Genomic DNA, 72,089 nt, shown 5'->3' with positions numbered 1-72,089 from the left:
TTAAAAATGTTTATTCAAAGATTTCTAAAGTTATATATATCTTCGAGTATGAAAATAAATGCCACAATTAAAAGAATAGCAGCAATAACAAGAATCACATTAATCACTGTTAATTCCATTAAGGTAATTTAGATTAAAAGAAATAAACATATTAATTCCCAATTCCAAGTTGTTAATAATTAAATCATTTGTCAATCTGATTAAATAAAGTCTAATTAAATATAGTCTAATTAATCAAATTAGAATTAAAATCAAAGTCGAATTAAAGATCTAATTCAAATTCAAAGCTAGTCAAATCTGAGAGAAGTAAGTCTAATAGAAATATTATACTGTCTAGGTGCACCCAGTATCGGAGTAAAAGATAAGAGAGCGGAGAGAAAGAAGTAAGAAGTGTGAAGTCTCCGATCTGCAAGGGGAGCGGGGTTAGAACTTCTTATACCCTAAAACCAGACAGTACAGGAAGTCAATAGATTGCTTATATGTCTAATTTTGATTAAGAACACATTGCTCATGATCAAAAGTGTTATGAATTTGCATGTTTGCCCACCAACCCAAACTTTAAGCAGGCACATTTACTAAGACATACTTCTTGTTCTAAGAACATCGGTCTATGTCTGAGTTGATGATAGATATGATAAAATGTACGAAAATAACATATCTACATAGCTCCAGCATACAATCTCATGTCATGTCTCAAAAGGTCAGTCAGGGTAAAACTGTTAGGGCATTAAATACATATTCTCAAAAAGATTAATAATGATGTAAATATAATAATTCATAAGACATATTCATAATAAAGTTAATAATGCATAATTTTAGATATGAATATGCAAATTCTTGTCAATTTCGTAAAGTTGACACATGAAAAGGTAAATCAAATATGCAGATTTAAGCTGTAAAAGCGAATAGAGCACTGATGAAAATGTTGCTTCAGAATAAATTGTTTACATCACCAGATATCTCTAGTGGTACTTTCATGGGGATATTTTGTGTGGAATAGTATCTGCTGATATGAAAAGTTTACAGTATATCGTAGTAATAAATTTAGTTTATGACTGCATGTAATATAATGTGTATTTCCATTACAGGTTTAGGTCGTAAATTTGGTGGTATTTGTAGATCAACAAAGACAACTTGATGGATAACTCCATTTATTTGACAGCCGCCATCGCTGTCCACAACAACAACATACAATACCGGAAGCCACTTCCTCTCAGTAAACTGTATGTAAACTTACATGTAGAACACCATGTAAATAGTTAAATGTATAACCATTAGTGAAACTTAACAGTATTAAAAGGGTCTTAAAAAGTCTTAAATTTCACTTGTTCATATCTGCAGAAACCCTGTTTAGCATCAATATTTAAAACAGTTGATTAATTTTTGTCAGGATTCTTTGATGAATAGAAAGATACAAAGATCAACATTTATCTGAAATTCCCAGCTGTTTTCAACATAATAATATTAATAAATGATTTTTGAGCAGCAAATCAGAGCAGAGTATTAGTATGATTTCTGAAGGATCATGTGACACTGAAGACTGGAGTAAGCCACAGCCATTTCACCCTGCAGCCCAAGACTGGCTACCCACTGAAGCTAAGCAGGGCTGAGCCTGGTCAGTACCTGGATGGGAGACCACCTGGGAAAACTAGGTTGCTGTTGGAAGAGGTGTTATTGAGGCCAGCAGGGGGTGCTCACCCTGTGGTCTATGTGGGTCCTAATGCCCCAGTGTAGTGATGGGGACACTATACTGTAAAAAGCACCGTCATTCGGATGAGACGTTAAACCGAGGTCCTGACTCTTTGTGGTCATTAAAAATCCCATGGCACTTCTCGTAAAGAGTACGGGAGTATCCCCGGTGTCCTGGCCAAATTCCCTCCTCTGGCCTTTGTCAATCATGGCCTCCTAATAATCCCCATTCACTGAATTGGCTCTATCACTCTCTCTCCTCTCCACCTGTAGCTGGTGTGTGGTGAGCGCACTGGCGCCGTTGTCCTGTGGCTGCCGTCGCATCATCCAAGTGGATGCTGCACACTGGTGGTGGTTGAGGAGAGATCCCCCCATATGATTGTAAAGCGCTTTGGGTGTATAGCAATACACAATGAAAGCGCTATATAAATGCGATCATTCATAATGATGCTAAAAATTCAGCTTTGAAATTACAGGAATAAATTACATTGTAAAATAAATTCAAATAGAAAGCATTTTTTAAATAGTAAAACTATTTCACAATATTACACAGTTTGCTGTATGTTGGAGCGAATAAGTGCAGGCTTTGCAGAAGAGAATTCCTTAAAAAACATGTATGTAATGTATCTAATGTTTCTGAATACATTATTTTGTAATCAAGACACAAAAAAAGTGTCCGTTTATAGTAAGGTTTCTGAATATATATATATATATGTATATATATATATATATATATATATATATATATGATTATATATATCATCCTTGCACTTTTACATCATGTTCCATTTTTAAACACTCAAAATTCTTTTCTTAATAGGTTTTTTCATTCTTTCAGTTGATTCCTGTTCACAGTCACTCACACTATTACTGAATTATCTCTCAAGTGATTTTACTGTATATATTTACAAGGTTCCCACTTGAAAGTACTTTAATTTCAGACCTATGGATTCAAGGCCTGGTACGTACTTAAACTAACATAAGTCATTGAAAGTGCTTGAATTAAAGGTCACATTTTATATAAGGTGGCGTTAACTATTATGTACTTGCATCAAAAAATAAGTACAATGTACTTAATGTGGTAATATTACATTGCAAATCACTTTTGCTTCTATTAAGGTGGGATATGGGTAAGGTTAGGGACAGGTTTGGTGGTATGGGTACGTTTAAGGGTGGGTTAGGGTTTAAGGGAGGGGTTAACAGTGGTAATTACAGCAATAAATTACAAATGTATTTACATGTAGGTTTTTTAAAAATTTAAAAGTACATTGTAAAAACATGTACGTACACTATGTACATTTGTACCAAATGATTAATTTAAATGTAAATTAAATTACTCAATTAATTTAAACGAGCAAAGAATGGTATCAACTGAGCTTTTCGAAACTCAGAATCAGTAAACCACTGTCACAAAAGTGATTCACTGCTTTAAAGCACTCCAATGTGATCGCAGATCATTTGATTCAGAACGGGACTTCAAAGCGCATATATATATATATATATATATATATAAACAGTTTAATGCATATTTTATTAATAGTTTAGAAATTGCATTTGAATATTACCAGTATTGAATTTAATGGATTTTATTCAATTCCTTTAAACACAACCGTTTAAAATGGTCTAAATTTATGAAACCTACACATTCAAAACATCCATTATTACTCTGACATTTTTTATGTAAATGTTAAGTGTAAGTGAAATGTTCAGTACAGTAAGCACTTTCATGACGCTACATATGCTGGGGGTGTGAATTCGATAGGTGCTTGATATAAAATAAATGGTGCTTAAAAGTCCTTGAAAGTGGTGTTCATGAAAGAGTGGGAACCCTGTGTATATATATATGAACATTAATACATGTACAATACAAATGATCAAATGATGTTCAAAATATTGGTTATTCAGAAACATTAAAATTAGGGCTAGGCCGATAAACGTTATCATATCGAATCACAATAAAATTTATGTTGATAACGATGATAAACTCTAGACATTTTTTGCTTGATATGGCTTGATGTGGTGTAATTGTGTTACAAATGATGTTTTTACAATAATTTTGTTTACATTTTGTACATTTACTCTTATTTATCATTTAGTTTAGTAAATTGCTTTAATTTTTAAGGCCTAATCTGTTTTTGTTAATAAACTATACTTTAAAATGTAATTTAATTAACCCTTTAATTTTTGTGGCTTCAGTCATTGTTGGGATACTCTTTTAAGGCTGGCAGCATTAACAGCTTATATCGAAATATATATCGTTATCGTTCAATATGGGATTTTTTTTTTTTTTAAATCGAGATTACATTTTTGCCATATCGCCCAGCCCTAATTAAAATCAATGTTCAAGTGCAATAACCCCTGAATTGTAATACTGTTTTTGTTTTGATTGAAAATAGCAAAAAACATCTCGCGTGGCCTCGAGAACCTAGGTTAAGGGAACGACATCCATTTCTCACGCATGTGGCTATAGCAACCTGAGATTATTAGAGATTGCTTTATTGATAAAATTTTGTTTAATTAATAAATTATTATATTAATTATAATTTAAATTACATTTTTTAATTATTATATTGCCTAGGCCACTTTATTGCAATGTAGACTTCATTTGAATGAACTTTATCATACATAAAGCACATAAAATAAAATAGGCACACAAGATAAGAGAACATTTTTATCCATCCCTTAGTTTTGCAAGTCCAGTAACTGATAGTCTTAAGAGCCGTAATGTTATTTTTGTGTATTATATTATTATTATTTTTTTTTTTTAGTATATTATTATATTTGTATATGTTATGTATTTTATTTTTTTGCCCCCTTAGTTTCGATTTCTTTACTTAACATTCTAGTTTTGTAGTATCCTACTGTAAAAGCTTGACATGCCAATAATTGATTATGCTGTGTAACTGGAATTTTAACTGCAGTTTAAAGGATAAACTTAACATGTATTCCATTTCATATTTGTTTCTAATGATTGATGGTTAAAGGGTGAGTGGAATTATGTAATGTCAGATCATCTCAATGTACCCATTAAAAAAAAAAAAAAAAAAAAAAAAACGTATTATTGCATTCATAGATCGGTGCTTTCACTGATTGTTTGCAATTTAATGGAAGTTACACCCATAATTCACACAAAGTGTCATGGAGTTATGAATAGGGTACATAAAATGTTCTTTCTTAATAATGTTGGTGGGTCATTCTTGATTTTCGGTGCATTTGCCATCACAAAATGTATATTGTGAACTCTGTTTTAAAATATGTTTTTCTAAAGTCATGACAGAGTAATGTAATTATTTTGGTCAAGCTTGGGAAAATAAATTAACCACTTAATAAACTAAATTAAAATGTAAAATCAAAAATGTCCATCCTGTTAGAGACCAATACAAATGCCTACAAGGCATTGTTTACTTTACTTTTTTTTTTTTTTTAGGCAGGCTTGTACATTATTGACACTCCAGTAAATTGCCTTAAATGTTGAATTATTATTAATGTTATTATTTTTATTATCTGATTTGTATGAAAATATTGCAAAAACTGCTTAACAGTTTCCCTCCATACAACTGATGTGAGCTTTATTTTTTGAACTTTCATTAAAAGGAAAAGTCATCAAAACAACAGTGTGGGCCATAAATTAAGGGACCTGTTGAAAACCTTGATTATATTTATTATATGAAATAGTTGATGGCAAAAAGGCATGGCAAAATTAATTATTAATATATAATAATTAGCTTTTTCAAAAGCTTTAAAAAAAAAAAAAAAAAAAAATATATATATATATATATATATATATATATATATATATATATATATATATATATATATGATATTTACAAAAATATACATTTTATACTGAATTCAGTTTTTTTTTTTTTTTTCCAGGGTGATCAACGGAGCTATCAGCTGCTACAGTTCATTCATTCTCAATCACAGCGACTTTGTCAGCAATTTGAAACACACCCGAGTCAAATGGATTTGGATTTTCTTTATACTCGTTATGAGAACCTACTTTCTATTCTTGTGAGATGTGTCCGGAATGGTGTTTTAAGTGAAATTGATGACATACTACACAGCATGCAAAGAATATTGTACTTGTTGCAAGCCCAAACTCAGCCAATTCTTGGATTTAGGCCTGCCAGGATAAGGACTGGAGACAGAGGACGCCCATACTGGGACATTTCCCCAGAGCAGTTGAAATACCTTTTGGAATTCAATTTTACAGTGAAGGAAATTTCACGCTTATTTTGTGTCAGTTATAGAACAATAAGAAGAAGAATGTCTGAGTATGGATTGTCAGTACGAATGTACTACACAGACATTACAGATGAGGAACTCAGACAAGTTGTATGTGACTTCATCACAGAATGTCCTGATTCTGGAATAAAGCGAGTCACTGGATACCTCAACAGTGTTGGACTAAGGTGAGTCTCATGCAATGTACACATGATTGCGATTCAAGCACTAGTCGTACATACAGTATACATATACAATTGTGCTCATAAGTTTACATACCCCTTGCAGAATATGCTAAATGGGTAATACTTTTAACAAAATATTTATTTTAAAATAGTTATTTTTTTATTTATTACTGTCCTGAATAAACTATTTAACTCAACATATGTTTATATATGCTCCACAAGACAAAAAGATCTATAAAGGGTTACTAACTTGGTCAAATCTTTCTTTGTTTTGTTTTGTTTTTGTTTTTGTTCTGTTTTTCTTTTTTTGTTACGATTTTACTGAACTGGATGATGAATTTGTCCTATACTGTGACAGCCAAAAATTAAGAAAAAAAAATTTAATAATAAATAAATAGCATGAGAGAAAATTATCTTCATTGTTAGACGTTTATTTGCATAGTGTTATTTATTGAATATGAAATTATGATTAACAATTTCAAGACAAACTTTGATGTTATCCGTTCAAAACGTGTGTGTGTGTGTGTGTGTATCTGTGTGTTGATCTTAAAGTGTAACCTTTTCATTGCTGTAACCTTTAAATCCAAACTGCCAGAGGGTTACTGTGAATGCATGTGCCCGCTGGGCACAGTTTTCATGATGCTTGGCGATTGTGCTGATGGCGAGGGCCCACCATCTCTGCTTGCAGCTATATTATTGTTATTGTTATTATTATTATTATTATTATTATTATTATTATTATTATTGTAATTAATTCATTTATTTGTTGTTTGGATGCATGTATTAACAGCTCATACTATTTATAGCACTTGCTATTCAATTCTGTATATTATTATTTTTAAGTAAATATGTAGTTGTTTGAATTAACTTAATTATTGTCCTAACCAACTCCTAATTCTAAACTTACCCTGGGGTAACCCCCTTGAAATATTTAACCTAATTGATTTAAATATATTCCATTTATATTTTGTTTTTAAATTTCCTTGTAAAAGACTTGTGTTTGTGTGAGACTTCAGTTCTTTAGCCGCAGTGCAACGCTTCACATCAGATGCACACTACTGTTCAAAAGTTTGGGGTCAGTAAGACTTGTAATAGTCTTTAAAGTAGTCTCTTATGCTCATCAAGGCTGCATTTATTTGATTAAAATATAGAAAAAATATATAAAATGCAATATAAAATGTTTTTTATTTTAACATTCTTTAAAATAGAATTTATTCCTGTGATGAAAAGCTGAATTTTCATCAGCTGTTACTCCAGTCTTAAGTGTCACATGATCCTTCAGAAATCATTCTAATATGCGGATTTATTATTAGAATGATCAATGTTGGATAATATCAACAGTTGTGCTGCTAAATATTTTTTGGAACCTGTAATTTTTTTTTTTTTTTTTTTGGATTCTTTCATGAATAACAAGTTTAAAAAGTACAGTGTTTATTCAAAATATAAATATTTTATAACAATGTAAATTATTTATTATTAACTTTTAATAAACTTTTTTAATTATTAACTTAATACCTCCTTGGTGAATAAAAGTATTAATTTCCTTAAAAAAAAAAAAAAAAAAAAAGAAACAATAAAAATGTACTGACCCCAAACTTTTGAACGGTAGTGTATGTCCCACTTAACAAAGTGCAGTAATTGGTAAAACAGTTGCGTTATAAATTGTGTTTATTAGTACTTTAATAAATGTGAAATAATTTGAATACAAATACTAATTTATGACATCCAGCACCACAATGAGCTGTTTTGCACAGCTAATAGGCTAAATTGAGATTGTTGACACCCCACTTGAACAAGTTCATGCCAGCTTTTACATTAAAAATAAGATGGAAAGATATGCAAAGACTAGATCCATGGATACTATTAATTTTTTATGTTTGTTTGATGTTTAAATCAGGTCTCCTCTGTTGGAATAGAATTGCTGGAAGGCACTGTCCCAAAAAACAGGGTCCTATGAATGTGGTCTGAATGAATACCGGAGAACTGCAGCCTCCGGTATTGCAGGAACATGGTATTGGGGCTGGGGTTTTTTTCAGACCAAAACTTTGTTTTTGTGAAAAATTGTATCTGAACTGTAAGTCAGTTTTTACAGTAGCTTAGTCATTTTACAGTTCAATATGTAACCATACACATTGCCCTACCCCACTCATATGGTATTAATTTTATTTGTGCAGGTCTTAAAAAGGTCTTAAATTTGAGCTTAAAAATCCTGTAGCAACTGGTGGAACCTGGAACTGGAGGATTTGTCTGAAGAACAGTAGGCAGATGCAACTGCTCAGGACAAACAAAAGACTCATGAAAAACTATCACAAAACTACAGTCGTAGATCATCCAGGAAACGAGAGACAGTTTTAAGATCGAAGGGTATGTAAACTTTTGAATTAAGTAATTTTTTATAAATTAAGTTATTATTTTGTTTTGTGCAGTGTATATATAAACGTATGTTATGTGAAATAGCTTATTCAGGTCAGTACTAAATAAAAAAAAAATAGCATGCAATTTTTATGATCCCTCTTATTTTGTTAAAATTATAAACGTTTTGCAGATTCTGCAAGGGGTATGCAAACTTATGAGCACAACTGTATTTTCCTGCTGAATAATTAAACTTAAATAAAATTGAGAGGTTGCTTGAACATGGTGCTGATCAAGTAATTCCAAAAATTTCTCCAGTTTATTTTACAAGTGCTTAATTTTAAGTGCTTAAAACATGCAGTACCTCTAATCACATATGAAACGTATTTAATTTTTTGGGTACTGAAGCCTGTTTTGCCAAATAAAATAGGAAATTATTTATGTGATATCCATAATAAGAACACAGAGTGATCTGGAGGTTCCCTAGTAGGGCTCTATGCTTACTTTTATATTTTAGGAGCACCTTTTAATCAATCAAAAAATCTGATCAGAAATTTGCCTTCCCATTGCAAGGTGATATTTGACTTTTTGAAGCAAATTAAAGTATTTTATCGTTTATGTTAAATTAAAAATGTATATATATTTTAATATTTCTAATTAAAACAACAGAAAAGAACAAGTAGAATAAGAATAAGTTACCAATCAAATGAAGTCATTAACCAAATTAATTTGTACTACAGAGGTGGCACAGAATAACACAAAAGTGGCTTGTAGGTGTATTTTCATATGTTTAATAAGACTCAGAGGTGGCATGTGTGCAATTAAATGAATAAATTCATGTTGAGATTAATGTTTTAAATATACAATTTTGAATGTAGAAATATTGCATGATTAAAATAACTGAAAAGACACTTTAAAAAGGAAAGTAAAACTACCAGTAGAAAGCGGCAAGTCACTGATTTAATTACTGAATCATTCATTCATTTGATTTGTTTGAATGGCTGATTCATTCAGGAATAAACAAGTGACTGTCTTTATGAATGGGAAATTGAAACATTGACTCACTAGATTACTTTAAAAACGTATGTTCATTCATAAACGAAACACTACTGTGTTTGAATGGAGATGCACAGCGGCTCAGTTGTGTTTCAAACTATTTTTGACAACGAAAATTAAGCTAAATCAGGAAATAGTGTTAAAGTCAGACAATGTAAGTCACTTAAAGGTCCCATATTGTCAAAACTGAAATTTCCTGGCTTTTTCCATGATAACTGAGGTCTAGGGGCTATGTAAATACCATATAAGTTTCGAAACGGTCAATCCACAGTAAAGTGCACACAACCTTCATAAAGTAGCTGTGCCTTTTCACGAGCTGCTGTGACTTCCGTAAAAATGTGATGTCCGATCTACTCAGTCACCGCCTTCAGTCACCACCAATCACCGTCCCACCCTCCCTTTGCAAAACCCCCAGACAACATCGCGTCCATGCCATTGCTGAGCAACCACATGGAAACAAATCGAGGAAATACTGTTCAGTCTATGGATGTCAGGAAACCACATGATTGCACAGGCTTCAGAACAACATTAATATAAGAGACCAGTGGCATGTCAACTTTAGTCACTTTCACACAGCCATTCCGGAAAATACACGGATAATGTGTCCCATGATTTGTTCCAGAATTGTTTGATTTAGTTCATTCACAGTGATTCCGAAATCTGTGTGTGCTTTTCACACAGGTGACATTTGGATGTGAGGTGTAATGCAACACTTATGCTTCACTAAACTTAAACTAAACTGGCCAACAATCTGCGCTTCAGCGCTGATAGTGAGGAGCTCCCTGATTGCCGCTTCATTCCAGTGTGCGCACATTTTTTTTGTCGTGAAGAGTCACACGATAACGTGCATCATCACTACAACACCGCCTTTATGGTAGTTGGTTCTGGCTTTTGTTCACACCGCACTCCTTCCAGAAATTTTCCGGAGTCAACGCGCAGTGTGAAAGGGGCTTTACTAAAGCAACAGTTACGTAGCTAACCGCATTCGGTGTTTGAAAACCCCCCCCTATTAATTTCCAAAATCACTGTTTATTTTATTTGTATCTTTACTCTATTGTATTTAATTGTGCTGTTGATTGTAGTTAGATAGATTATTTTTATTTCTTTACTTTGTAATTTTTTTCCCCCTAAAATATATCTTATTTACAAACTCCCTCAAAAATCATTAAAAGCTGTCACTCATCTTAGTTCATCGTGATCTTACACAGTTCCACAATCAACGCAGCTTTCTATACTGCACAATCAATCTCTTATTTACACTCTCTCTACACCTTGTTTATGAAAGGATTCATCAAATATGTTTGTGATACATTACTCAACATCACAAAAGCATGTAGAAACCTTTGAATCTCCCCTCTGCGGAAACAAATGTGCTGATCGGGTCAGTCGCACATGGTGCTCCTAAGTATTTTATCATAGTCGAATGCAATAGTTTTCAGTCGCAGATGCAACTGAAATGGTCACACTGTAGAGCCCTGCTTAGGCTTTTGACAAAAGTACCATCCCTTGAATTGACAAATCCATTTAAATAATAAAAATGTGTTAATTTGTCCGTGTTTTACACTAAGAGGACTTGGGATTTTATTTAAAGAATGATCAAGTCATGCGTTGACAGCACTAAATTGTATAATATTCCTAGGGTGCAGAGGTGCCGAGTAATGGAAACACTACGGACTGTAGATCCTGTGGGCACTGTATGTCGTGGACTTGGAATCAACATTATTCAGAGAAGAGTATACTCTGTTCCAGCACCCATGGCTTTATGGCATATTGACGGAAACCATAAGTTGATTCGGTAGGTTTTTCTATCATTTATTTGTCATTTGTCATCTAAAGTCAGTGAGACTATTGAAATAGACAGTTATGCTGTAAATTTTATTTTACACACCACAACTACAATTACTTAATAATATTCTGCTTCACATTTATTACTAGATAATGATGGGATATAAAATGTCATTTTCAGTCTTTGTATGAAATACTGTACATATCCAGAAAAAAAAAAAAAGGACATTTGTTATGTACAAGCAAAACACCTTCGCTGGTACTAACACTACTTATTCTTTATACATATGCCAGTGAATAACTGAATGAAATTAAATTAATGGAAAACATGTTAAATTTATTTTGTATCCCCATCTTAAAGAGTATACTGGTTGAAAGTTGAAGTTAAGTTACTTACCCAAATATGAAAATGCTGTCATCAGTTACCTTTGTCATATGAGTTAAGTTCATCTTCCTAACACAAGTAAAGATTTGTAAAGTAAGCAATAAGGTAGCCTACTCAAGGCTGTGCTGTATCATTATTAAGTCATTGCTGAAGGGCGTTGATTTGCGTTTTGCCAGCAACAACTTCAGCCATGACTTATTCACAGTGCTAGCCTCAAGTACCCTATTACTTTTATAAAATGGTTGCCACACAATACAAATATTAAAGCCAAAAATTTGCACCAATCAATTTCTAAAAAGCCTATTCGTCATCACATTAAGTAAAAACAGAATAGGAACTGTTCTTGTGTAGTGTCACATTATTATTATTATTATTATTATTATTATTATTATTATTATTATTATTTTTGTACATAATGTTATATTTCCTCAAAGAAATATAGCTGCTTATCTATGTCTATTCCCTCGTATACATTACTGTAATTTTAATAATATTACTATATTTACTAAAGACTTCTTATCACTTTTACACTGAAAGGGCACAGAACAAGATGCAACTAACATGCTTTAGCTTCCCCATACCCTTAAATAGGGCACTTTTTGAGAGGACAGCCATTTGTAGTGGTGTCCAAAATCATAGTGGACATTCTCAGGTGCACTCATTCAATCCCACAACCCACCACTGAAACGAGCATACAACTGGTATGCTCGGGGGGGAACCTCGGTTTAGTCTAGTTATTTACTTTGACTAGAGCTGTCGGTGGTAGGGCTGTGCGATATTGAAGAAAAATGCAATATGTGATAACTCATTAAATAATGCAATATTCAATACGCGATATGATATGAAGTGCCACATGCTCATTAAACAGTTTTGCGCAGCTGTTAATGAATCAGTTCTGTGAACTTGTATCATATATAAATATAGCTATATGTATGTATCAAAAGCTCCTGTAAAACCACAACAAATTCCTTGTTTACACACACTTGGCGAATAAAGCTCATTCTGATTCAGATATAACTAGTATACATGTTTTAGTTTTTGTGAGAAAAAAGGACCCCTACAACAACTTCTGAAAGTGAACAGTAGTGTTTTACTCTAGCATTACATAAAAATGCAATTTTAACATCAGTGTAAAAATAAAAAATAAAACTGCTTCACTCTCTGAATTCACAAATTTTTATTTAAGCTACAAAGGTTATTAAGGCAAGAGCAGTGAGTGATTTTTCTCTTTTTGTGTTTTGTTAATGGCGCCAAATATTGCAAACTGTAGCGATTATGCATATTGCAATATATGTAGATTTGCGATATTTTGAGAATTTCGATATATTGCAGAGCCCTAGTAGGTGGTATGATATATATATATATATATATATATATATATATATATATATATATATATATATATTTTAAATTTAAATTTAAATGACCTGAAGGAATGGGCAATATCTAGAAGCTTTAATGAACAATATCAATAACAACAAATGGTTTACTTTTTTATGGTTGTTGCTAAGGGTTTGGAGTTGAGTGAAACGGAACCGTTGGGTGAAGCGGTCAAAGCCCTGTTTTATCATGAATAAAACAGCTATTGAGTAATCACAATCAAGGTCTGGAACTTAAAAGGGGTCATCGGATGCTAAACTAACTTTTCCATGTTGTTTGAACATTAATGTGTGTTGTCAGTTTGTGTACACAACCACCCTACAATGATTAAAAACCACCCAGTGGTATTTTTTTAATCTTTAAAAGTAATATCCCCTTTTTAAAATCAGATCATTCTCAGCTTCTTGTCGTTGTGACGAAACACAGTTGATTGACATGAGCATCTTACCTTAGACCCGCCCTCACCGAGCTGTAACAGTCCGAATACAATCGCCATTGTGTGACTCAGGTGCATAGGAAGACTGTAATTGAGTGATTGAGGTGTTCTGTTGCTGGATGTAATCATGATAGCAGTAGTCATTTACTCCCAACATCTGAGCCGCTGAAGAGACCAGAGGAAAGAGGAAAACGTTACTTTCGTTTTTAAAAGGAAAGCGCCTATCTACATACGCATCTATGTTTGTGTGAATCATTCGTAATGCAGCTTCACCCACAGCAGAAATGAGTTATAAGGGTTTTTTATGCATCTTTGAAAATGGCCTTTCTTAATAATGTGCTTGTTGGCAAGTTTCGCCGATAAACGTGGCTAAATGCGGCTTAAGTAAATATTACAGCTCCTAAACCCTCAGCAGAGAGGAGCGGGGTGAGCAGAGCTCATTTGTGTTTAAAGGGCCCATGCCTAAAATGAGTTGATATTTTGCAGAGCTGATTTTGACAAGGTAAAAGGGTGGGTTTTTCTTACACTACTATTGAAAATTTTTAATCAAAGTATATTACAGACTTTTCATTAAGACCCTAAAGAATCATATGAACTTGTGAAAAATAGGCATCCGATGACCCCTTTAACTGTTTTGCAGGAATCAGTGCTTACATATCAATAAAATCAAAAAATAAAATAAGCCTCCAAGTTTTAGATAAATATAGACTTTCAGTGAATAGACAGAAATCTTTTAGATTCTATTAAATTATCCTTATTTGTGTTGCCTTGTCGATTTATAACAATGTTAATGTTATATTAGTGATGACCGAATTTTAATCTAATTGAATATTAAAGTGTTTTTATTTTATATTTCATAACATAAAATAGCTTCTAAACTTACTCATCATGTCTTTTTTTTTTTTTTTCTTTTTTTTTGTAGATGGAGAGTTGTGATCCATGGGGGAATAGATGGGTACAGTAGAAAAATCATGTACCTGCATGCAAGTGACAACAATAGAGCCTCGACTGTTCTGTCTTCATTTGTTGGTGCTGTGCAGCTTTTTGGGGTACCTAAAAGAGTTCGTAGTGATAAAGGTGGAGAGAATGTTGAGGTGGCACGCTTTATGCTTGAACATCCAGATAGAGGAACAGGTATTTCTTGGACAATGTAACGTTTATTTTTTTCTTACAATGCACAATGTATATGAAATCATGTTAAAAGACAATCCTATTTCATAATTGCTTTGTTTTCTCTTGTTTAGAAAGTTTCATTACTGGACGCAGCGTACATAACCAACGCATTGAAAGACTTTGGAGAGATGTTTGGTGCGCAGTGACAGTCAACTATCACTCTGCACTTCAACATCTCTCCAGTGCAGGTGGTCTCAATCCTGACAATGAACTTGATATCATTTGTCTTCATTATGTAATGCTTCCAAGAATCAACATGCATCTTCAGCTCTTCAAGCAAGCATGGGATCGGCATCCAATTTCCACCGAGCATGGGAGGTCACCACAGCAGTTGTGGATAGAAGGGCAGTTACAGAACAGCAATCAAATTTGTGACCCACTGTTTGAGCAGGTCTGTAAATTACGTTACCTTCAAATGTCATATATACAGTAAGATTACATGTATGGTAATAGTCAACAGGTAAATTACAATTCTATAACAGTAGACCAGTAAAATACATGAAACTTCTAGCAGTATGTTTTATTTGCAAACACAGATTGCCTTAAACCATTGAAGTTCAAAAAGTAATATTTGAGCTGTATTAGTAATGTTGGGTAATCTATATAGGTCTATTATGACTGTGAACATATTTCATTTGAGTTCACTAAATAAAGAATATTTATTGTGTTAATTTTCTATATTAATACGAATTTATACAAGATGTTTATACAGGATGTTTGCCGACATTAAAAGTAGTAAAGTGCAGTTTTTTCGTTTTCGTTTATTACTGTTTTTGACGTTGCTGAATGAGCTTGCAGCGCCATCTGCTGTACTCCATTATTGTTAGTAAGGGTTCAAAGTGCAAAATGTCAGAAACAATCAGTGCTGAAATGGTGTTACTTGTTTCATAATTGCATAATGTTGCTTCTACTTTGCGTTTCAAACCGGAAGTACGAAATTGCTCTGATAAATGGAAGAATAACAAACTTTCACGTATTGATAAACTGTATGAGTGTTTTTGATGTTTTCAGTAACATGCTACCTGTACATATGTTAGCATCTAAAAAAAAGTGTTCTGTGGTTTAATGGCCCTTTAAAAAACATTAAGGATCTCACTGTTTTAAAACCTTTTGACCGGTACTGTGTATATATACACTCTAAATATATTTTCCCCCTGCCCCCTTCTAGACATATTTGGAGGAGCACAGCATTGACTGGGAGGGACCAGTACCAGTGGATGGTGATGACATTATTGAAGTTCCCCCGCCACCTGAAAATCTGCACAGTGCAGTTTTCCAGTTTCTTCAAGAAAGAGTGGATCCACTTGGCAATAGCACTTGCTTTGGAATTGACATTTTCTTAGAGGCACTAAGGGTTTCAAGGGAGCAATTTGATTATAATTTTTAAAATGCATTTAAGTGTGTAAATTAGTTGACTATTAGATTACTAGTATTTGTTTGTGTTGTTGTGTGGCCTCTGGGCACATGCAGAGACGTGTGTACACACACACACACACACACACACACACACACACATACCAGATATAAGGGTGAATTTTTCTTAGCAATGCTAAGTTCACTATTAGATTACTAGTCAGTACTTCATTTCATGATGGTCAAATTCATGTCTCCAAGAAATGTACAACCTTTATTTTCCTATATATTTTGCTCTGGTATTTGGTAAGACCCATATGAAATCAAACCTTATCTAACAGAGATGTGAACCATACTTTTGTTTGATGACAATTAAACTATTTGGACAAACAGGAGCAGAAATGCTCATCTTACAAAACAAATTCAGACAGCACTTTAAAATCATATGCAGTTGTACATAGATACATATATAAAACACATTTATAAAATTTTAAATATATTCTAGTATGTTATAACTCGTATTCTTACAATACAACTTTTTAAAACTCTTTTTGTATGTTGTTTTTCCTATTTGTTTTGTTATGGAGTTGTTGCAGGAATTGCAACCAGAACAGCATGTGTATTAAAATTGTCCAAAATCATTTCAACTGCTAAATGTGTGAGTTCTGTATTTGTGTGAAAGTACTTGTACAGCTATCTTTGTGAGGGCCAGTTTGAGTTTTAGACCATCGGAGTAAGGACAGTCTTGTAAAGTGAGGACATTTTGGCCGGTCCTCACCGTCTGAGACCACTTTAAAGGCAATGAATGCACACACACACACACACACATTTATATTATAAGAGCTTCTTATATTATAACATAAATGGAAATATGTTTTAAACTTACATTTTCGTAATCATTCTTACTGGATAAGACTTTACGTTGCGTCTGTACATGTTTGACAATTTACATGAACGATAGTAAACACAACAGAGTAAGATAACAGATCAAAACTACATAAAAGACAACATTAAAAAATGACAGTAAGGATGACCGAATAAGACGACAGAACAGGACGACAGTAAGCATGACCGAATAAGACGACAGAACAGGACGACTGTAAGCATGACCGAATAAGACGACAGAACAGGACGACTGTAAGCATGACCGAATAAGACGACAGAACAGGACGACAGTTAGGATGACAGAACAGGACGACAGTAAGCATGACAGATTAAGACGACAGAACAAGACGACAGTTAGGATGACAGAACAGGACGACAGAAAGCATGACAGATTAAGACGACAGAACAAGACGACAGTTAGGATGACAGAACAGGACGACAGAAAGCATGACAGATTAAGACGACAGAACAAGACGACAGTTAGGATGACAGAACAGGACGACAGAAAGCATGACAGATTAAGACGACAGAACAAGACGACAGTTAGGATGACAGAACAGGACGACAGTAAGCATGACCGAATAAGACGACAGAACAGGACGACAGTTAGGATGACAGAACAGGACGACAGTAAGCATGACAGATTAAGACGACAGAACAAAACGACAGTTAGGATGACAGAACAGGACGACAGTAAGCATGACAGATTAAGACGACAGAACAAAACGACAGTTAGGATGACAGAACAGGACGACAGAAAGCATGACAGATTAAGACGACAGAACAAGACGACAGTTAGGATGACAGAACAGGACGACATTAAGCATGACAGATTAAGACGACAGAACAAGACGACAGAACAAAATGACAGGTAGGACAACAGTAAAAAAACAGAGAAAAAGACGACAGGACGACAGATTAAGACGACGTCAACAGACAACATGCACGTCAACATATACTGATTTACCTGAATAATTAGGCAATAACTGTAGGCAAAGACAAATGTGTAGTACAAAGCACAAAGCAGTCGCCTCTTTTTTGGCACAAATGGAACCCCATATATCTCGACATTATTTAATACGGCTATTACGTTCTCCGACAAGCGGAAGCGATAAGACCTTTTGTCCGGTTTGGTCACCCTGCAAAACAAAAACAAAAAACAATAGAATCATCACAGAAAATTCTAATGGTTTCCACTACAAATATCATTACAAACATCACAAACCATCAACTTTTAACCATTAAAACCATTAAAACATGGTTTTCTGTAGTGTGTTTTGGGACATATTCCATTAGGATTTATTGGTTTTAACAGCCACCAATAGAAGGTTACCAATTACCAGTAGAGACCAAGTGACTGGGGTCCATTACAGTTTCCTTTAAAACCAATGCCGGTCCTATCTCAACCAGTAAAACCATTACAAATTTTGTGATGATGTCTATTGTTTTTTTCAGCAGGGCAGATGACATTCGACATATACCCTTATTAATGTGCACTGTTTGTAAAAGTTTTGTACAAATCCTTCTGAATCCTTGACTTTGCACAAATTTCACCACTTGGAAAAAATATTTTGGAAAAAAATAATATGAAAATAAACATTAAACTACACAGGCTAAACATGTTTTTCCTGTCCTGAACTGCACTCTGTTCCTAGAAACCACATGATCAGAGCTCTTAAGCATCATAGTCACAGTATGGTGCACCTGAAACGCCTCTTAGTGGATTTATATACACTACCGTTCAAAAGTTTGGGGTCAGTACATTTTTATTGTTTCTTTTTTTTTTTTTAAGAAATTAATACTTTTATTCACCAAGGATGTATTAAGTTAATAATTAAAAGTTTATTAAAAGTTAATAATAAATAATTTACATTGTTATAAAATATTTATATTTACTTTTTAAACTTGTTATTCATGAAAGAATCCTGAAAAAAAAAACACAGGTTCCAAAAAATATTTGGCAGCACAACTGTTGATATTATCCAACATTCATCATTCTAATAATAAATCCGCATATTAGAATGATTTCTGAAGGATCATGTGACACTTAAGACTGGAGTAACAGCTGATAAAAATTCAGCTTTTCATCACAGGAATAAATTCTATTTTAAAGTATGTTAAAATAAAAAACATTATTTTATATTGTAAAAACATTTAGCAATATTACTGTTTTTTTTCTATATTTTTAATCAAATAAATGCAGCCTTGATGAGCATAACAGACTTCTTTAAAGACTATTACAAGTCTTACTGACCCCAAACTTTTGAACGGTAGTGTATATATTAGGGGTGTAACGATACATGAAGAGTTCAGATGCAAAAGCCTCTAAATCCATCTGACATTTTTCTTTAAAATAAGCATTTTTATCAGGCTCCTATGAATAGGTTTCTATGTAATTACCAGCACTTCTAATTGAGCTGAGGCTGGGATTTAGCGAGTTTGAAGTAAAAGTATTTGATGGACATATACTATGTGTCAAAAGCATTAACTCACTATCATTATCTCATTTTTGACCAAGGTGGATTTTAGCTGGTTAGCTGGTCAGCCTATGTTTTTGCTTAATTCTTCTAATCAAGACAACAGTTATGTAACCAGTGGACATAATTCTCACAGTCTGTCTTATCTTGCAGTTTCTAGTTCTGGATGTCCAGTTCTGGAGTGCTGGTTTGTACAGGAGACTGGTCATAGAGGAGGTTTCTCAGTACCGATGAGTCAAGAGAAATCTCTATGTTCATCAGAACTGAAGCCTTCAGTGAAGAGAGCATGTCTGGACTTCATCCTCCAGCAGATATCAGCCCATCCAGGATGTAGGCCTACTATGTGACTTTTCAGTGACAATGAAGTGTGTGACAATAAAAATGTGTAGTTTGTGGACTAAACTGTTCACAAAATTTGTCCTTAAGTAAAAGAGAATTTTTGTGATGTTGTGCTCACGTGGTGCGGTCTGTATCTACTGTAATGTTTATGGTATAGTCAGGTGTCAGTGCTCCTTCTGTTGAGGACTCAGTGCGATGGATGCTGTTGCACTTGTACTTTATGGTATAATAAAGTTTCTTTCCTTGACATTCAGCTCTTCTGGCAAGTCTGTTCAGTCTGATCACTACAATCTCTGATTTTTTTATTATCACTGTATTAGAATTGTTTGTTGTATAGTAAAAAAAAGATACTGTATTGCAGTATATATAGACTAGAAGTAATGATCTATTTGTTAAGAATCATTAGGATGTTACCCACCTTTCTATCTCTTAACTCTTGAAGTCCCAGTAAGGAGATCAGGCAGCAGATGTACTTTTTTTTTTTTACTTTGTTTTATAAACACATAAAATAAAGAGGATATGTGTGTCACTCATCTGATTTTCCATTCAAACTCACTGTTTTATTACTTCATCTCGTTAAACTAAAGACAATATTGCTGAATTCTGTATTTTCTGTAACGGTGAACGGTAAAGAAAAGGGTGATATTTCACAGAGCAAAATATACAGTTGCAATTTAAATTATTTTTACACCCCCCTAGTTTACTGACATATTAAAAGTGACAATGTCAATATATAATGTGAGTTACAGGATTTTTTCATAATACAGCTATGTCACAATTATTCAACCCCTATTCAACATTGCTGTTTTAAGTCACTTTTTTATGGTAGGGAACAAAATTGTCTTAAAACACAATTAAGCTTTTAGAAACTATTTTAAAAAACAGAATTATCTTGGGGTGTCACACATACATACATTTAGACCATGCATATGCAGAAGTTCAGTGGCAAATATGGCAAAGTCAACCAAGCTCTCACAAAAGCTATAGAGAAGAAATAGTTTTATTACATTCGAAAGTCTAAGGCTACATGAAGATTTGCAAGACATTAAAAGTTCCTAGAGACACAGCTGGCACTGGCAGCCTTATTCCGTAGTTTAAAGTGTGTTGTACCAGAAAACCTTTGAGGGTGCTGAACAAAAAAAGCAGAATATCATAAAATGTTTGATCAACTGAGCAACTGAAAAAAACCTGCAATGTAGCCAAAGACTTGAAAAATGACCCAATGAAAGGAGGAAAAACATTTCAAAGCAGAGAATAAGATGAACATATTGAGGCATCTTGATGAATAACACTTTTGACCAAGAAGAACAAAAAGGCTGACTTGAACATACTAAAATTAGTTTGGATAGACCTATGGAAGCTAATGATCAATGGACTTTCCTGCAGGACAATCATCCAAGTATACATCCAAAATCTACTTATGCTTGGTTCAGGGATCAGTCATACAATGTTCTTGAGTGGCCTGTTCAGCCCCGAAATTAATTCTCATTGAAAATATTTGGTTGAATTTGAAGAAAGCAGTGGCAAAATGAAAACCAAAGATCATCAGTGATCTAAGCTTTTCAGGCGAGGAATGGGCCAAGCTTGCAGTAGGGAGCTGACAGAAGCTACTAAGCACTACCAAGCAGCGTTTATTGGTAGTTTTAAAAAATAAAAGATTCTGCAACAAATTTTACTTTTGGGGGTTGAATAATTTGAACATAAACGTTTAGAGCAAATTCGATTTTTTTCATTATGCATTAGCTTATGTACTCAGAATTACTCAAAAGAGTATTAATAAATTTTCTCTAATGGTGTACTGATGCCTTAGATTTTGCTGTATTTGGTTGACCAGTGGTTTGGATGGCTCGCGATATGTATTAGATTTCTCTAATACATACCGTAAAATAAGTAAGCTTGACCAAAGTTCAGGGGAAAAGAGTTTATTGAAGAGAGTCGTGTAGCATAGCCGTCTTCTAGATCTTAACCCGTGTAAGGGTTCGAAGCTTCTTCCTAGTTTCTTCCAAAGTTCTTTGTAGCTTCTCCTTAGCTTCTCTCTAGCTTCTGCATAGCTTCTACATAGCTTCTCCCTAGTTCTGTCTTTAAGACAGAACTTTATACCTAAAGACAAATGGCTAGAAACAATAGATACTGTCAGGACCTCCCACGGAGGATCCTGTAATCTACAAGAAGTTCCTGAGAAATGCTGTTCCTTTGTTATTCTAAATGTATGGACCATTTGGTTCACACCTTTACAGAGACAGTTCCTGTTGATTGCATCTGGGGCACAGTCACAATGTAAATGCATCTGTCTAAAATTACACATAATCTTTCAATCCCCCCTTTGATCATTTTTGATCACAAAACATACTTTTCAGTAATCATGAATACAGAATACTGTATACAGGCTCCATTACTTAAGATGACAGAATAAGAGTTCATGGTGAAGTTTGCATTCTCTCGAATGCCTAAGTCCTTTTTTTTGTGGTATGGTGATCATGTGGAAGTGGCGGATGTTGCTGTGTTCTGTGGATGTTCAGGCATGTTCATCTAGGTGGCCAGTGCAGTGCAGTCAAAGCGTTGGATGTCTTTGCACATCCTCTGGAATGCTGGAACACCTGCAATCACACACAAGAGAAAAAGGAAACGTATCTTTCCAAAGAAAATATTTTAAACAAATCATGCCTAACTGCCAATAAAACTGTCCCTATTTAATGTTGGCAGGACACTACAGTGTTTATCAGTGGTAGAATGTTCATGTCTTCGTCCTCAGGCGACAAGCTAGAGCCTAAAAACCCTAGTCCCACCATATCTGGACTCTGAAAAACACTACTGCCATCTATCCCTCATCTCTAGGCAAATTCACATCAATCCACTCATTGTTTCCCTGATCCTTAACTGCTGCATCAGTTACTAAAAGATCCTCAAGTGGTCTTTGCCACCTGGATTCTTGCTGTGACATATGAGTGTTTTGAATCTTTACCATACCATGGTCCCTCTTTGGAGGTGTCAAAACTTGATTCTTGGCACTGTGTACCGCCAGGCTGAGTCTTTCATCAGTTTGGACAAGGCTGTCAGATGTTGGATTTTCATTGGACATGGGCTAGCCTTGGACATGTTCAAAAGGGCATAATATCCTTGTAGCTTCCTTGTGGTTTCCCTCACTACATTGGTTTTCATCTTGCAGTTCAACTCCAATTTCGATCAGTGAGGATATGTCTTTGCGCTCTTTATTTTGCATTTGTTTACTGTCCTGCTGTCTGTGTAGTTTAAGTTGTCTTAATGCCGCTGTATGTGGACCTCTCTCCTTTACGGCTTGTTTAGCAGCACTGCCTTCTAGGACATCATCTTTGGCTTCAGTTGTTGAGGTTTCTGTGTATGCTTTACCCTTCTCTATGGTGTCTTCACTTGTCTTGTTCACATACACATGGAGTCCATAAGCTTTTGGATGAGATGTCGCTAGCTGGTGCTGCAGAGAGAGGTTCTTCAGTTTCCCTGCGGCTCCACAGCATTTAGCAGAGTCTGTTTTTGTTTGGCTGTCAACTGCTGAAACCTCTTCAATAGGTTGTCCTCATCATTACTTTGATGTTTTAAGCTCATCTTGCAATCACAAACCCAGTGTCCTTGCTCGTTGCAATTCCTGCACCTTCCTTGAGATTTGGTTTGTGAGTGTATCTGATATTTACCTTTTTTATACCCCGTTGTCCTGTTATTATACAAGGTTTTGGATTGCAAAGCTCTGAGTTTGACGTCCTGTGTTCTTTCAGTCTTTGCTGACCATTCAACAATCTGGATGAATGTTGTTGCAATGCTGTTCCAGTCATCATACTTGATTTTAAGAGCTTCAGAAATCTCAGGTTTCAGTCCATTCACAAATGTGGCTTTAAGAGGCATGCTAGTATCTTTACTGAGATCTTCACTGTTGTTGTTCACACCAGCATGTTCCATCCAAGTTTGCCTGAAGCGTTCTTCAAACTCTGCAACACTTTCTCTTGTCTTCTGCATGCAAGAGGTAATTTTAGCCCAATTAACCTCTACAGGTTTCAGTTCAAACAAGAAAGTTTGCACTGCTTCCCATCCATCCTCAATGTTTTCTTGAGACTCACCAATCTTTCTTTCAGCACTTTCTGTTAGTCTCTTTTGGTCATTGTCTCTTAAGTTCACATTAACAATCATCACTCCGTCTAGTGGATGTAAATTGTAGATTTTCTGCAAGCGTTGAAGAAATTGCCAAACTCTCCGTGGTTGCTTGTACACGTCTGGCAATTCTTTTGACCATTTGTCAACTTGTTCTGGAGTAGCTGGCTGGTATGTTCTGTATGGAACATATTTCTTTACAAACTTTTTTACAGTGCGAGTTCGTTGTTCACCATTCTCCTCATACTCCTCCTCATTGTCAATTTCAACTTCAGTCCGTCTGTTCTTAACGATAACAGGAGCAAGTCTAACCTTTGTGTTCCTTGTAGCCTGAACACATGTGTTGATTAAAGATTCAACATCACTGTCAACTGAGCTGCTTGAAGATTTTGATTCCAGTCGTTTGGAGAGCAAATTCAACAACTTGTCATTCTCATGTAACAGTCTTTCTTTGTCTTCTTTTACAATCTGCAATTGTTCAGCCAGTGCTCGAACCTTTGCTTTCTCTGCTTTGATCTCACATTGTAATTTGTCAGTCTTACACTTCTGCAGATGTTGTAGAATTTGTTTGACCAAAACCACAGACAGTCCATCTTTCTTGGTGTTTGTCCATAAGCGCTGTGTCTTTCCATAAGCCCTTTTAATGTCCGGCAAGGCCCATTGTCCACTCTCTGAGTGCTTAATGCTGTACCTCTGGCACATGTCATCATGACACTTCCTCAGTCCCAGCCTTTTGTCCAAATATACATTCAGATTGTCCAACATCTGATCAGTGGTGACATTTGGAGGTTCTGTCCCATGCCTTTCTGTTGTTGGTCTCAGTGCAGAGCCATAACAATTGTTTTGTGGAGACTCAGCCATGGCAAGTACAGGAAAAGTGCCCTCAGAGGTGTGAAAACAGAACAAAAGGTGTTAGAGCTGTTAAAGGTACTTATTCAGATTTCAATTCACAGCAATCTCTTAGACTGACCATTTCAGTTACACAGACAAATCATTAGTTTGCTAACTTAGTTTTCAATACTACATACAAAACATTCACTATTTTTCCTTGTTTAATTTCTGAAAAATCCTAAGTGATAAGACTTGTTCAATTCTTTCTGAGTCCTAGCTCAGAAGGCTGAATTACTTCAAATTTGTCCCTTAGACAATTTACTTTAGATCTTTCTGTATCTTTCAACAGAAGGTAAACAAACTTGTTTCATGGCTTTATACCATCTTCTTTTAACCCAATTACTTTTCAAAACTAAAAAAGTGGCTACTGAATTAGCACCCAGTCAAGAATTCCCAATTCTTGCAGCAACATCAGTCCCAATGCTTTCTACAGCTCCTACAGTCTCTGGACGAATGGACCAAATTGTTGTTTTTTTACACAATTCCTACAGACAAAAAGAGAAAGGACCAAGCCTCTGCTTCTACAATCTCTTTCTGAAGGGACCAAATTGTTTCTTAAACAATTCTTACAAACAAAAAGAGAAAGGACCAAGCCTTTGCTTCTACAGTCTCTTTCTGAAGGGACCAAATTGTTCCTTTAACAATTCCTACAAACTCCAGAGAACACGACTAAGCCTAGAATTACATATCTATGGCTCCTACAGACTCATGAGAAAGGACTAAACCTTTTTCTAAAATAATTCTTACAGACTCAAAAGAACAGGACCAAGCTATAAACACTATTTCTATAGCTCCTACAGTCTCAGGAGAATGAACTAAATCATTTAAAAGGTTCCTACAGACTCAAGAGAAAGGCCCAAGCCAAAAATTCTTAAATAGTGCTACACTGATTCTTATGGCTTCACTACATACATCAAATGATCTGCTTACTTATGAAAGAGTGTTCTTCAAGTGTTCTTTTAGAGAGCTGATAAGTTTCACTCACCAAATTAGAATCTTTGAGACAGGATCCAGTTGATTCAAATAACTTGTGTCCATGGATGCAGTCTGTTGCTCTTCAACACAAAAACTGTTGAATCTCCAAGACTTTTCTGTTCACTTGTTGTTGCAGTTGGTGAGTTCTCTTCTTATCTGTCTCTCCTGGCTGGCTCTCGCCAAATTGTTAGATTTTGCTGTATTTGGTTGACCAGTGGTTTGGATGGCTCGCCATATGTATTAGATTTCTCTAATACATATCGTAAAATAAGTAAGCTTGACCAAAGTTCAGGGGAAAAGAGTTTATTGAAGAGAGTCGTGTAGCATAGCCGTCTTCTAGATCTTAACCCGTGTAAGGGTTCGAAGCTTCTTCCTAGTTTCTTCCAAAGTTCTTTGTAGCTTCTCCTTAGCTTCTCTCTAGCTTCTGCATAGCTTCTACATAGCTTCTCCCTAGTTCTGTCTTTAAGACAGAACTTTATACCTAAAGACAAATGGCTAGAAACAATAGATACTGTCAGGACCTCCCACGGAGGATCCTGTAATCTACAAGAAGTTCCTGAGAAATGCTGTTCCTTTGTTATTCTAAATGTATGGACCATTTGGTTCACACCTTTACAGAGACAGTTCCTGTTGATTGCATCTGGGGCACAGTCACAATGTAAATGCATCTGTCTAAAATTACACATAATCTTTCAGTTTCACAAAAGTTTGTTCTCTGCAGCAATATGTCTTGCAGGTCAAGGGGGTTGAATAATTTTGATTGCAACTGTAGATATTTTATTTAAAAAGGTTGCTATTTGATACATTTAGCTCAGTTTGGTGTATGTGGCAAAGTGTGTTTTAGCAAACATAGCAAACATCTAATAGCATTTGGATGGTCAAAACATAATATTTAGTTACTTTCAAAATACCATATACATCCTGTAATTTAGTGAAATGGATTTGCCAAGCCAAGCAACATGTGCCAATGGAATTAAATAAGCACCATGCTGTGAAAACGTTTTGTCATCTTCTAAATGGTTTTAAGTCAAAAGTTCTATTTAGTATCTCTGAATCAATATACACTAGTCAAAATTCTAAGGATTTTGGGTCCGGGGTCAGTACTCATATCGAAAGCAAATAAAACTTAAACTCCATCTTTGTACATCTCAAAATGAACAAATGTCCATGAATGACTTAAACTAAAAGTTTTAGTTATTCACACTTTCTGTTCTGTACCTATTTTCTTCAGATACACCATATATCCAGCGACACCAGTGACAATCAAAAGGACAACAGCAAAAACGATGCCAATAGGAACAGAATCTTCTGTTTGATCAGAGAAAAACAGGTTACTTTCAGACAGTGACTGTGTTATCAGCAGTACATATGTATATTTTAATATCATTTTTAAAATGTGCAACCATGTAAGAAGAAACATAGGTCTAAATATACAGTATAAAGTTTACTTAAGCAAAACAAATGGTGTAACAGCCAGATGATAATTATTTTGTGTTTGTTTATTATTTGTTTTTAGATTGTCTCCTCTCTGCAGGTCAAGCAAGAAATTACAGTATCCTGCCCTAAAATATACATATTTTTTTCTTACAAACTCAGGTTGTGGTGTGACCACTCACACATGCATTAGTTTCTTTGTTTGAAAAATAATCCAATTTCACCCTTGTTATTTCTTAATTTTTCAATAAACATTCATGTTAATGAATCATTGAACTGTTTTCAATAAAAAAAACATTTTCAATTCATTCAGTTCATTCTAAGGTTTACTTAGTTCATTTCTCTCACCCCTGTTTGTCCTGATCTCTTTCTCTGACAGGATCTTTTTGATGGATTGATCGTGGTGTTTCATACAGAAATCAAACATGTTTGGTCTTCAGTAAACATAAATGGACTACAGTAGCTGTTACTTTCATCCAAAATGCTAATTTGAGGTTAAGCAACTTGCTTAAGGGCAAAAACTGTGATAGTTAATGGTTTGCTGTTACCAGCTTTAACCACTGTAGCACATCACTTTACATCTACATATAGTATCTGCATTAACTCCCACTTTTATATCCACAAACACTGGTACTGCAGCACTTTTTATGTTTGAGTCTCCTTAGGATGAATCATTATGTTGAAGAATTTCTAATTTTTAAGTCACTTTGAGTAAACGCTTTGCTAAAATAATCAATTTAAATTAGTACTTAGTCATCAAACAATAATTCATGAGTACTGTTTTCTTTTTAATCTATGTAATATTTAATAAATATTATAAAATTAAAGCTGGGGTTGGGATGTTGGATGAATGGTGCTCTATTAAGATATATTTATTATCTATATATATTATTTTCCACAAAGACCTTATGATTGATTGGCAATGCTTCAAATAATCAAAGCCTAGAGTAAAAGAATGTGCAAGTAAAAAATTATTTTTAACACAACCTCTTGAGTACAAGATTGTTTAGGAAAACATGCACATGATCACTTCTAAATAAAAAAGGATGTACCTGTTTTCTCCAGACTGCTCTTTCTGTACTCCACATATTTCTTCAGCCACTCAATGCACACAGTGTTAAAGTAATGTTTTCTACCCTCAAGATAAGCTCTGTTATTAATTATAAGTCAGGTGGACACATTTTTAAGCAAAATGTTGAGTTTACACATAAAAACATGTTAACTCAATGTTTACTATATTTTTCTCAATGAACACAAACACAGATATATTTTTATAGATACAGTTAAAATGTTTATGTCGATTAAACAAGTATATAATTAACCAGATAGAGGTTAATTATGTGTTGTATTTGGTTGTGCTAGGTGATATAACTTACTAGTTTATCTGGCACACAGTTGTTGTTGTTTTTTTTGTGATGCCGCGATACTGGTGCATGTATGTGAAAGTGCAAGACGTGTAAGATGATAAACGTGCTTATTGACACACAACCGAAACGTGCAGAAAATATGCGATCACAAATTCATCTCTCTGTAGCAGCTTAATTCGCTTAAATTGTCAAATACACATAAAGTTATGTCAAAATGTGATTATTTACATAAACAATCACTTGTAGGTCAGAAATGGGAGTCAGTGGCTGAGATAAAATCACCTGTCTGTCAGTAAATTTGATCCGTGCATTAACGTTAGTGTAATGGGGAGTGAGAGGCGAGAGGCGAGCGGATCCATCTGCGAGCTTTTATTGACAGGACGAGACTAAGACATGGTCGTACAGGCAGGGTCAAAACAGGAGCAAACAGGTATTTCACAGGCAAGACGTAGAGAATAATCCAAGAAAACGAGCAAAAGTCCAGTAGGCAGGCGGCGAGACAGTCGAGATGAGGAGGCCAGGCGAGAAAGCTATACACAGGGAACTAGGAACAAGGGAACTAGGAAACGCTAACAATAATAATGACAACAACAATACTCCGTGACTTGCATGGGGTAAGACCGGGGCTTTTATAGCGCGCCTGATTGGTCCCAGGTGCTGACCCAATCAGCGCGCTGCATGACGGGAGATGGAGTCCGGGGTGTAATACAACAGTCTGTGTGAAATAATGGAGCGAGAGCGACATCTGTTGGTGAGCGGACCGCAGGTCACCGACCAGATTCGTAACATAGCCCCCACAAGGAGCGGCTTCCAGATGCTCCAACCGAAAAACAGTCCTGGGGAGCGGTGGGAGGGCTAGGAGACTGAGGCAGAACCGGCAGGGCAGAAGCCTCCCAGGGCGGAGCAGGAGGCGGAACAGGAGGCGGAGCAGGAGGCGCAGGAGCCCTCCAGGGCGGAGCAGGAGGCGCAGGAGCCCTCCAGGGCGGAGCAGGAGGCAGAGCAGGAGGCGCAGAAGCCCTCCAGGGCAGAACAGGAGGCGCAGAAGCCCTCCAGGGAAAAGCGGGTACCCACGTCAAGGACTGGGACCTGGGGAGAGCAGGGATAGAGGAGGCAGAGAGAATGAAGAGAGAAGCGGAGAGTTTAAAGGATAACGCCCCTAGGTATTTATTCAATACAGTGGCTAAGTTAACAAAAAATAAAGAACCAACCGACTATGCCCATCAGCATAGCAGTAATGACTTTATGAACTACTTTACTTCCAAGATCGATTCTATTAGAGACAAAATTGTTACTATGCAGCCGTCAATTACAGTGTCGCATCAGATAGTGCGCCATAGATCTCCTGGGGAAAAATTCAACCCATTCTCTACTATAGGTCAGGAAGAATTGTATAAACTTGTTAATTCATCTAAACCAACAACTTGTATGCTAGACCCTATTCCATCTAGGCTACTAAAAGACTTGCTTCCAGATCTTATAGATCCTCTGCTGAATATTATTAATTCATCACTGTCATTAGGATATGTCCCCAAAACCTTCAAACTGGCTGCTATTAAGCCTCTAATTAAAAAAACACAACTTGACCCCAACGAATTAACTAATTACAGACCTATCTCAAATCTCCCATTTCTATCAAAGATATTAGAAAAGGTTGTATCCTCACAACTATCTTCCTTCCTACAGAAATATGATATCTGTGAGGATTTTCAGTCAGGTTTTAGACCGTACCATAGTACTGAGACTGCTCTTATTAGAGTTACAAATTATCTACTCTTGTCATCCGATCGTGGTTGTATCTCTCTGTTAATGCTACTGGATCTTAGTGCTGCGTTTGATACTGTTGACCACAACATTCTCTTGAATAGACTTGAGAATTATGTTGGCATTAGTGGTAGTGCATTGGCATGGTTCAATTCGTATCTATCTGACCGCCATCAATTCGTGGCAGTAAATGAAGAGGTATCATATCGATCACAAATGCAGTATGGAGTACCGCAAGGCTCAGAACTAGGGCCATTACTCTTTACGCTTTACATGTTACCCTTGGGTGATATCATCAGGAAATATGGTGTTAGCTTCCACTGTTACGCTGATGATACCCAGCTCTATATTTCTTCGTGGCCCAGCGAAACGTACCAATTTGAAAAACTAATGGATTGTGTAGTTGAGTTAAAAAATTGGATGACAAGTCATTTCTTACTGCTAAATTCTGAAAAAACAGAGGTGTTAATTATTGGACCTAAAACCTCAGCGTGTAATAACCTACAACACTGTCTAATACTTGATGGCTGTTCTGTCAATTCTTCGTCATCAGTTAGGAACCTAGGTGTGCTATTTGATGGTAATCTTTCCTTTGAAAACCACATCTCTAGTATTTGCAAAACTGCATTTTTCCATCTCAAAAATATATCTAAATTACGACCTATGCTATCAATGTCAAATGCTGAAACATTAATTCATGCGTTTATGACCTCAAGATTAGATTATTGTAATGCTTTATTGGGTGGTTGTTCTGCTCGCTTAATAAACAAACTCCAGCTGGTCCAAAATGCAGCAGCTACAGTTCTTACTAGAACCAAAAAGTATGATCATATTAGCCCGGTTCTGTCTACACTGCACTGGCTCCCTATTAAACATCGTATAGATTTTAAAATCTTGCTAATTACTTACAAAGCCCTGAATGGTTTAGCTCCTCAGTACCTGAGCGAGCTCCTATCACATTATAGTCCCTCACGTCCGCTGTGTTCTCAAAACTCTGGCAATTTGATAATACCGAGAATATCAAAATCAACCGCGGGCGGGAGATCATTTTCTTATCTAGCACCCAAACTCTGGAACAATCTACCCTACAATGTTTGGGACGCAGACACACTCTGTCAGTTTAAATCTAGATTAAAGACCCATCTCTTTAACCTTGCTTACACATAACAAATCAACATATTCTTATAATTCAAATCCGTTAAAGGATTGTTAGGCTGCACTAATTAGGTCAACCGGAACCGGGAACACTTCCCATAACACCCGATGTACTCAGTGCATCGTCAGAAGAATGGCATCTACGCTAATATTGGTCTGTTTCTCTCCCATTTCCGAGGTCACATTAACCACCAGATCCAGTCCGTATCCAGATCAGATGGTCACTGCAGTCCCCCGGATCCAGTCCGAACCCAGCCCAGATGGTGGATCAGCACTAAGACACGACCTCTACAGCCCTGAATGTCAGCGGAGTCCACATCGACTAGATGAGCCCCAGAGACGGATCCACAGTGAAGACCACATCACCTAGATGGCTGTCGGCACAAGACCACGGGAACTTTGGCCAGAGGAGAACTGGCCCCCCGACTGAGCCTGGTTTCTCCCAAGGTTTTTTCTCCATTTGTCACCGATGGAGTTTTGGTTCCTTGCCGCTGTCGCCTCTGGCTTGCTTAGTTGGGGACACTTTCTCTTAACACAATATTGCATTTTATTTTATTGTTTTTGATTAACTACCTTTACCTGAAAAGTGAGTGTTTAATGTTGCCTTTGGCATTGTTGATGTACTGTTTCCTATTTAATACTGTACAGCCGCCTTGTCACAATTCTGTATTGTTAAAGGCGGTATATAAATAAAGGTGACTTGACTTGACTTGACTTGACATCACTGTTAAAAACTGGTACCCCCTGCCGCTGATGTCTTCGGCCTTCGATCTCTTGCAGGGAGCAGAGTTTTTCACAAAGTTGAACCTTCGCAACGCTTACCATCTAGTTCGGATAAAGGAAGGGGACGAATGGAAGACCGCCTTTAACACCCCCCGGGGGCACTTTGAATATCGTGTTCTTCCCTTTGGCCTCTCCAACGCCCCAGCGGTCTTCCAAGCACTTGTCAATGACGTTCTTAGGGACATGATTGATAGGTTTGTTTTCGTCTACTTAGACGACATCTTAATTTTTTCTCCCTCTCACCAGGATCATGTCCAGCACGTCCGGCAGGTGCTTCAACGGCTGCTAGAGAATCAGCTGTTTGTCAAGGCGGAGAAGTGCGAGTTCCACGTTAAGTCCGTTTCGTTCTTGGGACACATCATCTCGGTGGAGGGGATTCGCATGGACCCTGCCAAGGTAAGAGCCGTCTCCGACTGGCTGACACCTGACTCCCGAAAGGTCTTACAGCGGTTCCTGGGTTTCGCCAACTTTTATCGGCGGTTCATCAGGAACTTCAGACAGGTGTCGGCCCCTTTGACGGCGTTGACCTCCACCAAGATCAAGTTCAGTTGGTCAGTGGCCGCCCAAGCGGCGTTTGATGAGCTTAAACACCAATTTACTTCAGCTCCCATTTTGGTAACCCCTGACCCCTCCCGTCAATTTGTGGTGGAGGTCGACCGTCCGGGGTGGGCGTTGGGGCCGTGCTCTCCCAGGTATCCCCTCTAGATAACAAGTTGCACCCTTGTGCTTTCTTTTCACACTGTTTGTCTCCCGCAGAGCGAAACTACGACATCGGTGACCGTGAGTTGTTGGCTGTTCGACTGGCTTTGGGGGAGTGGCGTCACTGGCTGGAGGGGGCGGCCTTTCCTTTCCTGGTGTGGACTGACCATAAGAATCTCGAATATATCCAGTCCGCCCGCCGGCTGAACGCCAGGCAGGCTCACTGGGCTTTGTTCTTTGGGCGCTGCGACTTCACCCTGTCTTACCGCCCAGGTTCTAAGAATGCCAAACCAGACGCCTTGTTGCGGCTTTTCGCTCCACCAGGTGAACCGTCTCCCGACACCATAATTCCTTTAGGGTGTGTGGTGGGGGCGCTTACCTGGATCGGGGAGCGTGTCAAAAGGGGGCAGCGCTACCTCTATCTTTATTAGGCCGAATTCATCTTGTTAAGATGAATGTATTACCTCGTCTTTTATACCCACTTCAAATGCTACCTGCTCTCATTCCTAACAGAGCCCTAAAACAGCTGCGTGGTTTTATTATTTCTTTTATTTGGAGGAAAAAAAGGCCCAGATTAAGATACAACTACCAAATACAGCTCCGCTTTATATTGGGAATGGCATATAAATGACCCAAACTCAACTTGGATCAGTGCTGAAGCTGCAAATCTCAGGGCTGTTCCTTTACGGAACTTACTGTATGTTTCATCAAAAAAACTGCCAGCCTTAATTAAAGGTAATGTAATTCTTAGTAATATGATAAAAAATATGGAGGCTCGCTCGTAAAATAGAAGGCTATCACTCCCATTTATCTTTACTAACACCACTACATAACAATCCAGATTTTCCTCCAGGGATGAATAATGGACTGATACTTTGGAAAGAAAAAGGGATCTGTATCATAGGAGATGTAGTGGAAAATAAACAGCTAATGACCTTTGAGCAAATTGTTGTGAAATACAACCTCAGCAAAAAAACATTTCTTTACTTACTGTCAGATACATAGTTTTGTTACTAAAAGTCTTAAGTTGCACTCAAGTGGCTTTGGTGTATCCCCACTGGAAGAGCACTTGAATAAACTCACTTCATCTCGGTCAGCATCTAAACTCTTCTATGGAATATTGATAAATGCAAATAAAGATAGCTCAGATAACCAGGGAGTTATGGGAGAAGGATTTTGGGGAGGAAATTCAGGTAGCTGATTGGAAAGCTGTATGTGAGATGCCCTCTTATCTTGTCAACAATTCTGCCTGGGAAATGCAGTTTAAAATTACTCATGGGCTACATGTGACTCCAGCCCAAAGGCATAAGATAAACCCTAAACTTTCTAATCTCTGTAATAAATGTAAAGGATCAGAGGGAACCCTTATTCATTGTTTTTGGAATTGTATGAAGATCCAACAATTCTGGATGGGCGTCCTAAAGGAACTTGAGAATATATTCCGCTGTCCATTACGACTTGGACCAAAAGCATGTTTACTAGGCATAAGTCAGGAATTTCCCTTCAAATTCCAAGGGATTCATCTTCTCCAAATTCTTTTGTATTGTGCTCGCAAATGCATACTTGTATGTTGGATAACAGATCAAATACCGTCAATTATTCAGTGGATAAACACAGCTAAAAATCTAATTCCCTATGAAGCCTTTTCTACCGCATTAAAGGACAAACCTTTCAATTTCTATAAGGTATGGGACCCTTTTCTCATTTATCTGGGGGTAAAAGAAACACGATTTTTAACTTTGGGAATCCAGAATTTAGCGTGGAAAGGTTGAAAGGCTATCTTACTGTATTGTGTTTTTTTTAATGACTATACTGATTTCTGTTTTTATATTGACATATTTACTTATTTATTTCTCTGTGTATTTTTTTTTATGTTATTTTATTTTATTATTATTATAATTTTTATGCTTATATTCATATTATTTGTTTATTTTTATTGTTAAATGTACAGATTATTATGTATTATGTTTTGGTTTTGTAAAAACCCTGTTTATATCAAAACCTACAATTAAAAAAAAAAAAAAAAGGGGGCAGCGGGGAGTCGAGGTGCCCACTGGATGTCCGGCAGGTCTGCTCTTCGTGCCTGAGTCAGTCCGCGCCGCCGTTCTCCAGTGGGGTCACTCGTCCAGAGTCATGTGCCATCCAGGCGTGAGGAGGTTGCTGGCCGCCATCCCCAAGGGGTTTTGGTGGCCCGCCATGGTGGAGGACGTTCGCCAGTTCGTGGGGGCGTGCTCGGTCTGTGCTCAAAACAAGTCCTCAAATTCTCCTTCCGCTGGTCTGTTAATGCTGCTTCTTGTCCCTTCCCGTCCCTGGTCCCATATTGCCCTGGATTTCGTTGTCGGACTTCCTCCATCCAGTGGTAATACGGTGGTCCTCACCGTGGTGGATCGCTTTTCCAAAGCGGTTCACTTCATTCCCCTCACTAAACTTCCCTCGGCTAAAGAGACGGCCCGGGTGGTCATTGACCATGTCTTCCGGATCCACGGGCTTCCGGAGGATGTGGTCTCTGACAGGGGGCCCCAGTTCGTTTCCCACTTCTGGAGAGAATTCTGTCGGCAGATTGGTGCCTCCGCTAGTCTGTCGTCAGGTTTTCACCCTCAGACCAACGGCCAGACCGAGTGCGCCAACCAGGATTTCGGACGGATGCTTCGCTGCCTGGCGTCCCACAACCCCTCATCCTGGAGTCAGCAACTGACTTGGGCAGAATATGCCCACAACTCGTTACCGGTGTTGTCGACAGGTATGTCCCCGTTCATGTGCTGTCTGGGTTATCAACCTCCTCTGTTTCCTTCCCAGGGCGCCGAGGCAGCTGTCCCCTCTGTTCAGGCGTTTATTCAACGCTGTCGCCGTACCTGGAGGAGGGCCAGGGAGACACTCATCCGGACGAGGGGACGTACTAAGACTGCCGCGGACCGTCACCGCAGGTTGACTCCCCATTATGTCTGTGGTCAGTGGGTTTGGCTCTCCACTAAAGATTTACCACTCCGGGTCCCGTCTCGGAAGTTGGCTCCCAAATTTGTCGGGCCATATCAAATTACTAAGGTTGTCAACCCGGTGACGGTCCGTCTTCGGTTGCCCAATTCCCTTCGTCGTGTGCACCCTGTCTTTCATGTGTCTAAAATTAAGCCTGTCTTGCGTTCTCCCCATTCCCCTACTGTGTCTCCCCCCGTTGTCCCCCCCCCCGCCTCCTATTATGGTTGACGGTTCTCCTGCCTACAAGGTCAGGAGAATCTTACACTCTAGACGTCGTGGCCAGGGACATCAGTACCTGGTGGACCGGGAGGGGTACGGTCTGGAGGAGAGATGTTGGGTTCCGGCTCGGGATGTCCTGGACCGCTCGCTCGTCAATGAGTACATCCAACGCGGCCCTTCTTCCTCTGGTGCGCCAGGGGGCGCTCCTGGGGGAGGGGGTACTGTCAGGTCTCGGGTATGATCTGTCCGTTTTGCTGGGTTTTTTTTCTATTTTTATTGTGTTTTTTTTTCGTTTTATTCGTTACGTCTCATTTTTATCCTCTTTTATTCATTTGGGTTTCTCTCTCTTTCTCCCCCTCTGTTATCTTTTGGGGCTTTCCTGTTTGTTCCTCTGGACCTGATTGTCCTCTGCAATCAGCGCGCCACTTGTTTGGCGCATCTGTTTCGCCTTACCTTTTAATTAGTCGGTCTATTTCTCCTGGCTGTTCTCCTTGTATTGTGTCAGTGTGTTCTGAGACTTTGCGTGCTCTACCTTCGATTTGTCTCCTGTCTAGTCAAGTTAACCGTGAGTCTGTTCTGCCCAGTTGGTGTAACGTGTACTCTGCCCTTAGTGCTCGCTCTTCTCGGATTGTCTCTGTGGACCTGACCCGTGCTCTGGTTTTCGACGCTGTTTCTGGCTACCGTCCACATCTCTGTCTGCACCTCTCTCGACCATTCTCCGCTCGACTATTCTCCTGCCTGCCGATTCGGATTCGTTGCCCTTCTTCTCTTCTAGCACTGACGGAGGCTGACCGCTCTGCCCGGACGGGGTTTGGATTTTTTGGGATTTTGGAACTGTGCCTTTTTTTCTGTCTACGGACTATTTATTTTAGCTTTTTCCATTTTTTGCCGGTGTTAGTGGCTAATAAAATTATTCTCTGCCTCATCCGCTTTTGGGTCCCTTCTGTCCTGACACTTAAAGGCATCACAGAGGATCCTGAAGATACATTATTCCACTGGAACATTTGTCATTTATTTTCTTTTTCTATTTTTACTTTCTGATGTTCTTTTTCATGTTCATTGTCAACTGTCATTTATTATTTGTATTTAGCCAATAACTGTTTTTAGAGCATTTTTATGTTTGCTTCACGTTCACGTCAATTAAAAAAATAAAAGTACCTAACTGAAACTACATGCTGTTTTGTTTTGTTTTTGTGTGAGTGTGTAAAACCCTAATACAGGCTAAAATACATTATTAAAAACAAAAATGTTAATAGATAATATATGTAAATAATATTAATAAGTAACACTAGTATCAATGGTATAAATATAATATTAATGAAAATAAACTATTTTCAAATGAACTATTTTCTAAATCCTAATTCATGCATCCCTACAACTGTGTCTCTTCAGGAGACTTAAACTGCTCAATTCATATTAACTTATATTTATTTAATTATTTATGATCTCTTTATGAACGCTTTGAAGTTTTGGGTGAACAGCCTTTCAATACAGGGATAGAAGTCTCTCAAATTTCATTAAAATATTTTAATTTGTGTTGAGTGTGAACAACGGTTTAGAACAACATGGGAGTGAGTAAATGATGACAGAATTTTCAGAATAATTTTGGTTGAATTATACCTTTAAGTGTTGTGTTAAAAGTTGAAATATTTTGCATCGTTCCAGTGTGTTTGTTGCATTATGGATGCGCCAAAATAATAGATGGAGCAAGATGAACTTTTAAAATGATGGTAAATTTTAGCTTCCTTTAAATTATATACAAGGTTTTTTGTGACTTTTGATTTAAGTCTTTACTTAAGGCTGCAAAATTTTAATATTTTTAATTTTACATTTTTCTGGCACTTAAAAAATCATTTTTAAGTGTGTGTTTTTTGTTTTTTTGTTTTTGTTTTTTGAGTGTTTTTATTGTAAATAGTCACATCCCAGTTTCATCATAGTTTAAGTGGAGAAAAGCTAAACTGTGTTCATTTTGCAGAATGCCAATAAATACTTTCTGTAATGATGACAAAATCTTGTTTGTGTTATATTTATATTGTTCATACTGCGTGCATTTGTATTCTTAAAGGATGTGGAGGAGCATACAATGTGGCTTAGAGTCTGGATGTAAGATTTAAAGTTATACATTTAGATAGTAAAAAATGCAGTTGAGTTGGCTTAAAATACTAAAGCAACAGGCTGCAAAGCTTTTTTTGAGGTTACTGAACTTCAAGCAAAAAATAACTGGCACAACTTAGTTCTTGAAGTTCAGTTTAGTCAAATTAAAATATTAAGGTAACCAGCTGCAAAGCTTTTTTGAGTTTACTGAACTTCAAGAACTAAGTTGTGCCACTAAGTTCAGTCAACTTACAATTTTAAGGTACCCAGCTGCAAAGCTTTTTTGAGTTTGCTGAACTTCAAGAACTAAGTTGTGCCAACTCATTTTTAAAAAGACTGGTAGTTCACTCAACTTATAGTGAACTTTTATATATGAGTTGGCACAACTTCCATCCTTTAAAGTTGAATAAACTCAAAATTGCTTTGCAGCAGATTACCTTAAATTTTTAAGTTGACTCAACTTTTTATTTTTTACAGTGTATGATTTAGCAGCTTCCATGTGTTTTTTTTTCTGTGGTTCAGCATAAATTAGCAGAACAACGTATTCAGTCGTACATTAACCATCCAATCCATGCTGTTGTTTACATCTGAGTATCACCAAAATGCACGCACATCCGGGTAACTGTCCAAATCACAAATTGTGACGTAAGTGCAAACCCTCTATTGCAGATGCCACTTGACATCTTGTTGTCTCATATAATTACTTATTTCTTCTGTATCTAAAGTGCCCAAAGGAGTGTGTGTTCATGATGAACATACCTGTTGAATGGCTGAACCGATCTTTTGCAACTTGGATGCTGTTTCTAAACATGTGATGAGTTCCAGCTGTGAGCTGAGTTTGTGTGTCCCAGTAATCTGCTCCTTCCTTCTGTTTCATCCACTCTCTTTTTGGCATAACCTTCTTTGTGTTGCTGTCAAAGTACATAAACTGCTCTTCATCGACCAGACCAACAGTAGTGAACTCTGGGAAGTCAATGTCTTCAGACACAGCAGTAAAGGAATATGTCAGAGAGTGTATACCTGTGGAAAAAAAAACTTTTTTCTTTTAATATATTCATATTTTGTATATATACAGTGGGGCAAATAAGTATTTGATACACTGCCGATTTTTCAAGTTTTCCCACTTACAAAGAATGAAGAGTTCTGTAATTTTCATCGTAGGTACACCTCAGCTGTGAGAGACTCTAAAAAAACTCTAAAAATCACACATGTATGATTTTTAAATAATTAATTTCCATTTTATTGCATTAAATAAGTATTTGATCACCTACCAACCAGCAAGAACTCTGGCTCTCACAGACCTGTTAGTTTGTCTTCAAGAAGCCCTCCTATCCTCCACTCATTGCCTGTATTAACTGCAACTGTTTGAACTCGTTACCTGTATAAAAGACACCTGTCCACATACTCAATCAATCAGACTCCAACCTCTCCACTATGGGCAAGACCAAAGAGCTGTCTAAGGACACTAGGGACAAGATTGTAGACCTGCACAAGGCTGGGATGGGCTACAGGACAATAGGCAAACAGCTTGGTGAGAAGGCAACAACTGTTGGCGCAATTATTAGAATTGAAGAAATTCAAGATGACTGTCAATCTCCCTTGGACTGGGTATCCATGCAAGATCTCGCCTTGTGGACTACCAATGATCCTGAGAAAGGTGAAGGATCAGCCTAGCACTACACAGGAGGACCTGGTCAATGACCTGAAGAGAGCTGGGACCACAGTCTCAACGGTTACCATTAGTAACACACTACACCGTCTCGGATTAAAATCTTGCAGTGCACGCAAGGTCCCCCTGCTCAAGCCAGCACATGTCCAGGCCTGTCTGAAGTTTGTCAAAGACCATCTGGATGATCCAGAGGAGGCATGGGAGAAGGTCATGTGGTCAGATGAGACCAAAATAGAACTTTTTGGTATAAACTCCACTCGCCGTGTTTGGGGGAAGAAGGAGGATGAGTACAATCCCAGGAACACCATCCCAACAGTGAAGCATGGGGGTGGAAACATCATGCTTTGGGGGTGATTTTCTGCAAAGGGGACAGGACGACTGCAACGTATAGGGGGGAGGATGGATGGGGCCATGTATTGTGAGATTTTGGGCAACAACCTCCTTCCCTCAGTAAGAGCATTGAAAATGGGTCGTGGCAGGGTCTTCCAGCATGACAATGACCCCAAACACACAGCAACTAAGGAGTGGCTCCGTAAGAAGCATTTCAAGGTCCTGGAGTGGCCTACAGACCTGAACCCAATAGAAAACCTATGGAGGGATCTGAAACTCTGTGTTACCCAACAACAGCCCCAAAACCTGAAAGATCTGGAGAAGAACTGTATGGAGGAGTGGGCCAAAATCCCTGCTGCAGTGTGTGCAAACCTGGTCAAGAACTACAGGAAATGCCTGACCTCTGTAATTGTAAACAAAGGTTTCTGTACCACATATTAAGTTCTATTTTTCTACTGTATCAAATACTTATTTCATGCAATAATATGGAAATTAATTATTTAAAAACCATACAATGTGATTTTCTGGATTTTTTTAGATTCTGTCTCTCACAGTTGAGGTGTACCTACGATGAAAATTACAGATCTCTCCATTCTTGTGGGAAAACTTGAAAAATCAGCAGTGCAGTGATTTAGCTCAAAGGGAAATGTATATAAATAATTACAATTAATCATGATTAATTACAATTATTTATATCAGCTGCCAGTAGTAACTGTAGCAGAATTAATTTTCCATCAACAAATCTGTTCGCCCAGCGAACATTCAGTATAATTTTTATATCAACTCTAAGAAATGATATTTTCTTGGCCACAGAAAATAACTTTTTTAAAGTACCATTGCATTAGAGCATGTAGCTCGAATCGGAATTGTAAAGGGACATTAATTTGCAAGGCAGAATCAGAATCAACACTCATATAATTTGTGCACAAGAGTTTTATTAACGAAGGACTAACACATAACTAGTCTAAACAAACAAACATGAAATCACTCATACATAGGGGAAGGGTCAGTGAGAAGCAGTTAGAGAGAGACAAGGAAATGAAGTTATGAAAAGAGTCAGTTAACTACCTGAGTGAAACCATCAGTGCTGTCTACAGCTTATACTAAACCTCTGTTCTGTTTAGTTAAATGTACGATACTTGCATTGCCTTGGTCATTGAACAAGTGTCTGAATGCAGTCTCTGGTGAAAGTCTTGATGGTTGGAGCAGTGGTGGTTTTGGAATCGTGATCACGTTCTTCCGGGTCTGAAGAGTGATGAACTCCAAAGAAGTTCTGACTCGATGGTGACTGGGAGTTTGTCCCATGTGGAAAGTGACGAAGAACCAAGAGCTGAGAGGGATCCCGCTGAAGTCCTGTGATCTTTGGGGAATGGAAAGACAAGGCCGCAAGGCCTGGCACGCACTTAGGGAAGTGCGTGCCACTCTTCCTGAAGAGTTCTAGCTCATCTTCTTAGGTTCTAATAGAACCACTGACAGTCTGAGGCGAGTCATGAAGATGAATTCGAGGGTTGAGTGGAAATGTCTGGCTCTTTGTGGTCGAGAGCCACAGTTCTGTATGTTGGGGTCTGTCGGGCCTGCCGGGCACGCCCTGTGCCGGCTCAGGCTCCCCGTGGGTTCCTCCACATGGGCTGCAATCGGAGGGTTTTGCAGAAGAGAGCGTAGAGTGAAGGGAGAGAGAGGTGATCAATCGTTTGATGCCTTTAAGCTCTCTGGAGGCCGTGCCTCCAGGAGGTCCAAGAACCAATTGTAACTTTCACCTTTGGAGGGAAAGTTTACGACTCTTTGTCTGTGAGCATGGTATTTTGCATATGTAATTCGATTGGGTGTTGATGCAGAAACTACTAAGGTTTCTTAAAACACTAACATGTAGCAAAGGTATCAACATATAATATACACCATCATTTAGATGATCAAAATACAAATTCAAAGAGACCAAACATGGCATACGTGGGTTATACGGCTAGTCATCTATCATATCAACAGACAAAATTAAAATACAATGCAGTAATACTGTACACAATGACCTGGCTATGTGTGATAGGAAGGTCAAAGAAAGGTTTGTCTGTGAATGAATAGGAAAGAGTCTCTTTCTATAGGCATTGTTTCTTTCCTATGGGCAAATGTAGCATGGGCAAATGTGCATTCCTCTGGGCAAAAAAAACTCTTATCAGATTGTCGTCCTGGCAACTGAGCCCTTTTGGGGTGTTAGCTGCTTTGGGGGGTTGTCTCCAGAGCTCCAGCATATAGCTGGCTTGTTGGGTTTAAAGACTATTTGTTAAATGTAACAATTAAGGCATGTCTGATTGGTCCAGATGCTACAGCAGTGTATCAAATACTTATTTGCCCCACTGTATGTATGAAATATGTATGTCATTTAGAGAGTTCTACATGTCCTGATTTGATGTTTTTGTTGATATCAGGTGTCAGTGCTCCTTCTGTTGAGGACTCGATGGCAATGGTTGCTGTTGCACTTGTTCTGTATGGCATTATAAAGTTTTTTTCCTGGACATTCAGCTCTTCTGGTAAGTCAGTGTTTTTTTTCTAGCGTCACTCCATCACAAAAGTGCACTTTTTAAACTGAAATGACATTAGAATGATAAAAAATATCATATTGTAGTATATTTAGAATACAGCTGTGTTTGTGATATGAGATGCCCTGGAATGATTAAATATTCAAGAATGTAAAAATGAAGGAGATTTATTCATTAATAAATTTTTGTTTCAAATAGACTCCAGTGACACTGATTTAAAGGATAAGGTAAATATAATTCTTTCATAAACTGTAAGTGTTTTGAGTTTTATTGAAAGCATATTTAGTTCTGCCTGTCTGTTTATTTATATCTCTGTCTGTTCTGTAGAAGGAGAAGTAAATCTGGACCTGGGGGTGATTTTATAGTATGTGTTGTCTCACTGTGAAGCTCCTGTTTTTACTTGCTCTTCTCAAAAAGTCTGAGCTGTGTGCAGTAAAACTGGTCTTGTAAATAATCCAGAAATGTTACATATGCATTGTGTTTCAGTCTTTTCTTTTCTTTGGGTTGGTTATGCTGTGCAAGTTTTTTGTTTAATATTATTCTTATTATTATTTTAAGATTTTAATATCGGTCGTACAAATGCTGGAAATAATAATAATAAAAATAATAATAATTTATGTATATTTATTGTGTTTTAATACTGTAGGCCACTATTTAGTTGTGGGACTCAAGAGTCTTCATTCGGAAGTGTAGTATGTACCAGTTATGCTTTATTTTTACATATTTGTGCATAATTTCATTTTTATTATCATTATTTGTGGACAGATTACAGCATTTCACTGGATTTATTTAATGAGACAGAGAAACCTAGAAAGAAATTAAGACAGTATTGTACTTTACTACAGTAGTGTAACTTACAGTAGTACAGTAGTTGTTCATTTTTCATTTACACTGATTTTACAGTGCAGATGTACTGCAAAAAACAACAACAACAACAACAACAAAAAAACATGTGAACTGTAACACTTACAACTAGAAAGAGGTTTGCGGCTAAGTCATGATTTTTTTACTCTCTTCAGTTGGATCACTGGATAGGGGTTGGTTTCCTTAATTTTGCTCCAAAAGTATCTAGATTGATGCATTTAACTTTAAAATGAATGCCCCTACACTGAAAAAATGTTGAGTCAACTTAACATAATTTGTTACCCTGCAGCCTTAAAATTTTAAGTTCAGTCAACTTAAATAAGTTTAGTCAACTTGAAATGTTAAGTTGTACTAAGTCACAACTATTTGAGTTGACTAAAAATTTGGTTTGTTAAACTTAAAAGCTGGGCTTGTTTCCCACCTGCCTTAAAATTTTAAGTTGAATCATCTCAAATACTGTATATAAGTTGTCACTTAGCACAACTTAACATTTTAAGTTGACTACACTTTTTTTTGCGTTGACTGAACTTACATTTTTTAAGGCAGCCAGGTAACAGATTATTTTAAGTTGACTCAACAAATTGATTTTTACAGAAGTTGCTAAGTTGGGTCCACGACCCCACAATCTCACAAAATTCTCTGAGAAATACTGAAATACAGTTAGTGTAGTGTCTCAGAGACCACTGAATGAATCTGAATGACTGGTTTCCTTCATTTAACTCACATTCAGCTTAGTTCCTTAAGGGTGTTCTGATATGTGTTAAATTTGTGAAATAATGTTTTTTTTCCATGTTTAATTAACAGATAAAATATAGAGGATGTATGTAATTTGAATCACCTGGTGGCATTCTGTTTAAGAAGCCACATTGATTGTATTACCACTTTCAATGTGTGTGCTAGATTCTTCAGCGCTTCCTTACCTGCAAAACCTCAAGACACAACTTCCAAGTTGCTCTTTGCAGTAATAAGGTTTATTAGCACATATCCGGGAGTCACTTTAGACACTGAAAAGCATCTCAACAACCAGAAGAATAAACACCTTTATACCTTGATGATTGTCTAAAATAGCCAATGTTGTGGCAAAATAAAATCGACTCTCACCAAAGTAAGAGACAAAGTCAATCAAATGTCTTTTATAAATTTATTCTTTGCAAAGAAGGTCAGACAGTCATACAGAAACACAGGTTACTGCAGAGTGCGACCCAGAAGGGAGGGCTCACTCCAATTTATATCTCTTCCCTAGCCTTCAAGGTAGGTAACTTTCCACACATAGTAAGAGTCAGACAAATACATTCTGCTACGTCATACTCCCAAGAATCAAATCTTTAAATTTAGGGCCCTAACACCCTTCTCTTATGTCATTCTTATAGCAGGTTTAAATAAAGCAGACCCTTACACAATATTCCATAAGCACATAGATGAGTAAAATGAATTTTTCTTCCACACCAAGTTTCATGGTGATTGCTTGTGCTTTACAACAGCATGTGCTTGACTTGAAGCTGACAGTTTTCTCAGTATAATCACTGAAGTCTAAACTATTTAATCATGTGATAAGCATACAGTTGGTGCATGGCCACTGGAAATATAACACATTCAGACTCATTCAGGTCTGTTGTTAAAAAGTACCCTTGCCTGTCCTAGAAGCATAAGCACGCACAGAACATACAGTGCCTATAGAAAATCATAGTACCCTGTGAAACCTTTACTTTTTGTCACATTACACCCTGGAAAATAAAGTAAATTAAGTCTAACTTTTTTGAGTTGCATGTCCACATTATAACCCACATCATTAAAGTAAAATAGCATTTAAAAAATCTTGAGGATTAAAAATTAATAAGTGAAATGCATGGTTTGGTCAAGTAATCAGCCCCTTAGAGCAGGGGTGGGGAACCTTGATCATGGAGAGCCAGTGTCTCTGCACAGTTTAGCTCCAACCCTAATCAAACACACCTGAACAAGCTAATTGAGTTCTTCAGAATACAGGTTGGCATTTTTTTTTAGGGTTTCCAGACTAAACACCAGGCTAACTGCCCCACCAATAGTAGTGGTGTTGATTTCTTCAGAATAAAACAAGCTGTTTCTTGACAATTCTACTATTAGTAGTGCATGTATAGTCTGGCATAGAATTCACTGTGGTTGGGAAAGTGGTTTCAAAAGGCCTCCGGTATAAGGTTGTAGAAAGGCACATGTTAGGAGAAGGCCACAAAAACATTTCAAAGGCTGTTGGCCTGTATGACAGGGTGGCACAAAAGAAGCCTTTCTCATTTGCGCTATGCAAAAATACATTTGGAAAAGTCTGATACCTTATGGCAAAAGGTGTTATGGTCTGATGAGACCAGAAATGACCTTTTTGGACTGAACACCAAGCACTAAGTTTGGCGAAAAGCAAACACAGCACACCACCCAAAACACACCATACAGCAGGTGAAGCATGGTGATGGCAGCATTATGCTGTGGGGATGTTTCTCTTCAGCTGGGACTGGGCGATTGGTCAGGATTGAAAGGAAAAATGGATGCTACCAAAATTCTTGAGGAAAACTTGCATCCCTCTGCTAGACAGCTGAAGATGGGCAAGTCATTCACCTTCCAACACAACAATGACCTTAAACATACTGCCAAAACAACAAAATGGCTTACGAAATTGCTTATAGATAAGAAGGTGAATGTCCTTGATTGGCCAAATCAGAGCCCTGACTTCAAATCCAATCAAAAATCTGTGGATGGATTTGAAGAGAGCAGTCCGTTGCCACTCACCTCAGAATTTGACTGAACTTGAGCAATTCTGCAAGGAAGAATGGGCAAATATTCCCCAATCAAGCTGTACAAGCTAGTACAGACATATCCAAAAAGACTGATGACTGTTATTAAAGCAAAAGGTGGCTCTATGAAGTATTAAATCAAGGGACTGATGACTTTTCTAACCATGTTATTCTAGTTTTTTTGGTTTTTATTAATTTGCAGAACTGTTGTGTTTTTTCTTTTATTCGTTTGATGTTGTAAGACCAAAAGTGTAAATAAAGCTGGAAAAGTTATTTGAAATGGGGTTTGATTTCAGGCTTTATGACAAATAAAGTAACTATTTCAAAAGGGTATGATAATCTTCTATAGGCACTGTATCAGCATTTCAGGTTACTACATAAACACATTATTTTGAGAGCATAAAATAGGAATTTGACATTTCATTTTCCACCAAAATTTCCACCACAGTGGAAAAAATCACACATCTAAATTCATGCATGCATTATACTATCTGAAAAAAAAGTTCTCAAACCAAAGACCTAGATTTGTATTTATGTTCCTCTCTTGCAGTGTTAATTTCGTTGACGAAGACTATGACGAAAAATATTCGTCAACGAACATTTTTACAGACGAAAACTAAATAAAAACTAAATAAAAAGTCAGATATGATGACGAAGACGATGACGAAATTTAACTGACACTTTAGTCAACGAATAAAAACGAGAGGAAAATGTTGGGGCGGGACGAATGGAGAAGAGATCCAATAAGAACTACCCTTTTGTGGGGAAATCCAATCAGAGCAAATCTTTTGAGGGCAGGTTGATCTTGGCAAAGCCATTTTCAAAAGCCGCGGTTTTCAAGTTATGAGGACGTTTGTTATACATTATATTTAGTTATACATTATACTTGGTTGCACAGTCTTGGTTACAAAGCTTTGGTTAATTTAAGTTGACTTTTCTCGGTAGCAACACGCTAACGTTTTGTGCACGCGGTCCGAGGGCAGCGGTATGTCTCATGAACAGACAGACAGACAGAAATGTCAGAGCTTGGTCTTGTGTTTGTGGACATTCCCCCTGGCGATCGTAACATAGCCCCCCAAAAGAGTTCACGGGGGGGCGCCACTTCTGTGACCATAACTGAAGTGAAAGGTGTAGCCTCAGGAGGTTCTGCAGCATTTGCCGTGACTTCCGTACAGTCCTGAACGGACACCGCTGCCTCTGATGCTTCTGCAGCCTCAGCCACTACCTCTGGAGGACGTGGAGTGGGCACTGCCATTTTTGGAGGTTCTGCAGCCTCAGTCGCCACCTCAGGCAATCCTTCCATGAATATCGTTGGTTCTGGAAATTTGGCGGTATTGTATGAAGCCCATACACACCAGAAAGCAATCCCCCATATGAGGAACGCAGCAGTGAATAATTATAATAACACATATAAGTGTAATAATACACTTACTGTACATCTTTATGATTCTAGATCTGAATGACCTGAGCTGTTTGAACCATCATCAGAGCCTACAAAAAAAAAAACATTAATTATAACATAACAATATAGCTACATCATACATTTATACAGTGTCATATTTATTAGTTCCATTAAAAGAAAAATATTGTAGAACTATAAACACATTTTATATAAACATATTAATATTATCCTATCATGCCAAATGGCAGAGCCCATCTGTTTAAGATTATGAAAAACTTACCACTGACAGGTTTAAAGCCTAAACTCACTCATCAGAGCAGCACACAAATGTGTAAAACATACAATGTAGTCAATAGTGCTGATAGTAACGTCTGAGTCTCTGTCTCACCTGTATTGTTCTGATACACCTTATACCCAGCAACACCAATGACAACCATCAGGAGCACAGCAGCAACAGCACCAACAATGATTCCAATGGAAACAGAAGCTGAAGAATTTGACCAAACAAAAATGTCAGGTTATTAAAGATCATGACAATCTTAGAAACTGATACAGGTTTCAAATTTCAGCAGATACAAAAGCAAAATCTATGATTGTGATATCTGCAGTACATTAGCACAGTCTAAATAAAAACTGGCAATACTGTGTTCCATGAACATTTTCTACAGTTTCATGATCTACTAATCAAGGCAATCACTCTTACCATAGTTAGTTCTGATCTCATCTGCTCTCAGTGTCTTTCTAATGGTTTTGCCCTGGTGTTCCACCACACATTCATACTCATTCTTCTTCCACTCATCAGGTTTAATTAAGGGTGCTTGTCCTCTGAAAGGTCCCGTCTTCAATGGGAAGTAGTTCACCAAGATCAACATCCTCATCATGGTCTTGTCCGTTTTTCATCCAGGAGATTATTATTCCACTGGGGTAAAAACCTGTAGCATGACAAGTGATTGAAGACGAGGGATCCTTCTGCAACAGACACACCTGAGGAGAAACTGGAGAGAGAGAAAAGATATAGAGATTAGGATACAGAAAAATAGAATGGAAAGTGAACAAGAGCCTGCAACATTCAATTTAAATGAAATAAAGCTTTATTTTTTTCGTAATCAGTTGTTCTGTTCCTGAGCACAGATAAGATCAACAGCTTTTCATTTAATAATAAAATGTTCATGATCCAAAATTAAGCCTATATTTATTTTTACCACATGCACAGTATAGTCTTTTTTGAATTATTCTAATTGTGTATCACACACTTCAGCCAGCAACACAGTGTTATGTTTCTAAACTCTAAAATGAATAAAACTCTAAAACTCTCATGGTAATGCATGTTAATTTACCAACCTTTTCTAGACATCTTCTTTCAGCACTTAATTAATCCACAACCATTACTAAAGGTACTTTCTATATCAAATTCTATTAAAAAATATTCTATACTCTTTTACTGCATTTCTGGTGATCCATCAAGCCACTTATGTTTTTACCTTTTCTCTTCAGAGTGTCCTTGCCATTACCCACATACTTCTGCACTAACTCAGTGCATCTGTTCTCCAGGTATGCTTTCCAGTATTTTGCATCTGCTCCACAGGAATCCCATTTAACCTTGGTAATCACAGTTTGAGGAATCCAGGTGGGGGTGCTCTTATCCAGTCTGATGAAGTCCTTTCCATTATAACCATACTCTCTGAATCCTCCAGTACTGCCATCATCTTCCAGCTGACAGCCGAACATCAGCTGAAGTGTGTGAACACCTGAAAGGACAGAACAATATTACAGTCACCATTTGGTAATTCCTTTACTGTAGACTTGCAATCATATGATTTAATCAGAAACAAAAAGTTCTTCAGAAAAAAAAAAAACATCCTACATTTAATCAAATATAATATAATTCCATAATTTACCATATATGGGTCTAGTTTTGTGTATACAAATACAGTGTAACTACTGAAATCTCGATTAATGATCAAACTCTGTGTGTCTGTGTAATAGGTGGGTTTTTTGCCTACCTATTGACTGGTTGAAATGTACTTTTATGGTCTGAATGTCATTTTTTAGTTGATGGTGGTCATCAATCAGGCTCTGAGTTTCCGTGTCCCAGTAATCTGCTCCCAGATTCTGTCTGATTCCCTCTGTCTTTGGAACAGCTCTCATTTTGTTGCTGTCAAAGTACATAAACTGCCATTCATCAACCAGACCAACTGCAGTGAACTCTGGGAAGTTTACATCTCCAGACACAAAAGTGTAGAAGTATTTCAGAGACTGTGTACCTGTGCAGAGAGATACAAACAGAAATAATATAAATAAATAGTCACTATTTGAAATTATACATTAGAACACTGAATTATACATTACACTTAGCATCCCTCCCTTATCAGCCTATCACTGTGTGTGTTACGGATGTGGAAGGACACACTCACACAAGGGGTTTCTTCAGCTTTTTTTTTTTTATCCACAGCATCTCTTTTTGATAGAAAAGGGGGTACAAATCAGGTTGGCTGTAGAAAATATACTGCAGACATACATATGACTGCAGCAGCGACACTCAAATCTGCTGTCATAAAACAACAATAGAAAACAATGTGAAAACTATCACAGTACACTTGTAACTAGTAATACTGTAATAGTACTGGACAATAAACTATAGATACTAACAAGAAAACTTCATGAATGAAAGCATTTGTTAACATATATAATGTCATAACATGAAAGCAACATACCTTTTTGATAGAAAAAGGGGTACAAATCAGGTTGGCTGTAGACAATATACTGCAGACATACATATGACGAAGAGAAGAAGAGAAATTACACTTTCACTCAACTCATATTACAATTAATTATCAGAAATTTTAAGACAGACACAATGACCACATGAAATGCATTCGTTACCGCTCGTGAATGGGACAAAATACTACATCTGCAGTACCATTAACAGCCACAGGAGGGGAGCCTTCTTACACCAACAAATACAACCAAATATTTTATTTTATGAAATTCACCTAAAAGTCTTCACTCTCTAAATTATGTTCTTTTTAACCCTGTTACATCCACCCCCACTGAATTACATAAAATAAATGCATGATGAGTGGAGTATCATCAGCAGATTATTATCTCTTTAGTTCTCGTAAAGAATTACACAATACGAAAGGATTTCCTATTAAAGGTGTCAAAAATACAATTATCCCATAAGGACGAAGTGATGGAAGAGTAGCGGTAGGCTCTCCCACCAACTACCAACAGTAGAACATCTACATACATTCCACAATATCCTTTTCTTCCTCAACTTCGCTTAACAATGCAAAAGCAAATCGAAAAGTATAGAAAAAGTGTAGCATCCCATTAAAGTTTGTGAAGGCACCCATTTAATCAAGTATGTGCTTTCTGAACCTTTTTTTTTCAGATTAGAAACTGATAAGAAAATACTAATAAAACATATTTCAAACTAATATGAAACTAAGAGACATGAAATCAAATATGACTTCAAAAGCAGAAAATGTTTTAAGTACTGAACTTTCAAACAGCCTGAACATTGTGTTTTGTGTCAACAGGTCCATAGCTTGAGCTAACCGTGAAGCCATATATTAATCTGTCAGCAGGTCTAATGATGTGGCTAATGGCAGACAGGACTGTCTCTGCTTCTGAATCATGCGAATCTAAACTGTCACTTTCAATGTCACCAGAAACAGACATACTTGCATCTCTTGATGAGTCAGATTTATGACTTTCTGGTGCAGCAGGAGTGACCTTAGTTGAAGGATCTACCAGAATTTCACTTAGGGTTTGATCAGACTCACTTTGAAATGGATCTGTCAGGCAGGTCCGAAACCCTACTAATAGTTCTGGTACCAGATTCCTGAACTGACACAGAATCATTCTCATGGCCATTGCCAGCATCGTCACATGTGGATAATGCCTTGCCTCCTGTCATCACTGATCCATCAATTGTAACACTGCTGTAGCTGTCTTCCTCATGCTTTGGCACTCCTGCATCTCTTCCCAAAGATTCATCCTCCACTGCACACAAGGAAAGGACTGAAGGCAGCCTCTGACAAGATTTGGATGCATCAGAAAGGTGATCAGACAGGGAGTTCTCCACAATCACTGGTAGAAAATTTACTAACATCAAAAGGTTTCGATGAACCACTTTTTCCTGGCTGGTAGATGGATTACAGATCCTGTAAGCGTGAGTGTCTGGTTTATGATCCACAACAGTGTAAGCTGTCGACTCCCACCTGTCGGTGACTTTCCTTTTACCCCTTTCGGTGTTATTTGCCAAGAGCACTTAATCACCTATTTTGATGTCCAGTCCTTTCACTCTTCAGTTGAACACAACTGTATGTTGTTTCTGCTCTTTCATCACATGTTTTTGTGCAATTAGCTGTGCTTCCTTCAGATCTTTGACTAAAGTAACTTATCACAGCTGGATCATTCTAAACTGAATGAAAAAGAATATCAGTGGGCAGACAAGGTATGTGCCCGAACATCAAATAAAAGGGGGCATAACTCGTTGTTTTATGTATAGTGCAGTTATACAGAAATATCAGTGTCTGTAGACATCTAGGCCAATCTCTTTTTACATCTGGTGACAAAACTCTGATCATATTTCCAAGGGTTCTGTTAAAGCGTTCCATGCTCCAGTTACCTATCGGGTGATATGGCGTTGTGCATGACTTGTGACTTGGGCTCTCCCAGAAGGATTTGTAGTTTTACTTACAGTTCGATCCATGTTCATCCAAAAAAAAAATGCTGCCTTGCAAGGCTAATAGTCCGAGACTGACCTTGATGGCCACAGTCGTCATGAATTCCTTTTAGAATCACATTTACCAGAGACTCTGGGACAACATACTGATGACGTTTGATCCTTGACAGTTGGTCACATGACACCCGGTACAACACACCATTTCTGACAACGAGTTTCTCCCAGTGCTTCAGATATCGAATGACAATCATAGATTCCTTTGTCCTTTCTCTTATGGAAGGTCTACGCTGGCACTCGACATAATACAAAATTCTTGACAAGTGCCTATCCTGGAGTTGTTTTTCACGCAGCTCTTGTTTTGAATATGCCTGAAGCGTGTCCTGTCCTCCAGACATGACTTGAGGTAGATGATCAATGACAGTCATAGCTCGTGTCCTGGCACCTAAGTTCCACTCGACATGCGAATCCAATGTAGCAGATACCTCTGCACTAGGGATCAACATTAGTTCATCAAGTTGTTGTATGTTGTGTTTGTACGACTGACTTGTGTTAAGGACACTCTGTCTTTTATCTGAATTTGCTTGCACGTCTGAAGGCATCCTGCACTTAATCTGTTGACATTCCTTTGGAGTCAGCTAGAAGTGCTCCATATGGCTCTTTGAGCAGTCTCTGCGTGATGTCAGTCTTGACAAACGGAACCCGACTTAGGGCCTTCGCGACAGTGTTTTGGGGACCAGGCACATACTTGATGTTGACGTTGTAGCTCGCCAATTTAGCCACCCAGCGTTGTTCGCAGCAATCAAGTTTGGGTTTTGTAAGTATATGGGCCAAGGGATTATTGTCAGTCAAGACGGTGAATTCATGGCCCTTAAGCCAATGACTGAACTTATCGCATATTGACCATTTCAAAGTCAAAAACTCCAAACAATGCGCTGACATAGTTTTGCTGCGACCGAGAAAGGGACTTACTGGCGAAGGCTACAGGCCTGGCTTTCATCACCCACTCTGGGACCTGTGAAAGCACAGCTCCAAAACCATCTAAGGATGCGTCCGTTGCCAGCACAAAGGAGCGATTAAAATCTGGATGAGTAAGGACAACGCTCTCGACCAACAATGTTTTCAACCTCTCGACAGCCTGGTTCTGCACTTCAGTCCAGTCACTGGGCTTCAGCTTTCTGTTCAGGTGAACATGACCCTGCTTTCCCAGATTTTTCCCTCTTGCCTTCTGGCCTTTTAGGAGACTAAAAAGAGGCTTTGCTGCAGCTGAATAGTTTGGAATGAAGTGCTGGTAGTAATTCATCGAGGCCAGGAATTACCTTATTTTCTTCTGGGAAGGACTGGGAAGGAGTAGCTCCATCTAGCTCCATCAAATCCAAACTGCTCCTTTTAGAGATGCTTTCAACTTTGCTTGGGTCTGTGGAAACCCCTGTCTGATGTGAAACTTCACTGATTTTCTCATCAGGTGACATTTTTGTGGACCCATCTTGAGATTATATGCACGGAGTCTGCCAAACACCATCTCTAAGCGATCAAGAGCAGTAGTCTCATCTGGACCAAAGACAATCACGTTATTTAGATAACACAGGAGACTGAGGAAGTTTTCGTCTCCGAATATGCTGTTCATCATACGCATGAAGCTGCCAGGACTGTTGCAGAGGCCCTGGGGTAAACGATTGTACTCGAAAAGAACCATGGGCGTCGTAAAGCTGTAAACTTGCAGTCGTCTTCGTGCAGTGGCATGTTATAGAATCTGGACGTCAAATCCATTGTGCTAAATAAAGCATTTCTGCCCAGTGCTGCCAAACAATCCGCTTGATGCAGAAGAGGGTGCGCATCCTTCAGTGTTCTCCTGTTCAGCCAGCGGAAGTCTGTACATACACGCAAATCCCCATTCTTCTTCCAGACCAAAATGAGAGGAGAAGCATACTCGCTGGTAGATCGCCTAATTATCTCCTTCTCCTCCATTTTGGTCAGCACCTGCCGCAGCTTTTGATACTGGCTGGGTGCTACTCATCTGAATGGAAGCCTGAATGGTCTGGTGTCTGAGAGGTGTATCCTGTGTACGAATCCCTTTGCTTCCCCGCAATCAAGATGGCTATATGAAAACACATCTTCATAGCTCAGAATCAGGTTTACCAACCGCTGCTTACATGCATCTGAGATGTCACATGAGTCCATGTCGAGACTATCCAGACCAAATGACTTAAGTCACTCGCTCACAGGTAATGCATTAGCTGCTCCATCAGACAAACTTGCTGAGCAGTTTACCAGCAGAGGACTGACAATATTAATGTGATCAGTCTAGCCACCATGACACCTCTGGGAGCAGAGTGAGATGATGTAGGCTCAGTCATGACTGCACTTCCAGGAGAGACAACAGCTGATTTGGGCAACTTCCCCCATACTAAGTACTCACAGTCTGGCTCGAGATGGACAGCTGAGTTGCATCTTACGGTCCCAATCTTCTCAGGGATCTCCTCTCCTCTCCAACGGTTCAATCCCGCAAGCATTGACAAGAAGCTTTCACACACAGGGTCCGAAGATGTTGGTTTAGACACTGCTTGCCAAAATCCATCACTCATTTTGAAGTATCTGAGAATGCGTTTAATAACATTAGTCCCAAATATCAGCTCATCATGTTGTCCGGGAACCACTAATGTAGGTACTATCATCTTTATACCATACACTTCCATGGCAAGATTGAATGATGATCTTGGTTTCACACGGAGCCCTCCACAACCTACCAGGGTGACATCAGCAACAAACTCATCACATTCATCCACTGCACCAGCTGATCTCAGTGTCATCTCAGCAGATTCATTAATAGTGCAGGCCATCGAACCGCTGTCCAACATTGCATTCAGCGTAACCATCTCTCCAATCTTCACTGGCGTGTAAAAGAGGCTGTCTCGTCCACCCACAACATATGTGTTCTGATAAATGATTTCTGATTGATCACAGTTTACTTTGGCTGAATGATAAGCATTTTGAGTCTCACAATCATCAACAGCTTGGGAGTTACAATGATGATGACCCGCACTTCCTCCCTTCAAATACGGGTCTGCTAGTTTCCCTCATGTTGTGACTGGGCAGAGGGCTGTTTAGGACATTCCTTTTTTGTGTGCCCTGGGGAGAAGCATGCAAAGCACAGTCTGTCAGTCATGCAATGTGTCACCGTGGTATGTTTGTTGTCGTTACAGATCCGACAGGCACTTCTGACAAAGTTGCGTTGCTGTCTAGATTCACGTGTGAGACTGGAAACATCACGCAATTGCACCCTGTCCATGAGCTGCTCCATCATCTCCATCATACGAGTGAGCAACTGACTGTCAGCCTGTTGTGTGTTTTGAGACATCACTGGGGCTGCAGATGAGCAGGAGGAATGCTGATGCTGTACCTGACTGGGCACTGATGTAAGCTCTGGCTGACGGCATACTTGAGCATTGGGTAAAGTGCAGAATGATTGGATCGGAACAGCTGGCAACCCTGTCTTGGGGCGATCATTCAGATCATGTTCGCTGCTAAACACTGTAGTTGGGTGACTCCGTAAGTTCACACTGGCATTTCCCTGGCTCCTGAATTCCCTCTGGTAATCATCAATTCTGCTCTGTATTTCTTTCGCACTCCATTCTTGAATAGGCTTGCATCTGAATATGCTTGCTAAACTGGGGTCAGGACAGAATTTAATAAACATCCTTGTTACCTCCTCTCCTATGTTGTCCAAACGTTTGCCTTGTCTTCGCAGTCCCTCATCTGCTAGGTCAGCTGCTTTGTTCAGTCGGATCCAGTAGTCCACAGGATTCTCTTTAGCTCTGGGGAGAGTGGCATAAAAGTCTGCGCGTGGTAGGCAGGAGGGCGCTTCACTGAAGTACTGCATGAGGATTCCATAAATGAACTCAGGGTTCTGTCTGACGTTGAGCATAGCATCACTGCGCAGGCTGACTTTAACAACGTCCTTTGCCTTTCCAGCAAGTCTACTCATTATCTCCTCAGCTTGTTCTTGAATAGGGCACATTTGTTTTCTTAAGCAAGCTTTTGTCCTGTGTACAGACTCTTCAATCCCATACTTATCAGAGCCATCACCCCTAAATGTGTCATGCTCTGACTTCATGTGCACTGTTACTTGTGGGGTCAATGTATGTGTACACTGTTCTGTGTGTGCTGGCCTCTGAGTGTAACTGGGTGAATTGGTTTGGCACTCAGCATTTACATTAACTACCCATGTTACCATAACTTGTTACATCAAAGTCACCATCACACTCGTGTTTTTCAGCCATTATGCGATCACAAAAATTAGCATGAAAATAGTAAAAGAACCAAAAACAAAAAATTAATCAATATCAATTATGAGTTATCTCACTAGATAAAATTCAATCTTGAACGTGACGATAGTCAAAACTATGTTTTATATGTCCATGCGTTGTGTATATGTGAAAAACGAATGCAGTCTCAATCATGTTGTGTAAGTTTGTATATACTCTCCTCATCCGTAGTATCGAAGACTTGATCCACTGACGAACTTGACCTGCTCACTTTATTGAAGACTTGGTCCACCGATAAACTTGAAACACACACAGCAACCACGGTCGATCTGCGTCGAGCTGATCAAAGAATCCGAGGGAGTCACGGCACCAGTGTTACGGATGTGGAAGGACACACTCACACAAGGAGTTTCTTCAGCTTTTTTTTTTATCCACAGCATCTCTTTTTGATAGAAAAAGGGGTACAAATCAGGTTGGCTGTAGAAAATATACTGCAGACATACATATGACTGCAGCAGTGACACTCAAATCTGCTGTCATAAAACAACAATAGAAAACAATGTGAAAACTATCACAGTACACTTGTAAATAGTAATACTGTAATAGTACTGGACAATAAACTATAGATACTAACAAGAAAACGTCATGAATTTCTAAAAAGCATTTGTTAACATATATAACGTCATAACATGAAACCAACATACCTTTGGTAGGAAAAAGGGGTACAAATCAGGTTGGCTGTAGACAATATACTGCAGACATACATATGACTAGAAGAAGAGAAATTACACTTTCACTCAACTCATATTACAATTAATTATCAGAAATTTTAAGACAGACGCAATGACCACATGAAATGCATTCGTTACTGCTCGTGAATGCACGAGGAAATTCAATATATTCATAATGACCTGGACAGCTGCGTTAAAGTGTTAAATACATTATATACACGTTCAAATACGTGAATCCAATCAATTGCGTCAAAAGTAGTCACATAAAACATATTACTTCCACAATTAATACGTTAATGAGTTAGAGCGTGGAAAATCGTACATACCTGCAGTAGCGACACTCAAATCTGCTGCGGTACAGCAAGAGAGACAAAATACTACATCTGCAGTACCATTAACAGCCACAGGAGGGGAGCCTTCTTACACAAACAAATACAACCAAATATTTTATTTTATGAAATTCACCTTACAGTCTTCACTCCCTAAATTATGTTCTTTTTAACCCCGTTACATGTGCATAGTTAGTAATCATGCTAACATCATCCGTAGCAACAAGGTCAACCCCTCCCTTACTCTTAGCATAAGACCTCTTTATTCCTTAGTAAAAGTTTGTCTCAGCAGCTTTGTGAATAGGATTTAAGAGAGAACTCTCAGCTAAAAACTATTGCTATTTAGGAGAACTCTTAGTGGTAAGATAAAATGTTTGTGAATACGGGCTCTGATGAGACAAACTTTTTCTAAGGAGTAGAGAGAAGTCTTAAGCTAAGATGTCAGCATGCCTACTAACTGTGCACACAGTGATTGGCTGATAGGTGAGGAGTCTCTGTCAGACATTTGTTCAAAGAAATATTGTAGAGCGTGGTATTATGTTGTCATATTTAAATACTTTTTTTTTTAAATGTTGCCACATTCAAATAAAGATTTTAAAATGCAGGCTAAGTGTCACTAATTAAACAACTATATGTTCAGCTGATTGTCAGCCTTTTACATGTGTGCTTCTCATAAACAATTAGCTGATATGCATATAAACAGCCTTTATTAACAGAATAGAATAATCATGACTGATAGTAAGACATGCAAACATAAAAGAAAACGAAATGGGATTCAAGAACAGCTGTTACTTCTTGCCCAACCTATTAATGACAACAAGGATATAATCAAAGGAAAATTTGTAGTTGGTATAACCTCCAAAACCAAAAAAGTTCAGTGGGAAAACATATGTGTGCAGATAAATGCAGAGTGTTTCTAAAACGTGTAAGTTCAAAGGCAGATTGCTAACAACAGCCATTTTGGGATAGTTGGGATTTGATCGTAATCACTTGGGAGTCCTCTTCACTACTCCTAACATTTCACAGATTTAGGAGCTAGTTTTAGTGCTAAAACGCTTTGTGAAATACTCTTAGAGCAAACATTTAGGAGTCCTAAATTTAGGTCTGACATGCTCATTATTTTTTAAGATTTTCTCCTAAATCAGCAAGTTATGAGCTACTTTTAGCCTTAAAATGTTTTGGGCCCTGATATGACATCATCATGTCACATGACCAGGAAGTTATATAGATTTGAATATTTGAAAAAAAAATCATAAAAAATACACAAAATCATATTTTCAAAATCCAAGTCATGTATGTGTGTCAGGAGGATTGTGTGAAGATATTACAACTGGTGTGACATCTTCAGGTCACATGACCAGGAAGTTATACAGATTTGAATATTTCAAATATTCATGAAAAATTGACAAAATTACATGTCTAAAATCCAAGTCTTGTATGATGTGTTAGAAGTGTTACAGAATATATTACAGATGCCATAATAACACCTTTTTCTACCAGTTAAAAGAAAATACAATGTAATATAGTAAAAAGTCATAGTTAATGTCCCATTCACAGCTTAAAATCATGTATTAATGTTTTTCTACTTAATTTACGTCTCTACATTTTATTTGCATTATGCTTTAAATGTTTTCGAATCTTGGAATGCATTTTTTTCCCATAATTTTCATGCACCTTTGAGTCCTTTAATTTGCTCGGCGAATGTCCAACATAAAACCAAATTTACCGCACTGGCTTATAGGCCTACACTGTGCTTCTTATTCGCAGCTTCTTACTGACGCTATCCGTTCCACCTTAAAAACGCGACGCTTCCGCCTTTCTTAGCTTCTTATTCACGCCCGGCTTAGGGACCGTCTCTTTTTCAAATACGAATAATAAACGATTGTTAAATGTAAATAACACTTGAGATAAGAGCAAAAACGGACTGTCAACATGAAATCTAATTCGTTAGTTATTGAACGTATCTTTGAACGTGTCAATTTTTTTTTAATCTAGCCTCTTATGAAGACTTAATATAGCCCAGCACCTGTGAATAGATGACACCTATCCCTGCAAGGACTCCAGATACAAAATCATGGCGTTTTCATTGTTTTAAAATGCACTCAAAGTTTGCTTAATGCATAAATAGTATTTGTAAATATTATAATTTTTACTAGATTCTGTAAGTACTATAATTTGCACTAAATTTCAATCAAAAATTCAATCTGTTCTTTCTGATACCTACTCCTATAAATACTATTCTGGTTTGGTAAAAAAAACAAGCATTTTCTGTCAAACTGTTCTGGAAAAAAAGTGATGTGAAATGCATTATACAAATGAATATGAATTAAACTGATTTAAGCCATTGTGTTGTTGGTTACTGTACACTGTACTGTATATATCTATGTACGTTGTCCACATTTGATTGTATGTATATACATACATACACACACATATATATATATATATATATACATGTGTGTGTGTGTGTGTGTGTGTGTGTTTACTGTACCTTTTAGGAATGGGCCATTAATAACAGATCAGTAACATGTCAAATTGCATTATTGGACCAATTGGTGGCGCTATATCTCCGGTTCCTTTGAGGGTGCATTAGAAATTCCACTGGGGCCTCATTACCAAGCCACTTGACTGTCACCATTCAAAATTACAATAATTTCTACAGTAGCATTTTGAAAATATGGACCCATGAAATTCACAGATATGACAATTCAGTAACAGGTCAAATTGCTTTATTGGCCCAATTGATGCCGCTATATCTCAGCTTCCTTGGAGGATGTCTTAGAAATTCCACTGGGGCCTTGTTCCCAAGCCACCTGGCTATCACCATACAAAATTACAATAATTTCTACAGTAGGATTTTGAAGTTATGGACCCATGAAATTGACAGTTATGACAATTCAGTAACAGGTCAAATTTAATTATTGGCCCAATTGGTGGCGCTATCAGAACAGACAGAAAATGCTTGTTTTTCTCTTACGAAACCAGAATACTATTTATAGGAGTAGGTATCAGAAATAACAGTTTAAATCTAGTACAAATTATAGTATTTACAGAATCTAGTAAAAATTATAATATTTACAAATACTATTTATGCATTAAGCAAACTTTGAGTGCATTTTAAAACAATGAAAACGCCATAATTTTGTATCTGGAGTCCTCGCAGGGGGGAAGTGTCATCTATTCACAGGTGCTGGACCATATCTTCATAAGGCTAGATTAAAACAAATCGTTTGACACGTTCAAAGTGTTATGAGGCGGTTCTCTGTGGCTCTGTCTGACCGTCATCAGCGGGAACCTTCTCCGGAATATTAGTTCCTACCCGGACCGCTTTTGCCCGAACTCCCCGCGGTCTTCCGTCGCTTTTGGCGCGCTCTGCCGCTATTTAAACAGTCCTTCCACAGAGACTAGTCGCGAAGTTTTGTTCCTTGCGACATCACCGAGCGTTTACCACTATTGGATTATCTGGATACTTTGTTACTTACCTGGACTGCCTTTCGACTCTGATTCTCGCCTGTTGCCCCGACCCGCGCCTGGATATACCGTTGTTGACTCTCGCCTGATACCCCGACCTTCTGCCCGATCCTGGTACTGTCTTGCTTTGCCCTTATATTCCTGTCTGCGGTGTTGATTATCTGCCTGTTTGACCACGAGTTTGTAATAAACGGCTTGCAAATGGATCCACCGTCTGACGAGTCATTGTCACAGAAAACTTCGCCACCCCCGGATCCAGCGGCTGTTTATCAACTAGCCCAAGAAATGACTCGGCAGAGCGCGGTGCTCGCCACGCATGAGCACCAGCTGGATAAACTCACGCGCTTGTCTGATGAAATGCTAAGAGCTTTGCAAACTTTGAACACCTCTGTGTCTGCGCTCGCTCAAGCGTCGGCGGCCGAGCAAGCAGCCGCCGTGGCTCCGCCCCCCCATGCCTCCTCCTGCACCCGTCGTCACCAACCACAGTGCACGTATGTCTCTCCCGGAAAAGTATGATGGCACCCCCGGGGAAAGCTAAGGGGTTTTTGATGCAGTGCAGTTTGTACATTCACCAACAGCCTAACAGCTTCCTCAGTGATGACAGCAAGGTGTCGCTGGTATGTTCTCTCCTGATAGGAAGAGCGCTGGAGTGGGCAACCGCGCTCTGGGAGGGACAAAGGATGACGTTCCCCAGCTACCAAGATTTCCTGAGGCAATTCCGCGAGGTCTTTGACCACGCCACCGGGGGCAAGGAGCCCAGTGAGGAGATTTTGGCGCTAAAACAGGGCACCTCCACAGCGGCGGACTACACGCTCCGCTTCCGCACCCTAGCGGCACAAACGGGCTGGCCACCCGAACCACTCAAAGCAATTTATCGTAAAGGTCTAAGTCACGATCTCCAGTCTGAACTGGCCTGCCGGGATGAGGGCAAGACGCTCGAACAATTTATGGAGCTGACCATCCAAATCGATAATCTGATGCGTTCACGCCGAGGTGGCCGCCAGACCCAGCCAGCTCGCCCTGCTCCATCCGCATCTAACTACAGTGCCACTTCCAGCTCTCCAGAGCCTATGCAGATCGGGAGGACTCATCTGACCGAGGAGGAACGAGAAAGGCGGCTCCGGGACAACCTGTGTTTGTACTGCGGCCAACCGGGACACATCAGGGCCACCTGTCCCATCCGGCCCCCTAGAGCCGCACCATCACGGGTAAGCGCCAAGATTCCTAATCACTCCATGTCTATACCAGTCACCCTCTTGATTAATGGACAGAAAGTAGCCACCACAGCCTTTGTTGATTCAGGGGCAGAGGGTAATTTCATCGATGAGGCTTTCGCTAAGCTAACACATGTTCCTTTAATTCCATGTGAAACCCGTGTGGCCGTGGCAGCCCTAGACGGCAGACCTTTGGGTACCGGAGAGGTCCCCTTCACCACCAAGGATCTGACGCTTCTCATCGGACCCCTGCATTCGGAATCCATTCGGCTATTCACCCTACACTCACCTGAACACCCCATCATCCTGGGTCTTCCCTGGCTCGAACTCCACGACCCCACCATCTCATGGACCGAACACCAGATCATCAAATGGTCGGACCACTGTCAGCGTCATTGCCTCCAAGGCCTCTGTATACCCAGATCCACAATCGGCACAGCCAACCCCGTCGACGACGACCTCAGCAGGCTGCCAGTGGAATATCGTGACCTACAAGAGGCCTTCAGTAAGGAGAAAGCGACCCGACTGCCTCCTCACCGGGCTACTGACTGCGCTATAGAACTCCTACCAGGAACCTCACCGCCGAGGGGTCGAGTCTTTCCCCTATCACAGCCTGAGACCGAAAGTATGAAGGCTTACATCGAGGAGGAACTACGTAAAGGATTCATCCGACCCTCAACATCCCGGCCTCGGCGGGGTTCTTCTTCGTCAAGAAGAAGGATGGTGGGCTACGGCCCTGCATCGACTACAGAGGTCTTAACGAGGTGACAGTAAAGTACCGTTACCCACTGCCCCTCGTACCTGCTGCTCTGGAACAGTTACGCAAGGCCCGGTATTTCACCAAGCTTGATCTGAGGAGCGCTTACAACCTGATCAGGATTAAGAAGGGGGATGAGTGGAAAACGGCCTTTTCCACGACAACCGGGCACTACGAATATCGGGTAATGCCGTTCGGCCTCTCCAATAGTCCGTCCATCTTCCAGGCTCTCGTCAACGATGTATTCCGAGAGGAGCTCAACCGCTACGTCATTGTCTACATTGACGACATTCTCGTTTATTCAGAAAACCTCCAGGACCATGTTCAACACGTCAGAAACGTGCTACAACGTCTGATTCACCATCAGCTGTACGCCAAACTACCTAAATGTGAGTTCCACCAGACCAGCACTTCGTTCCTTGGATATATCATCAGCCACGAAGGGGTCACCATGGACGAACATAAGGTTGCCTCGGTACTCAACTGGCCTCGCCCACGCACCATCAGGGAGTTGCAAAGATTTCTCGGGTTTGCCAACTTCTACCGCCGCTTCATTCGAAATTTCAGCCTAGTGGCGGCGCCCCTCACTGACATGACTAAGAAGGGTCCCACGGTCCTGAAATGGACACCCCAAGGAGAGCAGGCATTCACCGACCTTAAGACCAGGTTCACCACAGCCCCCATCTTGCGTCACCCCGATCCTGAGAAGGAATTCACCGTCGAAGTAGACGCCTCCAGCACCGGCATCGGGGCGGTGCTATCTCAAAGGCACGGGGTCCCGGGCAGACTGTACCCCTGTGCATTCTATTCCCGCAAACTCACCGCAGCAGAACGCAACTACGATGTTGGGGATCGAGAGTTGCTGGCTATGAAGTCAGCCCTTGAGGAGTGGCGACACTGGCTGGAGGGGTCTAAAAGGCCATTCTTAGTACTAACTGATCATCGTAATCTGGAGTACATCCGTGGTGCCAAACGACTCAACTCTCGACAGGCACGCTGGGCTCTTTTCTTCACCCGGTTTGACTTCAGGATAACTTACCGACCGGGCTCCAAGAACGGTAAAGCGGATGCCCTATCACGCCAGTTCGACCCCCAGGTGGACCCGAACCCACCAGAATTCATCATTCCCTCCCCGCTAATCGTGGCCCCCATACGTTGGGACATAATGGGAGAAATAACGGAGGCCCAAAACACGGATCCCACACCACCCGAGTGCCCCCAGGACCGCGTATACGTACCTGAATCCCTCCGTGACAGACTCCTTCACCATGTCCATGATTCCCTCAGCGCGGGTCATCCGGGAATCACCGCCACCACCGAGTTGGTCACCAACAAATTCTGGTGGGCTACCTTGACCCCTGATGTGATGCGGTTTGTTCATCAATGTCCCACCTGCAACATGACAAAGTCCTCACACCAGAGACCGGCCGGACTCCTCCAACCTCTACCCATCCCGCAAAGACCCTGGTCCCATATCGCCATGGATTTTGTGACCGACTTACCAGCCTCCAATGGCTTCACCACCATACTCACCGTAATAGACCGCTTTTCCAAAGCCTGCCGACTGATTCCCCTCACCAAATTACCCTCCGCCTGGGAGACCGCCAAAGTAATCCTGGAGCAAGTATTTAGGTTCTATGGAATCCCAGAGGACATTGTCACTGACCCGGGGCCCCAGTTCACGTCCCGCTTGTGGCAGGCGTTCTGCCAGCAGATGAACATTAATGTCAGTCTCACTTCAGGCTACCATCCGCAATCCAATGGCCAGGCAGAAAGACTTAACCAGGAACTTACCCGCTTCCTGAGATCCTACTGCTTCTCCAACCAGCAGGACTGGAGTCAATATCTCCTGTGGGCCGAGTATGCCCAGAATTCTCTGCAAAAACCGGCGACAGGTATGACTCCATTCAAATGTATACTTGGATATCAACCACCCATGTTTCCTTGGACAGGTGAACCTTCCAGCCTACCAGCCCTCGACCATTGGCTACAAAGAAGCGAGGAGACCTGGAATCAGGCCCATGTTCACCTCCAGAGAGCTGTACGGAGACTCGTCGAGCAAGCAGACCGCCACCGAAGGCGCAATCCCGCTTACGAATCAGGACAGTGGGTCTGGCTCTCCACCAAAAACCTCCGTCTTCAACAATCCTGCAGAAAACTCAATCCAAGGTACGTGGGGCCGTTCAAAATAATTCGACAAATCACACCAGTATCATTCCGTTTAGCCTTACCTGCACAATACAAAATCTCACCCACCTTCCATGTCTCCCTGTTGAAGCCCGCTGTTGCTCCGGGAGGACAGAGGGACCAGGGACGAGGCCGCCGCCCCAGAAGCACCCCCCCTAATCATCGACGGAGAGGAGGCTTACCAGGTCCGAGAAATCCTGGACTCTCGGCGTCGGGGTCCGGTGCTCCAATATCTCATAGACTGGGAAGGATATGGGCCAGAGGAGAGATCCTGGGTCAACGCCCGAGACATCCTAGACCCCACACTCACTGAAACATACCATCGTGAGCATCCCGAGAGACCAGCACCCAGACCTCGTGGAAGACCCCGACGTCGCCCCTCTCGCTTCAGGAGCCGCTCGCAGGGGGGGGGCTCTGTTATGAGGCGGTTCTCTGTGGCTCTGTCTGACCGTCATCAGCGGGAACCTTCTCCGGAATATTAGTTCCTACCCGGACCGCTTTTGCCCGAACTCCCCGCGGTCTTCCGTCGCTTTTGGCGCGCTCTGCCGCTATTTAAACAGTCCTTCCACAGAGACTAGTCGCGAAGTTTTGTTCCTTGCGACATCACCGAGCGTTTACCACTATTGGATTATCTGGATACTTTGTTACTTACCTGGACTGCCTTTCGACTCTGATTCTCGCCTGTTGCCCCGACCCGCGCCTGGATATACCGTTGTTGACTCTCGCCTGATACCCCGACCTTCTGCCCGATCCTGGTACTGTCTTGCTTTGCCCTTATATTCCTGTCTGCGGTGTTGATTATCTGCCTGTTTGACCACGAGTTTGTAATAAACGGCTTGCAAATGGATCCACCGTCTGACGAGTCAGCTGACTTGCTGCCTCAACTTCGAAGGCTGCGAAGGCAACTCTAGAAACAGTTTCGGACAGACATCAGAGGCAATGTCAGGTGACTGACCTAAGGAGTTGGCTGTTATATAACATCCGGATGGACCAGCCACTTCCTCCTCAGCTCGTCCCGAGTGACAAGAGATGGTGACGGTCATCGTTCGGTCTCATAGATCCATAGTTATGGACATAACTTACGATCTATTTCGACCTCACTCAGACCGTCACCACGGTCTTATCCTGGATGACTGATACCAACAGGGTCACGAGGGACTAGTATCACTCCCTTTCCCTGATAACTTAACAGCAGATAAAACAGCAGACCCCAAAGAATTTGCATTTGTTACATTAATCCTATAAAATCTTGTGAACGTGCATCGAGTGCTCCAAGAGGCCGCGGCACATATGTCTGAAACAGTGGCGGCTACTGGTCTGTCAAATAGGGGAAGCTCATTTTCGGCCTACATCATAAAATTGTCTATTTATTTATTCACAAGAATGTGCCTTATTGTCATAAGTAAGTCACAATGCAAACAATCGTAAAAAAAAAAAAAGCTTTAGTTTTATTATGCAAAATATGATGTATTTTTTCTTTTAGTCAGATGCTACTATATAGTATAAATATTTTGCAATTTAAATAAGGTTATTATGGAGATTTATTTATTTATTTATAAAGTATTTTAATAGAAATATAAGGTTTCATTATGTTATGTTAAAATTTTTCAAGATTACTATATATATATATATATATATATATATATATATATATATTAATTTATAGTCATCCTCCATGTTAATATTTAATGTAGTAATCTATATATATATATTGATTACTACATTAAATATTAACATGAATGAATGAATGAACGATCTAAAAAAAATATTAAACTCTGTAAAAGTGAAACAAGGAATGTGGTGTATAATTGTGTGAAATGTATGATGAAAATCAAGCAATTTCGCCAAGCAAATATAAAGAAATAGGTTGCAGCAGTTTTTATTTCGACTGAACTTGAGAAATCCGCGATGGGACTGAGCGCGAATAGCTTCAGCGATTCCTTATAGTACAAAATCGCTGTCAGTCAAAAGGAGATGCAATCTTTCGACAGACCCTCCAATCATCACGCAGAAGCTCGGAGTCCAGGCCAGCCCACTCCTCATTTGCTCCTCATTCACCCCCAGAGACGCTGAGCGTCCGTGGGCGGGACATAATCGAAGCGTTTATCCAATGACCGTCTAGTTTCAAAGCACTGAAAAAAAACGTTCAAAGCAGCCGCATTGAAGTCAATGGACGCTGGGCTTCAACGGGGAAATGCACTGTGACGCTACGGGAATGTATGAGAAGAAAATCAAGTCAGCCGACCTGCTATATCTAACTGATTCTGAACGAACTCGTCTTTGAGATGAACGTTTTCTAACGCATTTTTAGTCAATAAAATGTTAATACAATAGTACATAATTTAACCATTAATTTTGTGACATTATAGGGGAAGCTGAGCTTCCCTTGCAGTCTTAAAGAAATCGCCACTGATTTGAACCCAGTAAATGGAACATTTGTTGTATGCATAATTGCAATAGCTACATCATTATCATTCGAAAACTGAAAAACTAAATTGAAGGGAGCAAAAATAATGATTTGTAGTAGACCTACACCTTCAATTCTTCATTTTCGACGCGTCTATTTCACAGAAATAATTATTTTGGTTGCGAGAATAACAATGCTTTGTGACCTTGCCATAAAGTGATCATAAAAACCGCAGTCAAAATGTGCAGAAATGTGTTATTTTGATTTATTCTGCTGTTATGGGACTTTATGTTATACCTAGTGAAACAATTATTCTACGGTTTATAAATAGTATAGACCACAATCAGTGTAGGCCTAATGGGTTTCGCTAGTTGTTCATAAAACAGCGTTTCACAGGTTGGAAATGAAACTGATCTTAAAAGACACACTAGCATGCTAAGCTAGTTAGTTAAAAAAAAAAAAAAGATCAAACCGACAAACAATTAAAGTGTCAGTAGCACTTTGGACTGGCTGTAGGTTTTAAGTTAAAATATTACCAATATCATACAGCTGCACAACTTAAAATTTCTCAGCTGTTGAGTTTAAGCCAGTAAAATGTCTCTGCGACAACGATCTGAACAGGTTCTGAAATTACAGCCAGTAGGGGGTGAGCGAGGCACACTTACACTTCCTGACTTCTCTCAGTTTGTGTGAATCCACATGGGGCTCAGAGTATATATATATTTTTCCACATCAATTTCACACTTGTCTATTACAAATATGTGGTTTTGTTTCATAATTACAGTGTATACTTTTTTCTTTATTTACCCCAAAAGAATGGAAGTGAGAGACTACGGCTCTGGTTGTAACATGACCATATGACAGCTAGCTTAAAATGTCTGATCTAATGAAAAAAAAATAAAATAAAAAAGACAAACTAAAATATTTCGTGTTTTTTTTATTACAATTACAACTTTAACTCGTTTTTTAGCTGGTAAAAATACTAGTGTTCTAAAGTTGGCTACACACTAGACTAGTGTTTCTCAACGGGGGCGGTAGGACAGCATCGGGGGGCGCTGGAAGCAATATTTTTGAAAGGGGGCGCTGAGCTGTTCTTGGGGGGGCGTTTGGTCAAGACGACTTTACACCAAAGATGTATGAGCTGAAACTTGCAAAAGAAAACTGTCTGCCACTCCCTAACGCTGTCTCTACACTGGATACATCAAAGTGGACTTTCTATATCTATTGTTCAACATGTCGGTAGCGCAAGCGTGTGAAATCCCGCAGGCAGAAACAGAACGCGGCATCCGTTTACTGTAGCGCTCGCGCTCAGTTGTTACTGAACGCGCTGTTCGCGGTCAGTGTAGTGTTGTTAGTTGCTAGTTTACACCAATACTCCCGCTCCTAGACCTGACGTTGTGTAATTTCCTTAGCAACGACTTCAGTACTTTTGCTTGACTTTAGCTGCGTCAAAACAGTAGCAAGCATTTAGACACGATAAAGCAAGAGATGTTTTTTCTTGTTTAGAAAAATTTATATTAAAGCTTTTTGTTTGCTGATTGGATTCTAAAGAGTTTATTCAAAGCTCACAAATATAGCCTAATTTATATCCACTTGGCTTTTTTGCTCCTTTTTAGCCTCTAATGATAATGATATTTCAAATGATAAATCAAAAATGTGATGTGGCATTCAATGACATTAAAAAAATAAATAAATAAAATTATGTATGGCTGTTTTTTGGGGTTAAAATACATGCTTTCAAAACGGGCCTATATATTATAAATAAAATATAGCCTATAATATACACTACCATTAAAAAAGGTCAGTATGATTTTTGAATGAGTTCATAAAAAAGGTTGCATTTGTTTGTTTTATAAAACAGCCTACAGTAAAAACAGTAAATCTACCATTTGAAAAAAAAAAGCTTTTTTATTTGAATACATTTTAAAATGTGTTTTCTTCTCATGCTAAGCTACAGTATATTACTACAGCTTTCAGTGTCACGTGATCTTTCAGAAATTATGCTGAACGTTGCTTAAGAAACATTTATTATTATTATTATTATTATTATTATTATAGCAGACACATCACATTGACAAATTTAATTGACTATAACAAATATATAAATCAGGACAGCACTAAAGTAGTAACTATTTTGAAAATGAGGAGCATATGTTTCCCATCTTTCTACAGCCCCAATTAAAAGTTGGGCGTTTTGTGAAATGCCATAAAATCAAGAATATGTAATTTGTTCTCTTTAGCCTTTATTTAATTGACTTAAGTACAAAGAAAAAAAATCCAATGTTTTCACTGGCCAACTTAATTTTATTTTGTTAATATAAACAATTTTTGAGCCATGATCCAGCTTTGCTTGCGAAGTCTGAGAAGCTCCATTTATGCCCAAACATGATTCCCTCACCTATTACCGATTCACCTGCTTGCTGTGTTTCAAAACAGTTTATTTGGTTATTCTATAACCTTTTCACTTTTATTTTGCCCCTGTCCCAAAATTTTGGAGTGTGCTGCATACTTCAAATAAATAAATAAATAAATAAATATTTTCTAAATAATTATGCTTATATTTACAAAATACATTTAAGTTGGTCAGTGAAAACTTTGGAAATCTTTTCTTTGTACTTTTGTCAATTAAATAAAAGATAAATAGAATGAACAAATCACAGATTTTATCATTTTACAAAATGTCCCAACTTTTCTAGAATTAAGGTTGTACTTAGTTTTTTTAAGTAAACTTTGACATATTCTCACAAAATCTATGAAATATAGTAAAGTAGGGTTTATGTGTTGAAGGATTACTAATTTAAGAATCTGTTTAAAATATGCTGATCCTATGCATATTTGTTATAGGTTCCAATATAACAACTGAACTGAAAAAGTTATGTATATTGTGACAGTCTAAGAGCGGGCAGCCCAGGCCCTGAGACAGTAACCTTTTGTCTTTATGCAGTTCCTGAGCATCTGGCAGGTTTTCCCAAGTTAAGTGTGAATTCTAAGCTCAAGGTACAACTGTGCCTTTTGTTTAAGCACCTATGAATTTGAATGACACTTGTATGCTAAATAGATCAAGGCTGGGAAAAATCTTTAACTGAGCTGTTTTCCTGTACCACATTTGCATGCTTTGTTTAGATTGATTCCACCTCTATGTACTCCTCCCCCTTCAAACCTATATACTCTGCTGTGCTGAGCTTTGAGAAGACGACTTTTTGAAGACTGCAGTGCAGAGCAGCGAGTATCTGAATAAAGAGAAACTTCTGCTTCAAGATATCCAAAAACGTCTCCTGGTCTCTAAGAAAAAAATTCACAACAGTTTTGGTGCCGTGACCCGGATAGAGCTTCTCGCCAGACATCGTTCCAGACTGAATTCCAGAAACTTTTTTTCAGCTCAACAACGATTTGGTGAGTGTCACTCTATTCAAAGAACCACCACAGACCAGTACATGTGGTTATCCTCTGCGCCGCCAGAGAAGTGTTAGCAAACAGCTGCAGGGTTTGGTTAACAGACTAGTTATCCTCTATTCAGCTAGAGAAGATTAGCATTACGTGCTAATATCTGTTATCCTCTGTTTCAGGCAGAGAAGATTAGCATAAAGTGCTAGTAGTTTATGTTCAGGAATCCTCTGCTTTGCCAGAGAAGGCTGAATACATGATAATGTGTATTAACTAGGTTTTCCTCTGCTTTGCCAGAGAAGGTTAACAACAGTTGTCCTGTGTTGACAAATTTATCCTCTGCTTGCCAGGGAGGTGTTAGAAGTGTATTGTTGTGTCAGAAAGACATTACAAAATGTTGAGAAGGAATGCTAGGTTGATTCCCACAACTGAGAAAGGTGGACTAGCTACCCCTTTATGGACAGACAATGAGTTCAAATCATTGTTAGGTGAGCACATGGACTCAATAGTGACAGAGTCAGTCAGATTGGATTTGACAAAGAAATTTGGTATTGATCCAGAAAAAGTATGGTCAATTGAAGAATGCAAAAAGGTACTTGGAGCATGTATCCGAAAGAAAAACATTAAAGGCATTATCTGCTGCCACAGAGAATTTACCTTATCCTTAGCACAAGAACAAGCTCAGTGTATTGCTAAATTAAAAGAACACAATAAACAACTACAGACTAAAGTGTCCTGTCTCACTAAAAAGGTGGGCCATAACAAGGCCTCAACCAAAAGTGATTCAGAAGGCCAACAGTCAGATGAAAGCTATCCTGACTTACAGTCTTTTTGTAGACTAGAGGACAATAGCAATACTGGATTGAGAGATAAAAATGTAAATACAGTTGAAGTATGTGGAGCAAGACAA

The 72,089-nt window shown here is 38.7% G+C and overlaps 3 protein-coding genes and 1 pseudogene across 3 annotated transcripts; 1 reads left to right on the top strand and 3 right to left on the bottom strand.

Annotated features, from left to right (window-relative positions):
• Positions 1–5,958: 5,958 nt before the first annotated feature.
• On the top strand, positions 5,959–19,617 carry LOC127181556 (uncharacterized). The gene is made up of 6 exons (XM_051136330.1): positions 5,959–6,104; positions 11,149–11,304; positions 14,418–14,629; positions 14,740–15,059; positions 15,837–16,022; positions 19,537–19,617. The coding sequence occupies exons 1-6, from the start codon at positions 5,959–5,961 to the stop codon at positions 19,615–19,617; spliced, it is 1,101 nt and encodes a 366-aa protein (XP_050992287.1).
• A 3,570-nt stretch (positions 19,618–23,187) lies between these two features.
• Positions 23,188–24,810, bottom strand: LOC127181491 (uncharacterized). The gene has a single exon (XM_051136261.1). The coding sequence runs from the start codon at positions 24,697–24,699 to the stop codon at positions 23,188–23,190; it is 1,512 nt and encodes a 503-aa protein (XP_050992218.1). The 5' UTR covers positions 24,700–24,810.
• Positions 24,811–44,642: 19,832 nt separating this feature from the next.
• LOC127181555 (BOLA class I histocompatibility antigen, alpha chain BL3-7-like) lies at positions 44,643–53,737 on the bottom strand (annotated as a pseudogene).
• Positions 53,738–55,501: 1,764 nt separating this feature from the next.
• Positions 55,502–57,780, bottom strand: LOC127181753 (uncharacterized). The gene is made up of 3 exons (XM_051136653.1): positions 57,757–57,780; positions 57,404–57,469; positions 55,502–57,141 (listed from the first exon to the last, which is right to left on the bottom strand). The coding sequence occupies exon 3, from the start codon at positions 56,666–56,668 to the stop codon at positions 55,502–55,504; it is 1,167 nt and encodes a 388-aa protein (XP_050992610.1). The 5' UTR covers positions 56,669–57,141; positions 57,404–57,469; positions 57,757–57,780.
• Positions 57,781–72,089: the final 14,309 nt, after the last annotated feature.

This window comes from Labeo rohita, chromosome 19 (genome assembly GCF_022985175.1).
Source record: "Labeo rohita strain BAU-BD-2019 chromosome 19, IGBB_LRoh.1.0, whole genome shotgun sequence".
Lineage (NCBI taxonomy): Eukaryota > Metazoa > Chordata > Actinopteri > Cypriniformes > Cyprinidae > Labeo > Labeo rohita.
Note: the sequence above shows the minus strand (reverse complement) of the source record. Positions and strands in the feature narration are given on the sequence as shown.

What these genes read in the sequence shown, in the direction of transcription:
- LOC127181491 (XM_051136261.1), bottom strand. Translation starts at nt 24,699, where the DNA reads ATGGCTGAGTCTCCACAAAACAATTGTTATGGCTCTGCACTGAGACCA.
- LOC127181753 (XM_051136653.1), bottom strand. Translation starts at nt 56,668, where the DNA reads ATGGTAACATGGGTAGTTAATGTAAATGCTGAGTGCCAAACCAATTCA.
- LOC127181556 (XM_051136330.1), top strand. Translation starts at nt 5,959, where the DNA reads ATGTCTGAGTATGGATTGTCAGTACGAATGTACTACACAGACATTACA. An exon ending in ACATCCAGATAGAGGAACAG is followed by an intron (nt 14,630 to 14,739) that starts GTATTTCTTGGA and finishes TCTCTTGTTTAG; the next exon opens with AAAGTTTCATTACTGGACGC. An exon ending in TTTTCTTAGAGGCACTAAGG is followed by an intron (nt 16,023 to 19,536) that starts GTTTCAAGGGAG and finishes CTTATCTTGCAG; the next exon opens with TTTCTAGTTCTGGATGTCCA.